The 56690-nt window shown below is 38.3% G+C and overlaps 1 protein-coding gene and 1 pseudogene across 2 annotated transcripts; both read right to left on the bottom strand.

Annotated features, from left to right (window-relative positions):
- Window positions 1-4974: 4974 nt before the first annotated feature.
- On the bottom strand, window positions 4975-11362 carry p2ry12 (purinergic receptor P2Y12). Its single transcript, XM_079392278.1, has 2 exons — window positions 11286-11362; window positions 4975-7008 (listed from the first exon to the last, which is right to left on the bottom strand). Exon 2 carries the CDS (start codon window positions 6993-6995, stop codon window positions 5940-5942), a length of 1056 nt encoding a protein of 351 aa, XP_079248404.1. The 5' UTR covers window positions 6996-7008; window positions 11286-11362; the 3' UTR covers window positions 4975-5939.
- A 10957-nt stretch (window positions 11363-22319) lies between these two features.
- LOC306854154 (immunoglobulin superfamily member 10-like) lies at window positions 22320-32047 on the bottom strand (annotated as a pseudogene). The gene is made up of 6 exons: window positions 31848-32047; window positions 31629-31758; window positions 29746-30136; window positions 25803-29575; window positions 24778-25678; window positions 22320-23109 (listed from the first exon to the last, which is right to left on the bottom strand). The product of its transcript is annotated as an immunoglobulin superfamily member 10-like (transcript).
- Between the last annotated feature and the right edge of the window lie 24643 nt (window positions 32048-56690).

The following is a 56690-nucleotide window of genomic DNA, read 5'->3' as shown; positions in this document are numbered from 1 at the left end:
AAGCGAATGGGAATAGAATAGCTTCAGCTTCATATAAGGATGAATTCTTCAGCTGTATATTTATTAATGAGAAATATTGGTAGCACTTTAGTTTAGAGACCAATTCTCACTATTAACTAGCTTGCATATTACTAGCATATTGACTGTTTATTAGCACTTATAAAGCACATATTAATGTCTTATTCTGCGTGAGCATATATTAGATCCCTTAATCCACCCCACCTAAATTTAACAACAACCTATTACTAACAATTAATAAGCACTGAAGTATTTTATAATTATTATTAATTATTTTATATATTATATTAGTTTATTGAGAAAAAAAAAGTCAAAGTTAATAGTTGGTGAATAATGGGAATATATTCTTAAAATAAAGTGTGACCAAAACATGCATTTTCTCCTGAAGTGCTACTGTATCTTCAACAGACCATAAAATTGCATTTATTCATTTAGCATAATCTTTTATCCAAAGCAACTTATAAACAAGGAACATCACAAGCAGTTTATCATGAGCAACACTATTCATAGCACCCAATGCCAAGTGTAAAGTATAAACAAACAAATAATAAGAGTTAGTATAGTGTCTTTGTTTATGGTTGTGGATTAGTTACTGTGCTTGTGGAAGAGGTGTCTTCAGCCGTTTCTTGAAAGTTTTGTTGCTGTCAGCAGATCAGATGGAGGTTGGTAGCTTATTACACCAAAGAGGAACACAGGGTTCCCATGGGTCTTTAAAAACATCATAAGGCATCTTAAACATTTTAGGCTTTTAAAAATTATTGAATAGGTCAAATATTCTAGAAAGAAGTCTTAAATATTCTTTTTAGAAGACTATTGTATATTAATTGTAGCTTACAGACAGTCACTAAATTTTCATTCATGTGTATGTGACTGTGGGAAAACACAAACAGTTTCATATTTCACTGCATATGAAATTGGGGAATTCTGACCCTTGAATTCATATGACATGAAGATGAGTGACCGATAGATGATCAAAATGTCTCACAGGGTGAACTCTTGACTGAATTCAAAGAACCCAGCTTTTAAATCTACAAATAGATGATATATTCACATTTTGAAATGTTTGTTATTTAGTTATTTACTATCATATCCCAACCGTTGCAGTGGCCAAAATTTCAAAGGCTCAAAGTCTTGTGTAACCACAGCTTTTAGTCTTTGAGCAAAGCTTTTCCATTCCCACTTATCTGAGAAAACAGATGCTCCATAACACTCATAAACTCAGGCTTTGAAGTAGAGATTAAGAGATTCTCTCTGTGCCTCTTCAAATCTGTGTAGCACATTTTGTGGTGCTTCTGTTTTTTTCTGATTTTGTCCTGTAAAAACTGCTCTGAGCATGCCCTGAGAAAATTATGCTATCATTTACCCTCCCTCATATCATTCCAACCAAGTCAGACTTTTTCTTCTGTGGAATATTGGAATATCGTTGACTTTCAGAGATGCTTTATTCAGAAATAGCTTCTTTTGTGTTCCACAGAAGAAATGCATATATATATTTTTTTTTTTGATGAACTATCCATTTAAGGTCTATGCATTTTTTTGTATATTTTTCTAATTGCTTTTTTTTTTTTTTTTTTTCAAAAATACTTTTTGCTTTGTTTTTATTTGTATTTTTTTAATAGGTAAATGTTGTTCATGTGTGTGTGTAGGCCTGTATGTTTGACTCAGTATAGTCCTTCCATAAAATAATGAAAACTCGTTAGTGAATACATAATGTATTCTGAATCTGATGTGTATTTTGTGTGTGCTTGCTCTGATGTAGTAATATGGTATTAGTTTTATTAATTCAAATTTTAAAAAGCATAACATTTTATGCTAGGAAGTATGCAGCTGTTACGGGGTTGATGAGACGTGAGACGTGCGGATCCATTCGCAAAGCTTTATTAGCAAACATGGTCGTGATACAGGCAGGGTCAGACAGGGGCAAACAGGTATAGCAAGGGCAAGACACAAGAGCAATCCTAGAGCAAGCGTGGGTCGACGATCGGCGTACAATATCCAGACAGGGCAAGGCAGAGTGAATAATCCAGGAACACGGGCAGGAAGCAAAACACAGGAAAACTAACTCAGAAAACAGGGAAACGCTTTGTAACGTAGCTAGGCTAGACACTACTCAGCCGTGAGCAAGAGCAAGTCCCAGGCTTAAATAGTGAGTGGTGGTGATTGTGAAATGAGGATCAGGTGTGGGCGAGATAGTGAACAGCTGTGCATGTCGTCAGTGCAATGGATTGTGGGAAATGGAGTCCAATGTGTGTGAGTGAAAATAGTCACTGTGGTGAACAGGTGACCTCTAGTGGTGGTTAACCGGGAGAGCATGGACCAGATTCGTGACAGCAGCAACACTGGAACAGAACGTTTGGGAAGTTCCCCTTGTGAAGGTACAACCATATGACACAACAGAAACCCATTGCAGAAGTCAAACACATGTTTAGATGTTTTGAAACATCACAGACAAAAATTAGAATATATATATATATGGCTTTTTGCCATACTTTTAAGTCACACACACACACACACACACACGTGTTTATATTAATTCATATATATTAATTACAGTAGTTGTTTTACAATTTCAATAAATGAAAACTATATGTGAACTATATGTGAGGAGGAAATTACTGATGTAGGAGCATTGCGCTCTAAAATCAAAATGATTATCTGTGCCTGCATTACAGTAATATCCACAATATTATGTGTTTACATCATTTTTCTATTTAGCACTGATGGACATTTAGCTGTGTTTTTATTTTAATGCTGGTGAATGATGTTTAGACTATTAGTTCCACAACATTCATTATATTTATTCATTTTGTTGATTATGAAATGCACAATATGAACCGCCTGAAGCTGAATGACAGCATTATGGCCTTCTGTAAAACTGCTTATAGCTATAATTGATAAACTTCACACTGTTACTGATCTGAACTGAACAATGTCACTGTTGACTTTTAGAACTGCTGAACCACAGATTCTGAACTGTGTCCATCTTGAAATTGTTCTATAATTGATTCTGTTATTTTCATATTTATCTCTGGAAAGCAGGCTTAAATCAATCTGTATTGGATAAAATGCAATAGAAATAATGATAATTTGTCTTTGGAGTGACATTGGAAGGTGTGGAAACAGTACTCTACAATATAGATGATATAATTTAATATATCTATAACACGTACAGTGGGAGAGATCAGGGAGTGGAGAGCAAGTCTGTAGTGAATTATGAATGAACAATTTTGCAAATTATTTCATTTTGCATGCTGTATTTCAGTTATTTTAAATGTGAAAGTGATCGCTCAACTTTTGTGGCTTGTTTTATTTAAATGTTTAAACCATTCAATGTTCATGTAGTTATTTGGGTTTACTGTTAACAATATAATTATTTTACTTTGTTTAGACTACTAATGTGTTATGTTTCAGACTTGAATGTGTGACATGATGAAAATAACCAATGCCTGTAACACTTTATTTTGATAGTCCACATTAGATGGTCTACTAACAATAAGTAACTTTGCAAGCACATGTCAACTAACTCTCATAAGAGTATCAGTAGACTGTTAGGTTATGGTCAGAAGAATAAACTGACATGTACTTACAAAGCTACTTATAGTCAGTAAGATGTCCATCAAAATAAAGTGTTAAGCAGACAGTCAACTAATACATTAATGACCAACATTCTGCAAGGCCCCAGTGTGAGTTAGTGATTGTAGCTACAATGCTATTATTTGACCTCCCAGCCATGCAAAGAATGAGGTTTGTCTAGATATTGCTTATAAGAGTGGCTAAAATTGCAGCTCTGCAATGATGAAATTATTGCATTTGTGTGTTAAGAGGCTTGTTGGTGTTCAGACGCTTTGATATGTTTGCTGTATCTTTATTTTCACTACCTTCTGGAATGTAATGTTTTCTTTAAAACACGAAGTACAGTTGTTTTTTGAAGTCTAATATTTTTATAATAGAGGGAGAGTTTACTTAGTGCTGTTTGAATTATGCAGTATCATTAGACATTAGCTATGTTCCCACCCAAAGATACAAATTTAACTTATGCACAAAACTAGAATATCGCATAAAACATTTGCGAATAAGCACCGTTTCCATCCAACGGGTCAGGAGAACCAAATCATCACTTTCTGATAAACTGGCACGAAATATCACTAAGAAAAGTAGGAGAAGCCAATGAAGACAATAATTTCCATATATAATAAATTACTTCTAAGACGAGCAGACGAAACACAATAAATGCTGTCATTGCTTTCAGAGAAATGATTTTGCTCGGGCATTTCAGAACGACCAAAACAACATTTCAGATGCTGTGAATGAGATCGGTGCACTGGTTAGTCAAGTCATCCCATCTCATCGTGCAAAGTCACATGACTTTTTTGATGCGCATGGTGGAATTCATTGGATAAAAAAATTTTATGCACATTTTTTCTTATCGGATAAAAAATGTATCCCACTCATTGTCCACATAAGGTTTTGATGCACATTTTTAGAATTTATGCGCATCTTGGCTTTTCCACCCAGCGTTTTTTATGTGATATTCCAAAATGTGCATAAAAATAGGTGCATAGAAACATAGCTATTGAAGAGGACATGTCCCCAATATCTGATGTTCTTGATTTTTGCTGATCTGTATCTTCTTAGGATGACAAAACATGTAAAATATTACATTTTTAGGCCAGTCCTCTCAGTGGTCTAACAGCATGAAATACTGCACAATGCTTAATTTTGAACAGTGAAAGAGTTCAAGGTATGATATAGGCTAGCTAAACAATTTAATATACTGTATGTCAACTGTTAAATGACTGACAGTCATCCGGTGACAGAAACCTCTCTTGTCAAAAGTTACCATTTTGATTTTTAATTTGAAAGTTCTGATCCATGTTATTTGTTTTAATGTGATGATAAGAAACATTAACAGAGCAGTTTTCAGCATATGATTAAGAGAGAATGTGCACATACTTTAAAATAAACATTTTATTTGCAAATAGTTCAAATGTACTACAATACATTGTTTCTTTTTTATTTATTCTCTAAAATTCCTATGAAAATCCTGGGCCTTAGTCAATTTGTAATCAGTTTTCACGAGGACCCCTAGAGCACGAGACCCTGTGCAGTTGCACTTTGCACAGCCCTTGCAACAGTTCTGATGACTGCTAGTTGACATGTTCTGTGGTTGAAAAATTACTTTAAGTTAGTAGAATGTTTAAATAGACAAAGTAATAAAGTGTTACCCCAATGCCTGACTCTAGGATATGAGTTTACAGGTACACTTTAAGACACTTTAAGCTTACACTCTTTCTTCTACTAGCCAATCATGACTGGTTTGAATAAAGGGTATAAGCCAGATAGGTTCTAAAACATTTGATTCATCCATGTAGCTGTTACAGCATGAAAATGTGACTCTGGACCACAAAACCAATCATAAGAGTAATTTTTTTTTTTTAAATTGAGATGTATGCATCATCTGAAAGCTGGATAAATAATATTTCCATTGGTGTATGGTTTGTTAGGATAAGACAATATTTGGCTGAGATACAATTATTTGAAAATCTGGAATCTGAAGGTGCAAAATCACCTTTAAAGTTGTCCATGAAGTTCTTTGCAATGCATATTACTAATCAAAAATTAAGTTTTGATATAATTACGGTAGGAAATTTGCAAAATATCTTCATGGAACATGAACTTTGCTTAATATCCTAATGATTTTTGGCATAAAAGAAAAATTTATCATTGTGATCCATACAATGTATTTTTGGCTATTGCTACAAATATACCTGTGCTACTTATGACTGCTTTTGTGCAGGGTCACAAATATGTTTAAACAAAGAATAATATTAATGTCAGTAGGATTATTAGTGTAGAAGAACCCTAACATTTTCACATTGATGAGTGTTTCCAAAAACACAGAAAGACTGAGCATTTGTCCATCATGTCTGAGGAGTGCTGGCCGTGTCTGACCCGAGCTCCCTGAGTGCCCTGCAGCGGCCCGGAGACAGACGTATGGTGTTAAACAATGAGCTCCTGAACGACTTACAGAGGAAGAAGTAGATGAGCGGATCCAGCACAGAGTTAAGTGAGGAAAGCCATAGCGTGCTCTCCTTCAGCTGGAAGAAAAACAGCTTCTGCTGGCAATTGAACATGCGTCCTCGGGTCTGGCTGATGGTGTACGGCACTCGGGCGAAGTGGAAGGGAACGAAGCAAATAAAGAAGACCGCCAACACCAGGAACACATTGGCTTGAATGCTCTTTTTTTGAGGGGCGTTCGTTCCCGGCCTCGCCTGGTGTTGAGCTCGTGTGCGGGCGTAAGACTTATAGAGCTCTTTCGAGATGAGTGTGTAGCATACTATCACAGTCACGAGGTTCCCCCAAAAGATCACCTGGCACACATGATTGACCAGCTCATGCCACTTCAGTCCCATCTCTGTCTTGAGGTCACTGCATTTAAAGCGGCTCAAACTGTTGGGCCGGCTCGTCAGGATTACGTTGGGCAGTGAAAGAGCCAAGAGCGACGTCCATATGAAGCCAGAGAGGAGCTTTCTGTGCAGCAGGCGTCTATGGCTGGTGCCCACAAAGGGCCACATGGTCTTTCTGCAGCGGTCGATGCTGATCAAGCCAAAGAAGAGGATGCTGATGTACATGGTGAGGTAGAAGAGCACAGAAGACACGCGGCAGACGAACACACGCTCGCCGACAGATGCCAAGTTCGCATCAGCGAGGATCTTGAAGGGGAAGGTGAGGGTCATGATAATGTCGGCCACCACGATGTTCTTCAGATATATGATGAAGTGAGATTTACTGGGGATTCGGAGGAACACCCATGCTGCCAGGCTGTTTAGCGACAAGCCCAGGATGAAGAGGACGGTGTAGAGAAGAGGGAACACGGTTGTCTTCAGAGCGCTGTCGCGCGAACAGGCCGCAGACGACTCGTTCCTGACGGTCTGGTTGGAGTAAGTGACGAGTGCCAGCGCTGTTGTGAGCTCCATAGATGTACAAATTCTGTCACATAAAACACACATTGGCTATGTTTAGAACAGCAGAACCTTAGGCAACATCAGACACAATTTGTAACAAATTCTTGACTCATAGTTTAAGTGTATAATACAAAAGAGTTATTGTTGAATTGTGCATCAAAATAATGACACCTTACTTCTAAAGCACGCTGACAATGTTTTACATTCAGTATTGTCAGAGTCAGTTTGGTGGAAATGTTTCTGCAATTCCTATGTGAGGTCTATAACAAAGAAAATCAAGGCTGATTACAACTGTGACAGATATGCTATTTATTTTACAGTTTTCTATGGGACAGAAAAAGCTTATAAAACAAATTCAAGATTCAAGATTCTAGATTTTTATTCGTCACATACACAATTATACAGAGTATAACCAGCAGTGAAATCCACTGTCCGCTCCAAGGACAGTGCAATTGTATAGACAAATATTAAGAAAAAGAAAAGTAGAAAAAATAAATAAATAAATAAAAAGAATAAAATAAAAGATAAAAAAAATATAAATATAAATGTGCAGGTCAGTATGTTGTTGACATAAATAGTAATGTAACAGGAATGTGCAAAAGAATGTGCAAAAAAGTTGTACAGGGTAATTAAATTGCATCAATATGAGGTAGAGAAAAATTATGAATAGCTTATTGATATAGTGATATTTACATGGAGTCAAGTGATGTTATGACACAGAGTTAGAGTTTAGGAGCCTGATGGCCTGGGGGAAGAAGTTCCTCTTAAGTCTCTCAGTTTTTGCCATCAGGCTACGGAAGCGCTTACCAGATGGAAGCAAAGTGAATAGACGGTTACCAGGGTGATTTGAGTCCTTGAAGATTTTAACAGCTCTATTTTTGCAGCGTTTGAGGTAGATGTCCTGCAGAGAGGGGAGAGCAGACCCTGAGATGCGATCAGCTAAGCGTACAACTCTCTATAGTGCTTTGCAGTCCTGATTGGAGCTGTTTCCATACCACACTGAGATGCACTGAGTCAATACACTTTCTATGGTCCCTGAATAGAAAGTTTTCAGGATTGCTGGCGGGACCCTGAATTTCCTCAGCTGTCGCAGATGGTACAGTCTTTGCCTGGCTTTCTTAACCTGTGTTTGGATGTGTGTAGTCCAAGTCAGGTTCTCGGAGAAGTTTACACAGAGGTACTTGAAGTTACTCACTCTCTCCACAGGGGTCCCACTGATCATAAGAGGAGTGTAGGGCTGCTGCTGTCTCTTCCTAAAGTCCATGATCAGCTCTTTAGTTTTCCCCACATTCAGAGAGAGACAGTTGTCCTGGCACCATGATGTGAGTCTCTCTACCTCATCCAAGTATGCGGTCTCATCGTTGTTGGAGATGAGGCCCAGAACCACAGTATCATCAGCGAATTTGATAATAGATGTGGAGCTGTGAGAGGACATGCAGTCATGCGTGTAGAGAGAGTAGAGCAGGGGATGGAGTTTGAGGTGAACTGGCCAACTTTCACCACTTGAGGTCTGCCGGTGAGGAAGTCTTGAATCCAGTCACAGAGTGAGGAGTTTAGGCCGAGGTCTGTGAGTTTAGAAGCCAGCTTGATGGGGACTATAGGGTTGAAAGCTGAGCTATAGTCAATGAATAGCAGCCTTACATAATTCCCATTGTTGCTGTCCAAGTGTGTGAGGGAAGAGTGGAGGACGTGAGAGATGGCATCGTCCATAGATCTGTTTGGGCGATAGGCAAACTGAAGAGGGTCCAAAGTATCAGGGATGGAGGAGCAGATGTGGCTCTTTACAAGTCTCTCAAAAACCTTCATGACTATAGATGTGAGGGCAACTGGGCGATAGTCATTCAGGCAAGAGGGTTTATTGTTCTTAGGCACAGGGATTATTACGGATTTTTTGAATGAGGTGGGAACCACGGAGGTAGCAAGGGACTCATTAAAGATGGAAGTAAACAAACCAGCAAGCTGATCAGCGCAGGACCTCAGAACACGGCCGGTTATCCCATCAGGTCCAGCTGCTTTCCTGACGTTCACTTTCTTTAGCGCCCTCCGAACCTCATCCTCCGACACGGTGATTACAGGATCATCGCTGCTCTGCCTGCTGCTGCCTGACGCGCTGGTCGGCAGAGACGCGCCGCCGCCGTTGCAATCGAAGCGGCCAAAGAAGATGTTTAACTCATCGGCCAGCAACGGATCTGCTCTCACCTCCGCAGAGGATTTGTTTCCGAAGGCACAGATGGTCCTCAGTCCCTGCCACATCCGTCGAGAGTCATTGAGCTGGAAATGAGACTGAATTCTCTCTCTGTATCTGTGTTTAGCGGCTCTTACTGCGCGCCGGAGAGCATAGCACGATGCTTTGTACTCGCTCATATTCCCGGTCAGAAGAGCCTCATTGTAAGCGGCAGTGCGTGTGTTAACTGCAGCACAGATTGTACTGTCCACCCACGGTTTCTGGTTGGAGAATGTCCTTATCGTTATTGTTTCTGTAGCTTGCTCGGTTAGCGTGTTTACAAAGCTTAATGCTACATCCGTGAACTCGCTGACGTCAAAAGAACTTGCCCGGAACATGTCCCTGTCTACGTCATCAAGACCTGCCTGCAGCATAGCCTCTGAGTGGGAGGACCAGTGTGTCACTACTCTCTGCACCTGAGGATCCTGAATGAGCCTTTGTTTGTATTCCGGTGTGAGAAAAATGGCGGCATGGTCCGATTTACCAAAAGTCGGAAGTGAGCGATCTTTGTAGGCATTCTTGAACTGAGTGTAGCAATGATCCTGGGTGCTTGGTCCTCTAGTTGGACAGGATACATGTTGGTGAAAGTTTGGCATGACCTACCTGAGGTTAGCTTTGTTAAAGTCCCCCGCGATGATAAAGGCAGCGTCAGGATGTTTGTTAATGTAGCTGCTGAGCACATCGTGAAGTTTAGAGAAAGCCAAACCGGTGTCTGCCTGTGGTGGAATGTACACAGCAGTAACTATGATCGATGAAAACTCCCGGGGCAGATACAATGGCCGGCAAATAATGGAAAGATGTTCCAGATGAGGCGAGCAGGAACGCGACAGAATGGAGATATTCCTGGGATCACAACATTTCTTGTTAATCATGAAACACACTCCTCCACCCCTGGATTTACCGGCCTCTGCTGTTCTGGCCATCTGAAAAACAGAGAAGTTATCACTTGGCATTACAGCAGTGTCCGGGACCATGGACGAAAGCCACGTTTCTGACAAACAAAGGATGTTACATTCCCTTATGTCCCGTTGGAAACTAATCCTGGCTCTAAGATCGTCCATCTTATTCTCCAAGGATTGGACATTTGTGAGCAGAATGCTCGGAAGGGGAGGACTGTGAGCCCTTTTCCTGAGTCTATCTCGAATCCCAGCGCGTTTCCCGCTGTGTTTCTTGATCCTTCGCCTCGGGGGGTTATTGTTCATCTCTGTGTTCCGAAGAATCTCCAGAGGCCATGCTGGATTCCTGGATAAAGTGTCCTAGAACAGGTTGGTGTAGCGGTTTACAATGTCCAAAAGTGTTTCTTTGTTATAGGTGATCAGTGCCGATGTGAGATGTGTAAAAAGAGAAAGTAAAACTAGTTTTTTACTTTTTAAAAAGTAAAAAAGTAGATAAAAACACAATCTTAGCGGAGCGACCTGGACGGCGTCCGAACAAAGCGGCGCCATCTTGGAACCATCAAATTATTTATTGTTGAATTTGTCAGTGCATAAACTGAAGCAAGCTGGCAATAATGTGGAAATTTCAAGCTGCCATGTCTATAACAAAGTAAAGAAAGTTAAACTCCTATTGCGACAGATATGCTATTTATTTTATATTTTTCTGTGGGGGAAAAAACGCTTACTGGCCTTTCCCCTTGGATTACAGTGTTTTTGCAGTAGATAGTGTTTATGGTAGAGGTCATTGTTTTATAAAATTAAGCCATTTGAAGTGATTTTAGAAGAATGTTACTTTCTTAAAGACTTTATACTCAAATTTCAAATGTAATATCAATAATACTTTTTATTTGATTTTTATTTTTTTATTTATACAATATGACAAAAGCATTACAGTATTTGAAATATTTTATAAATAATGTACAATATTAAACATTTGAGAGAACCAGTAATTATAATGAAAATATGTTTCTTTTTTTGTTTCTTTTAATAGCATCTAGAAGTGTGGAGAGTAAAAGAGGATAATAAGTGTATTAATCCTAAATAAAGACATCAGTACTCATAATTGCACACCATAAAACATTTTGTGTTTCTTGTTTTGAAGTCGCTTTAGTAAAGTGTCATTATGCAAAATGTAACACCTACCTCAGCAGGACGCCAGGATGAAATGTGATGAGTTTTACTCTAAATAAGTCTAGAGTCACTTCATGGTTTTAGGAAACAAGCTTGACTTTAGTGCCCTTCTGAAAGAAAATGAATCTTACTTTCTCCCTTCTGCTTTTTGTTTCCTGCTATGCCATGCAGACACAAGGAGAAGTTTAAAACGGTCTAAAAACCGATGTTACGTCAACTGTGCATTAGTTCAACATCTTTTCTGCTGACCGAGCAAAACAGATTTTGTGACTCAAAAACCACTGAAAAAAACAATGGTGAAACACATTTGACATTGAGTTTAAATAGCATCAATGTTAATTTGTCAAAATGTAGTGCTTTGAACAATCTATTTTGTTTCAAAGCATCTTTACAGACAATTCTGCCTTAAAGTCTGAAAGCACCCAGTGAGCAGTCAACTGTGGCAAAGGAAATATATATATATATATATATATATATATATATATATATATATATATATATATATATATATATATGGGTTGTGAAAGAGAAAAAAAATAAAAACTTCTGCTTAGGGAACTTGGTGTCCTCTGGCAGTACAAAGAATGAACAAATGCTAAATACCATCTTATATAAGTGATATAAATCATGTTACACAAGTCATGACAGATATATGATTTGTTCTCGCTTGCACATTTTGGGTGATTCTCAAACATAATGCTAAAATACTGCATATCTTGCTTTGGTCCGGACCAAATAGATTTTTTTTTTTTTTGTTTGGTGCGGTTTGCTTTGCACACATTCAAATTCACAAAAAGAAAGAAAGAAAGAAAGAAAGAAAGAAAGAAAGAAAGAAAGGTGGTTTCAGACAGAGACGTAAAATGGGTGTGTCAGATTGTAAAAGTTGTTTAGATTGCACAGCTTTGCAGTGGATAGAATCATGTAGTGTGTAATCATCAACAGGTGTTGGCATTTCCCAAAAGCACAGCAGTAATGACTTTATGAACTACTTTACTTCCAAGATCGATTCTATCAGAGTGCAATATAGTGCACTATAGATCCCCTGAGGAACAATTTCACTCATTCTCTACTATAGGAGAGGAAGAATTGTATAAATTTGTTAAATCATCTAAACCAACAACATGTATGTTAGACCCTATTCCATCTAAACTACTAAAAGAGCTGCTTCCAGAAGTCATAGATCCTCTTTTGGCTATTATTAATTCATCACTGTCATTAGGATATGTCCCCAAAACCTTCAAATTGGCTGTTATTAAGCCTCTCATTAAAAAACCACAACTTGACCCCAAAGATTAAGTTAATTACAGACCGATCTCAAATGTCCCTTTTCTGTCAAATATACTAGAAAAGGTAGTATCCTCGCAATTATATTCCTTCTTAGAGACAAATAGTATTTGTGAGGAATTCCAGTCAGGATTTAGACCGTATCATAGTACTGAGACTGCTCTCATTAGAGGTACAAATGACCTGCTTCTGTCATCTGATCGTGGTTGTATATCTTTATTAGTTCTACTGGATCTTAGCACTGCGTTCGATACTATCGACTACAACATTCTTTTAAATAGACTAGAACACTTTGTTGGCATTAGTGGAAGCGCATTAGTATGGTTCAAATCGTACTTATCTGAACGCCATCAGTTCGTAGCAGTGAATGAAGAGGTATCATATCGATCACAAGTGCAGTACGGAGTACCTCAAGGCTCAGTACTAGGGCCGTTAATTTTCACGCTTTACATGTTATCCTTGGGAGATATTATCAGGAGACATGGTGTGTTAGTTTTCACTGTTATGCTGATGATACTCAGCTCTATATTTCTTTGCGGCCCAGTGAAACACACCAAACTGAGAAACTAACAGAATGCATACTCGATATAAAAAACTGGATGACGAGTAACTTCTTACTGTTAAATTCTGAAAAAACAGAGGTGTTAATTATCAGACCTAAAAACCCCACATGTAATAACCTAGAACACTATCTAACACTTGACGGCTGTCAGTTTTTCTTCATCAGTTAGGAACCTAGGTGTGCTGTTTGATAGCAATCTTTCATTTGAAAGCCATGTTTCTAGCATCTGTAAAACGGTGTTTTTCCATTTCAAAAACATATCTAAATTGTAACCTATGCTCTCAACGTCAAATGCAGAAATACTAATTCATGCGTTCATGACCTCAAGGTTAGACTATTGTAATGCTTTATTGGGTTGTTGTTCGGCACGCTTGATCAACAAATTACAGTTGGTCCAAAATGCAGCAGCTAGAGTCCTTACTAGAACCAGGAAGTACGACCATATTAGCCCGGTTCTGTCAACACTGCACTGGCTCCCTATCAAACATCGTATAGATTTTAAAATCTTGTTAATTACTTATAAAGCCCTGAATGGCTTAGCTCCTCAGTACTTGAGCAAGCTCTTATCACATTATAGTCCTCCACGTCTGCTGCGTTCTCAAAACTCTGGCCATTTGATCATACCTAGAATATCAAAATCGACTGCGGGCGGCAGATCCTTTTCCTATTTAGCGCCCAAACTCTGGAACAATCTACCTAACACTGTTCAGGAGGCAGACACACTCTGTCAGTTTAAATCTAGATTAAATACACATTTTTTTAACCTGGCTTACACATAATACACTAATACACTTATATTATTCAAATCCGTTAAAGATTGTTAGGCTGCATTAATTAGATCAACCGGAACCGGGAACACTCCTCATTAAACCATTATGTACTCGTTACATCATAAGAAGAATGGCATCTACGCTAATATTTGTCTGTTTCTATTCTGTTTCTCAGTCCGTGTCCGGATCAGATGGTGGATCGGTGCCAGGAGATGATGTACGTGGCCCTGATCGTCAGTGGAGGCCGGACACCTGGATGAGCCCCGGGACATATCCCCAGTCACCGTAGCCACCAGATACGGTCTGTATTCAGCCCAGATGGTCACTGCAGTCACCAGATCCAGTCCGTATCCAGATCAGATGGTGGATCAGCACCCAGAGACGACCTCCACAGCCCTGAACGTCAGTGGAGACCAGGACACCGAGATGAGCGCCAGAGACAGATCCCCAGTGAGGACCCCGCCACTTAGACAGCCATCGGGAAAGACCACTGGAACCAGTTGAGCCCTTACAATCTAACTTTGCTGCAGTTGGAACTGAACTGCTGGTTTGTTTGGCCAGAGGAGAACTGGACCCCCGACTGAGCCTGGTTTCTCCCAAGGTTTCTTCTCCATTCTGTCACCGACGGGAGTTTTGGTTCCTTGCCGCTGTCGCCTCTGGCTTGCTTAGTTGGGGACACTTCATTTGCAGCGATATCGTTGACCTGATTGCAAAGACACTATTTAAACTGAACTGAGCTGGATGATGACATCACTGAATTCAATAATGAAATGCCTTTAACTGAAAATCTTTTTTTTTATCTTTTCATTTTACTTTTACTTTTTACTTTTACTTTTGTCATTTAGCAGACACTTTTGTCCAAAGCGACTTACAAATAAGAAAAAGTAACTAAAACTAAAAAGTTACAACTCTATAAATACTATCTACCCACATATTTGACATTATTGACACCCTATTTTCCTTTTTTGATATTGTGCAGTTGCTTTGACACAATTTACATTGTTAAAAGCGCTATATAAATAAAGGTGACATGACTTGATCTGACTTGACTTGCTCTGTGTACACCCGACAATGTTAATGGACCAGTGCAAATGTGGTTTGATTTAAAGATGCTATTTGCTTCAACAGAAAAGGAAAAAAAATAAATAAATAAATAAATAAATAAGTAAATGAATAGTAACACAGGATAGCACTTCTATATTTGCAGAACAGCAAAGTGAAATGCCAAAACTGTAATTCTTTTATGAGTACGCAATTTCCTATAAATTCATACATGATTACTATTATCACAGCTACTGGATCACGGAATAGTTTTTATTCATGCAATATTTCTTGTGACATAATTGCTACATTAATGCACTGTCACAACCATAAAATGCAGGATAATGACTAAATATTCAGGATCTCAGGTGATTAGCATTAAGCATTATTAATTATTCTGTTTACATACATACATACATAATTAGGTCATGTATTTTTCTGTCTTTGTCCAAATGTGTATTCTGAATTTCAAATCATTTAAATAATGCTCTTCCCTTCTTCTAACTATATGGTATCGTTCAAGCATTATTTAATACATTTTGTGGAAGGCTTTTATTATATAAATGCTATAACAATCAAAAGAACTTGGAGTAGTGGAGCAGGAGCATGAGCACACATCTCACAGTGAGCAACACCAATGAGCAGGAAGAGACTGAAGAGTAGGAAAGGAGGATTTGGGAGACTTTTACAGGTTTAGATCACTTCTGGGTACAAGTTTGTCCCCAAAATGTGATTAGTTAGGTACACACAAACACACACACACACACACTGTGTGGCATGTTTGGTATGGCTGACTTGGACTGTTGTCATTATTCATCATTATTCAAACTGCTGAGTTTGTGTATATCTTTACACTACCAAGTCGCATCAGTAATTATTTTGATTTATCATTTTTGTTACAGGTGCAATTCACAATTGCACGCCGATATATAGTGATTAGATTGTATGCATTACTGAAAACCAATGAAAACAAAAGGTTAATTTACTTTATAAGGATTAATAATTGTTCACATATGCTCTTAACACTCTCTCTTACATCTTAATGTAATAAAAACAAAACTAGCCAAATCATTAAACTGTTGACAAAACAGTCTGATTCTGCTAGGAAACCCTAATGTTTGTCAGACTTCCTTAAACAGTTTTACCAACCCACATGTGGGCAGTTTATATTTAAACTTAAGTCACTGTCACAGATCTGTATTATGAAGCTACAATGAAACAATGTTGATTCTTTCCAAAATCTTGCAATTTTGTTAGTGAAAATCAAGTTAGTGTAATTACAGCTTTATTGCATGTACACACTAGTGTGAGTATTTCTTGCTTAACACTTACTTTACTTACTTTTACTTTTGTCATTTAGCAGACACTTTTGTCCAAAGCGACTTACAAATAAGAAAAAGTAACTAAAACTAAAAGTTACAACTCTATAAATACTATATACACACATATTTAAGAAAATAAAGAAATTAAATAAAATTGACACATGCATATAACAACATTTCAATAATAAACATATAAATGAAAAAACTAAAATAAAAAGCGATACTTCTATCCCTTCTATCATTTAACGTTAACAAAATAACAAAACGCAAAGAGACAAATCACTCACTATTCTTGACAGAAAAACTTTAATACAGTTGCTTTGGGAATCAGTCTATCTAGTGTTTTATTTTTATATTTGTTCATATAATTTCATTGAATGCTCTGCTAAATACACCTATTGTACCTGGAAATAAAGCACTGTTTGTTTTATTTGTATATTATGTGTTTTTGTAATGTGTATCTTTGTTCTTATTTTTTAATAAGAAAGATAAAATAATGACAAAGATTTTTATCTTCGCCCACTTTGGCCTAAATAACTGCTTGATAACTTGATTTTACAAAATGTCTTTTCTTTTTGTTACCTTGAAAGGCTTTGTGTTTCTAGTTTGGCTGTAATGCTCAGACAACTTGTAAAACCAAAATAGTAAAACTAACATGACAAAGAATCGTGATAAAATCGTGAATCGTGATATTTATAAAAAAAATTGTGATATGATATTTTTCCCATATCGCCCACCCCTAACTAAGGCCGACGCAAAAATTTTTTTTGGCAATTTTCTAGGCTGATATGGCTACGAACTGTACTCTCATTCCTGCATAATAATCAAGGAACTTTGCTGCCATACCATGGGTGCAGCAGGCGCAATGATATTACGCAACACTTACAACACTTATTATGATATTATGATAACACTTACATCATCCTCTACAATCAACACGTGCATCAAAATGTTTATTTATTGAAGATTCTCTTCAATTTTGGCATGATGACAGTCAGTTGGTTTCCATTAAAGCGTTTTTAATTTCTGCAGTTACATGAATTCTTGTGCTAACATGCAGTGCATTCTACATCTTTCATTCATAATTAAAATAAACACAGATGGCAGTTTTCTATCCCTTCCCTATTTCTCTGTCGACCGACTAGGCCTCAGAGTTCATGTTAATGTCACTGTCCATAAACAAACCTTATTGATATTAAGCCTTTTTCTCCTATTTTTAAATGAGAATTTAAAGATTTCCACAGCTTCATGTCTATCATAACCTGCTCCTGCCAGACAAACTGCTGAAATACTGGAAGTTTGTACAGAAAGGAAAGGAAACATTTGTCTCTTTCAACAGCCCTGAGGAGGAAGTTTCATCTTTCTTTAAATAGACAAAGCTGAGCTATGAAAGCACTGAATGAGTGACCTGTTCACGCACAAGATAATTCAGATAGACTGTGAAAACAATGCATGGAAAAGTTGCATAGAATTTGTAAAAAGACAAAGCCTCTTACAGGTTAATGCATACTCAGTGTCTCGTAACATGACCCTTCAGAGCACATTTTCTCTGGCAGACAGTCAGACTAGTAAAGGCACATAGAAACCTGAATGAGTAGTCAGGTCTGTGTTTGTTCAGTGTTGGATTACTACTTCTGCAAAAATGTTGGCAGCTCGCTCTATGAGCAGATTTATTTTTCCATAGACCCTTGTCTTTGCTCAACACAGTCTGGAGTGTTGGACAGAGATTGTTCTTCAGTAATTGTAGCAACAGAAGGTAAGGAAGGTAGGGGTCAAAATAAATGTTTCCAATTCAGCATAAATATAACCCACAGAATCTCATTCTGGCTGAAATCCATTATACATATGCTTGCTCAGGCTATCTGTCAATATTGTATAATTTTGCCGTAGAATATAGTAGAATATAGGTTATACTAACAAGAAAATGTAAATCATGGAAGCAATCAATATACTAAATACTGTGTTAAAATAGCCTGAGAATGAATGCCTGTCTATGTGCAGTGAGTTCATATGAGATGCACTCAGAGGGAGAGCTAGTTGGAAATTTCCATACCATATTTGAAGAATATGTAAAACTAAGACCGTTGACAGTTGAGTCACCTCAAGATAATAAAGGTTATGCATGTTTTTTAAAAAAGAGCAACGGCAGCCATATTCCACAATTAGATAATAAACAAAGTGGGCTATGAGATAATGGTGGCAAACCGACCAGGTATAGCAAATAAAAAAATAGAAGGTTCTGACATAGATAAGAGAAAGCTATATAAGGTGATGTACCAACACTTGAGAACTCAGAGGCAGTTGATGTGGCGGCTGCGTTCTCGGCTTTGTTGTTTTGTTATAATAAAGTCTTTTCTTTCACATTTGAAACTCTGCTGTTTTGAGCCTTTCTAATTGCACCAACTGAGATCCAGACGAGCGACAACCTCTCTTTGTGCCACGACATCAACTTCAGACATGCAGTATGTACCGAGGTACAGCTGTGCTGATCATAGTGACAGTACAATAAATTCAGAGCATGTACATCGACTGCTGTCAGTTACAATGCTCCTCATTCCTGGCAGAACACCAGCAGCACACATTCGTGAGCCTGGACCACAAAACCAATCTTAAGTGTCAGTTTTTCGAAATTTACATTTATACATCATCTGAAAGCTGAATAAATAATCTTTCCATTGATGTATGGTTTGTTAGGACAATATTTTTCTGAGATACAACTATTTGAAAATCTGGAATCTGAGGGAGCAAAAAAATCTAAATATTGAGAAAATTGCCTTTAAAGTTGTTCAAATGAAGTTCTTAGCAATGCATATTACTCATCAAAAATTAAGTTTTAATATATTTACGGCAGGAAATTTACAAAATATCTTCATGGAACATGACCTTTACTTAAGGTCCTAATGATTTTTGGCATAAAAGAAAAATGTATAATTTTGACCCATACTATGTATTTTTGGCTATTGCTACAAATATACCCCAGCGACTTAAGACTGGTTTTGTGCTCCAGGGTCACATTTCTGAACTTGACCTAATCAAACACACCTGATTCAACTCATTAGCCCTTTAGCAGAGACTCCAAGACCTGAAATCGATGAGTCAGATAAAGAAGAACATATCCACTGTTGGTGTTTCTCCACAAATGAGAATTTGATAACATCAATTAAGCTGCTTCACTTTGCTTCTTAGAAGTTTACTAAGCCATTCATCAGGAAAATACACAAAACATAGGGGTCTAGAGAACAATTTTGTTAAAACTTTATTTTGATAGTCCACATTAGACATTCTGTCTAACTATAAGTAACTTGCAACTACATATCAACTTAATATTTGCTAAAAGCATAATAATTGTAACTACTTTATACATTAATAGTTTATTGTATTAGTATCATTTTCATTTGTCTAAATGTAGATTTCTGTGTTATTGGAAAATAATAATTTGGTCAATATTGATTTACACATCAGCATTCCCAAAAGTGTCCTTCACAGTCCATTACATGAGTAAACTCCCTGTAAACACTTTGTCTTTTTTTTCTTTTCTTTTTTCTAACTTCCAATGTTAACATATCATTTGGGTGTGCAACTAGATGTGTCACGCTTATGGTCGGTTTTGGTTTTGTTTTGCCCGTTTCTTTTCCTGTTTCCTTATTTGGTCATGTTCCTTTTCTTATTAATGTAATTGATTGTTCCTTGTTTAGTTAATTCTTTATTCCATGCACCTGTGTTTGTAATTATCCCCATGTACATTAGTTCCTGCCTGTTCAGGTCTCCTTCGTCCGGTCTACTCGTTACATTCCCTGTGCGTCTCAGCCCTGCATTGTATTGTTCCTGTTGGTATGGATTAAAGACTGTTTATTTAAGTTATTTCCTTGTTTCCGTATTCCTCGTTCCTGCTGTGTGCATTGTGACAAGATGTGTTTGAGGTTAGAAGGTTGAATGCATTAGTGTTATTGTTTTACATTTTGAGGATAATGATGACAAGATGGTAACACTTGGTTGTTCACGCTGGCCTGTTTTCAATGGCAAAACTAGCATGAGAAAGTAATTAGTAGAGGAAGACAAATGATAACATGACTTAAAGCTGCTATATTAAAGCTTAGTCTTTTTTTTTGTAACTAACTATTATTTCACTTTATACCATTTAAAAAAAAAAATTAAAAATTTAAAAAACTGGGAAATTTGAACACTGAAAATGTGGGTGAACCACAGAAAACCATCACATATGGTCACTGAGGAAGATCGCTGAATGCAAGATGTTTTAAAGCTGCTATTTTACGTCTAATAAAATATAAATAAGTGATGGTTTAATTGAAAAATGGAAAATTCTATTTAGTTCCACTGCTGTTGTTATTTTGGTATGTGCAAGTTCATACAGTGTATGGTTCCACAAAATGTATTACTGACACACAAACACAGAGACTTTCACATATTGCCATCACCAAATACACTCTGTGACCTTAGTGACTCTCCTTCTTTGAGAAGCTTCAGTGGTCAAATGACCAGCACAGAGCACATCTAGTCAAGACCCACGAGTAACCTGGTATGCGTATGTGGGGTGGTTAACATCTGCCTGATAGACGGAGTTACAACTTGACCTCCAACTACTGTAAACACATACTGTGGCCACAGGCTATTCATCATCTGATGCCATCTGCTGGTGACCTACTGTACACCCATTCACAGGCCAATGGTAGAAATCATCCAGTGTTATACTGTCTGAATTTCCATTTTCTCAGACAGTTTGAAAGTCAAGTCTCCAGTTCCCATGACAGACAATAAACGCACACCTCAACACTTTTAGTCCAACCATAAACCCCGAGCTACCCACTGTGGCTCTAAGGGTGAAAGGTCACGCCATCAATAAAGTCTGTCATGGACACATGCTTTGTGACTCACTTTTAATTATGGTTTTGGGGTATGGTTTGAAGTTATCAAGATTTGGGTGTTGACAAGACTGAAAATTTAGTTCTCATCTCATTAAGTGTGGATATTTTAAATATATAACACCTATTATGGCTTAAACCACTGAACTTCCAGGTTTAATTCCTGATAGGAATGGCACATAGATTATACATTCAGTCAGCATAACTAGCTCAAATGCATCTATTTTCCTAAATGTTACTAAATAGACTCAAGCAGTTTGTACTCTACATACATAATTATTCAGTACATGTACTTGGCTTGAAATGAAAATGCATGTATATATGCTTGAAAGCAATTGATTCAAAACTATTGCCTTTTCACACATGGAGATTAAAGTGACCTGTCTCCCTAATGGATGTAAGATATAAATTAATTGCACAAACAAAATTAGAATTTAAGCTTATAGTTCAACATCTTCATGTTTCTTCACTCCATGTTCACTCCAAAAGGCATATAAGATCCTAGGCTTCACGAATGCAGGCAGAATGAGGTACTGAGTAAAAGATGAATCTGTCCCTTGTGTCTGAAGATCAGAGGTGTGGATTCTCAAATCCTATCGTGAAATTCCAGGGGTGGTGGTGAAAGGTGTTGATCCAAGCAAAGGTCGAAAAGCCATGGAATGTTACTTGGTGAAAGGAAAACCTGGAGAGCCTTTAGTTTAAGTTTTGGGCCTCCTTCCCGCTCTTGGAATCATTCTCCTCCTAAGTGTGTGTGTGTGTGTGTGAGTGAGTGAGTGTGTGTGTGTGTGTGTGTGTGTGTGTGTGTGTGTGTGTGTGAGTGAGTGAGTGAGTGAGTGAGTGAGTGAGTGTGTGTCTGTGTGCGTGCATGCATCTGTTTTACATAACTGAACCTTTCTGTGAGAACCCAATCTTTATAAATGTTTAAACCCTACAAGCAAGAGACGAAAACACATTCATTATTTTTCGACTCAGTATAATACTTGGCAGAAGAAAATAAGCTTCAGAGACAGATATAAATATATAGTCAAAGGAAAGCTGTTGAAGCTAACCCAAGAGGGCCATCATAAGCATTTGTCTGTGACAAGCCTGGTTGTTTGACCCCAGGACTCTTTTCAAAAGGATAATTGTAACATTGCATGTTGAGGTCCCATTATAAATAAAAGTCTTCAGCGGTGAACAGAAGCAAGTCATTTTCTCAAATATGTTCTATTTTGATTGAAGCCATTGATGATGGGTGGGTTTCCATCAATGTCTAGTTTATATACTTTATTCTCCTCACCTGCAGCATTACGAGCCATGCAGACATACTCCCCAGCATCAGCTAATTTTACATTTCGTATATCAAGGGAACCGTTAGCATGCACTAAGTAACGCTCATTAGATGCAGCAATCATGTCTTTGGACGGAAGCATCCAAAAGACCTTTGGCTTGGGCTCACCTATAGCCTTACAGTCAAAGCGAACGTTTCCACTTGGCTTCACTTTAGCATGGGAGAGATTTGGGCGCTGAATGCGAGGCACTGCAGTTACCACACTTATATGGACATGCATCTTGTCCGTACCCAGTTTGTTTTCAGCATAACAGGTGTAATCACCTTCCTCATCAGAACCCACTTTATTCAGGTACAGAGTTCCATTATTAAACAAAGTGTACCGTTTGAACTGATCACCTTCTGTTCCATCTGCTTGCAGGGCGCCATTCACCAAGGTACCATCAGGAAGTCCCCAAGATATCTCTGGCATGGGGACACCAGCAGCCACACAGTCCACTTTTAGGTCATTGCCATAAGGCACTTGCTTCCTGCTAAAGACATCTGGTTCAATCCGAGCTGGCTTCATAGACACTGACACCCTTAAAAGCTGTACATCATCCCCAACTTTGTTGCGTGCAACACAGAGGAAGTCCCCGGTGTCTTTTTCATTGACTGATTCAATGATGAGGGTACCATTTTCCAGGACTTTGATACGGCTGCCCATTCTGAAATGAGAAATTAGACATTTTTAACAATAAGTGGTAAAATGAATGCATGTTTACAAACTAAATGTAGGATATGCATTTATCTGCTCATGTTTAATGCTTCTGCCCTAATTGAGATTCACTCAGTGTTCATTTCAGGCTTAAATCGATTAGGGGGAAAATAAAACCAGGGAAATTTAAAAAAAAACATAAAATATCACACTCAACACTCACCTAAAGGATTATTAGGAACACCATACTAATACTGTGTTTGACCCCCTTTCGCCTTCAGAACTGCCTTAATTCTACATGGCATTGATTCAACAAGGTGCTGAAAGCATTCTTTAGAAATGTTGGCCCATATTGATAGGATAGCATCTTGCAGTTGATGGAGATTTGTGGGATGCACATCCAGGGCACGAAGCTCCCGTTCCACCACATCCCAAAGATGCTCTATTGGGTTGAGATCTGGTGACTGTGGGGGCCATTTGAGTACAGTGAACTCATTGTCATGTTCAAGAAACCAATTTGAAATGATTCGAGCTTTGTGACATGGTGCATTATCCTGCTGGAAGTAGCCATCAGAGGATGGGTACATGGTGGTCATAAAGGGATGGCCATGGTCAGAAACAATGCTCAGGTAAGGCCGTGGCATTTAAACGATGCCCAATTGGCACTAAGGGGCCTAAAGTGTGCCAAGAAAACATCCCCCACACAATTACACCACCACCACCAGCCTGCACAGTGGTAACAAGGCATGATGGATCCATGTTCTCATTCTGTTTACGCCAAATTCTGACTCTACCATCTGAATGTCTCAACAGAAATCGAGACTCATCAGACCAGGCAACATTTTTCCAGTCTTCAACTGTCCAATTTTGGTGAGATTGTGCAAATTGTAGCCTCTTTTTCCTATTTGTAGTGGAGATGAGTGGTACCCGGTGGGGTCTTCTGCTGTTGTAGCCCATCCGCCTCAAGGTTGTGCGTGTTGTGGCTTCACAAATGCTTTGCTGCATACCTCGGTTGTAACGAGTGGTTATTTCAGTCAAAGTTGCTCTTCTATCAGCTTGAATCAGTCGGCCCATTCTCCTCTGACCTCTAGCATCAACAAGGCATTTTCGCCCACAGGACTGCCGCATACTGGATGTTTTTCCCTTTTCACACCATTCTTTGTAAACCCTAGAAATGGTTGTGCGTGAAAATCCCAGTAACTGAGCAGATTGTGAAATACTCAGACCGGCCCGTCTGGCACCAACAACCATGCCACGCTCAAAATTGCTTAAATCACCTTTCTTTCCCATTCTGACATTCAGTTTGGAGTTCAGGAGATTGTCTTGACCAGGACCACACCCCTAAATGCATTGAAGATGTGATTGGTTGATTAGATAATTGCATTAATGAGAAATTGAACAGGTGTTCCTAATAATCCTTTAGGTGAGTGTATATAAAATTGTAATTCTTATTATTTTGAATTAGTTATGTTCAGTTCTAAAACGTCTCATCAACAAGACTTTTACAAATTTTGAAAATCCTTGTTCAGTATTCACAAATGACTACAAAACTCAAAAGGTGTTGGCAATCTCTAGTTCATTCAGAGTTAGGGGAAAGTATTTTGACTTTAAAACATTGCACACTTCAGGTTTAAGTTTGTAAAATCAAACAAAAACACTGTCATTTGTAATAGCGCACCTGTGTGACTGGTCCACAAGAGCCTTGGAAGGAAGCCTCCAAATAATCTGAGGTTTTGGGTCCCCAACTGCAGAGCAGTTCAAATGAAGGCGGCCACCATATATCACATCAGTTCTTTGTTGTGATGTGACAGTGATCTGAGGGGCAGTTTCTGTCCTCTTCACAGACAGAGTAACAACACGCCGTTCTGATCCTTTAGAGCTTGTTGCAATACACTCATATTTTCCACTTTCAGTTATTTGTACATCCCTCAGGTAAAGTGTACCATTTCCAAAAACAGAAACTTTAGTGTGTGAGTAAGATAGAGGTTGTACTATTGTGCCATCATGTAAGACCCAGTGTGTTGTGGGTCGCGGGTCACCATAAGTGCTACATGCCAAAAAGAGATTCTGACCAATATCAGCCCTCACCAGCTGCCATTTTTCTTCCAGTATAGCAGGTGGTGCTGCTACCACCTGTAGACGAACAGTGGCTGTGTCAGTACCAGCTGGATTACTTGCAATACACTTATAATGTCCACGATCTAAAACGGACACCTCTTGAATGGTTAGTGTCCCCATCATAGTTACTTTTACTCTGTCAAGCTCAGTGATCGAACCTTTAACTTCGGTGTGATTAGGCAGAATCCATGACACAATTGGCACTGGTCTTCCCTCTGTCCTGCATTCCAAGTGCACGGTTTTCCCAGCAAGAACCTTGATATCTCTCATCTTTTTCTCCAGTATCCGGGTGGGATAGGACACAACTGACAATGTAACCACAAGTTTGTCAGAGCCATACTCATTTTGGGCAAAACATATGTACTGTCCTTGGTCTTTGATGTTTGCCTTTTGGATAAACAATGTTCCATTCTTCAGAACCTCAAATTTATCCATTTTACCTTTAATGGCCAACATATTACCTGATGATATAAAGGAGACAAAACATTATCAGTGTACCAGAATGTAAAATAAATATGAAAATAACAATTGATAACAATACAATTCTTAAAAATGTTCGTAAGCTTTGTGGTTTAACTTTTGTACCTGTAGTAGGTGAGAATCGGTTCCAGCTGATGATAGGCTCAGGGTTGCCATTGGCCTCGCAGGGGAGGAAAGCATCTGAGTTTGAGAGAACAGTAAAACTTGCAGCTTTTCCACCATTAATCCTTGGCTTGAAGGTAATATCCCTTAAAGATGAGATGCCATACCTTGTAGAGTGGTCGAATGTATTCAGATTGACAGTACTACTACCATATGGAAATGGAGTGAATGTAAATGAAGTTGAACTAGTCATTGTGTCTGAGGTAACTGCTCTACTTTGAGGTTTATCAGAGGCTGTAGTGGGTTTAGTGGTCAAGGTAATGACCTCTGGGAAACTGGTGGCAGAAGACATATTAGAGTCCCTCCATTCCTCACCAGAACCAGTACCATCAGGTGATGGAGACCTCTCTGTTTCTTCAAGGAGTGTATGCAAAGGCCTTAATATTGCACCACTGTGCTTAGTTTGTGAAGCTATAGTTGTGGATTTGGTGGTGGCAGGTGTGTCAGCAATTTTATTCACTGTGATAATTGAGGATTTTGTGGTTGTTTTTTTAATGGGCCTTCTCCTTCTGGAGCCTCGTCTGTGATAACCAGGCTTTTGCTTTCCCCACAATCCAGTTTGAGAACCTGAGAACTTGTTCCGAACAGTATCTTTCTTTAATTCAGTTCCCATCGTTGGTGGGGCTGCTAGAGTTTGAGAAACTGCCATTGGCTCTGTGGTTGTGGACAGCTCATGGAAGACTGGAAAGCTGACAAACTCAGCTGTTGTATGGTGTCATGGCATTGTCTGAGAAATTAGTTTCTATAAAGGAGGAAGAACCTGATGAGTCTTCAAATGATGTCTCTGGAGTATTGCCATTGTCTCTTGTCATTGGAGGAGACACAATCATATGTGTACACTTTAGTTCTGTAGTAGGTACTGTTGTTGTTGCCTTGTAAGGTTCTGCTGTGGATGCTGAGGTCCTCTGTTCCTCATCAGTGGACAGCGTAAATGAGTTTTGATGCTTGCTGAGGGTTTCTATCATTCCCCCCTTGATTCCAAACTGTCTACTGAATCTTCTCCTGTGTGATTTTAGAAGACATTGTCATTGTAGATGTGGTTGTAAAAGTTAGTTCTTTCTCTACTGAATTAAATAGTTTTTTATAATCACTTGAATCCTCAGAAACGGTGGGCACAATAGTAGCAGACATTTGTGAATCAGTGACAGCGTAAGTCTTTTCAGAGCCTGACAAACGAGTTGCCATGACAGGTTTTTCTGTCACTCTCAAAGAGGAAGTTGACATGTGATACTCAGTTGTATGGTTGACCAAGCTTTGATCGACTGATGTTTTGCATTTATCTGTAGACACTCCAGGTGTAACTCTTTTCCCATCACCACAATCTGTGATTTTGTCCACAGTATGTGAAAATGTGAGATTGTCTTCCTTGTTTGTAGAAAGGTATTTGAATTTATTGAGTAAAGACTGTTTGTCTGTAATTTTGCTGGGCCGAATGATCCTGCGTCTGCCATGAAAGTTACGCTTCTTTCCCAATCGCATCGTTTTGGAGGGAACAATTTGGATTTGGTGTTTAGAGATAATAGTGGACCCAGGAAGGAGCTCTGACTGGATTCTTTGGGTGGTCTGAAATGTGATCTTTTCTTGGTCTTCCTTGGTTGTGGTGACAACTGTGAATATGGCCTGACTCTTAGGTTCCAAATAGGTGACATTTGGGCCCTGGGAGTTGTAAATTGGTGTTGTTCCAGTAGTAACATATTCTGAATCCCCAGAGAAGAGAAGCTCTGCAGCTTCTGAAGGTCTGTTTGTTGCTTTCTCATATATGTGGGGTTTTCCAACACTATGACTTAATATGTAATCTGACTTGGTTGTATTTTGGGTTGTCTCTTCGTTTTGGGTCCCATAATTACTCAATATATAAGTGGCCATTATTGGGGTAGCAGGTGTCTGAGTATGAGAGTGTGATGTTGTTGTAACCAAATGTGTTTTCTCATTTGCTTTTAAAATGTTACTAGTGCTATCATGTTTTACTTCAATGAAAGCACTGTTGCCAGTTTTATAAGTCTCTGGGATTTTAATATCTGTTATTTTAATGGTACTATGCTCAAATGTTTGAGTAGTTGTCATTACAATAAATTCATCTTCAGATATACCATCCCCTGAGGTTGCATCATTGTCATCAGAGAGTGTTTTAGACACCTCTAAACTTACTGTCTTTACATTTCCTCTGTTTATTTGAGACTTATCGGTGAAAGTGGGATCTTCTTTCTGGTTCTTTTTATTAAAAGCTCTTCCAAAGTTCCTTCTATTTCCTCTTCTGCCAGTGGGAACTTTATGAAATCTGGACTGTAGCCAAGAGAATGGTCTGCCTGAGGTAATGCTTCTTGACTCCTCACTAACCCTGTAAGAGAGATCCCTACTTCCAAGTTTCTGGCTATCATCTATAATTTGTACAACGTGATCGCCAAATTCCTTTGGCTCTGTGCTATTTGACAAATCACCATGAACAGTTACGTGAGAAGCTAGCAAATCTGCTCCCAGAAAATTCCCAACTAAGCATCTGTAAAATCCTTTGTCTCTGGATGTAAGTCCATGTATTACCAAAGTGCCATTTCTGTAGAGCTTTCTGTTGCCATAGGACTTGTCTAAAATTGTGTGGTCAGGAAGTATCCACTGAACAGAAGCCTCTGGACTACTGGCCGATGTACAATCAAGATACAGGTTCTGACCAAGGGTATGAGAGATTTGGATCCCATTAATCTCTTCTTCTTCAATATTCCGGGGAAGCACAGTGACCCTGAATGCAAGAACATCCGCATCCAGGTAGTTAGTTGTAATGCAATGATAGACACCTGTGTCTGAGATTTCAACATATTTTAAAGTAAGCCTTCCATCATAAGCTACGACAATCCTTTGATCCTCGCTGTTGTATGGTGCACGTAACTTACTTCCATATGGTAGAATCCACTCTATAATGGGTTTAGGATCCCCAAAGGTCTGGCAGTTCAATTCAATCACTCCACCAGCAAGGACTGAGTGTTCAGTCTTGGTCTTATTGTCCTTTCTAATCATTGCCCAGCCGTACTGGTCTCCTCTATCCTTGCTGCTGTCAACATCTATTTGAACACTGGATAAATACTTGATAGTAAGGTTCGGAAATGTTGTTGTGATGCGGTCCAGCTGTAGTAGGACTGTACTTTGCATTAACCATTCATGATTGGCTTTAATTTGTGCTTTAATTTCTGTAAAAATATCATCTTCCGTTGATGCTACTTGCTTGTATGTGTAAACTGTATCTGGTTGCAGAGAAAGTAGTACTTCTCGCTCAAGTCTCATTGGGGACTCGCTATACATAGCCAAAATATTCCAAATCTGATGTATATTATCATAATCAATGTTGCAGACCAGCGACGTAGAAATGATCACACTAAGGCCAGTTAAATCTTTTCCATCAGGTCCAAAGTTTGCAGTAAAGTTGTCCATTCCCATAGGTCGCTGCACAACACATGCTATCCAGGCGCCGTTGAGGAATTGATCTGTGATGTTAATTTCCAACATGCCAATGGGTGCAACAAAATCTTTAGGATAGACTGAGGTATAGCCACCATCATCCAAAGTAAAATTGCTCTGTTTCAAGTGAGGATGAATCGAAGGTCTGCTGCATGTGTAGCTATCCCTTTGCAAATGCACAATGCTGCTGCCTCTCAAGGTAATTGGGAATTCACAAATGGGACACTGTTCTTTGAGAAACTTCCTGTCTCTTTTGCATTTTAGAACACCTGTAAATGCAAAATTAAGTCTCATTATATGTTGATGTATACATGTAAATAAAAGCAATTTTACTTACTAGACCGTTCCTTGTGCACTTGTTTTTGTCTTGCTATATTAACAAAACATTTTGTATGCTATTTTTAATGGAACATTTGTTAAATGTAGACCAGAATCTCACCAGGGTGTTTTTCTAGCCATTGTTCAAGCCAACCCATCCGACAATCGCATGACCAGGGGTTTCCACTAAGGAAGAGATTCTCTATCTTGTTGCAGCCAGAAAATATAGTTGCAGGCAATGTGGTTAAAGCATTGTCTGACAAGTAAATAGTCTTGAGAGATGAGCATTTTAAAATCTGGCTGAACTGCAGTGATATAAAAGTGTCTGGATGAAGCTGTTGGAGTAGGTTCCCCTCAAGGGTGATCAACTGCAGCATTTTTAATCCATAAAAACTCTCTGGGTGGATGAAGGTAATGTGATTATGGTCCATATGAAGACGTACACGATTGTCCAGGCCTCTAAATGTGTCCTTGTTTAGTTTCTCAACTCTGTTATAACTCATTTTCAGAACATAGAATTAGATCAAAAATATAGTGTTAAGACATGACAATAAAGTGCCTGTCTCTAATATTTAAATGGACTCTCATTTCAGACTTGCTTCAGACTAAATACAGGGTCAGGGGGCAGTTCCAGCATGGCATGTACCGGTTTCAAAATCAAGGGTTGACTCCTACACAACGTCCAGAGTCTATTGTGATATCATATATATTGTCACAATAATTTGAATCAGTTTGTCTACACTTTATATTTTAAATTAATTGTTTCTGCAATCTACTCAAAATGCCATGGCTTGCTATTCCTCTGGTATGACTCACTGTGAAATTTGTACATTATTAAAATATTACTCAGTGTGGGGTGCTGATTTAAATATTAGCAAGGAAGGAGCAGACTCAGATTAGGCAGGCAGAGTTCTTTCATAATCGGGTAAACAGTCCAGGTCGGCAACAGGAAATCAAACATGTGATAAACGCTCAGAAATGTCTGCATGGCAAGAGCAAGACTTCGCAATGAGAGCAAGGGTGGAGCAGATTAAATAGACCAGTCAATGGGGAACACCTGTGCAGGTAATCAGTCTCAGGTACGGGGTGTGATGGGAAATGAAGTCCGAATGACAGAGTTAATACTCAGGTGAGGGTTCCCTCTGGTGGTGATCGGAGGGAGCCACAGAGACTGAGTTCGTGACAATAACATCTGTTAACATCATTTGTATATTTTTTATAAAGTGCATATTTGAAATGATAGTTTAATAACATTTTAATAAGCATTTTAATTTATGTTAACTAATGATCTGTTAATTATTATTTTTCAGTAAGTGAATTAGTAAACATTTACAAGCACATTATCTCTAAAATTTTGCATTTTTGCATTTTGTATATTAACTAATGATCTGTTATATAGGCATTATAGAATGTCAGGATTTATATAATGTTTGTTAATGATTTATTAATGAAAGTTATCATAAAGTGTTACTGGCGCTGCTCATTTCAACACCTTGTGTTATCCTTTGTGTTCCTCTACTAATTATTGGATTGCCCGATTTTTACATTGAAAACTGGACTTGAACGAATGACCACAAGAGCATCATCATTATGTCAGCATCATCATCATCATCATCATCATTTTGATGTATAAGATACATAACATACAAACTCTCTAATGTATCCTGCTTTTGTATTTCAAATATTTCAAAATGTTTCTGGAGACTTCTGAAGTGAAGTGAAGTGACATACTGCCAAGAATGGTGACCCATACTCGGAATTGGTGCTCTGCATTTAACCCTTCACAATAAAGAAAAATAAACATGCCAACAAACTCAGATACATAACATGACATTGATAATTTTTTTTGCTGTTAACAGAGTTAGTGTTTTATGTAACCAGGTTTTTAAATGCAGCGTGAAGGTTGGTCCTCCTTCAAGCTTATTCTGGCCAAGAACTGCCCATTTTGAAAAGAACAGATTGTCTGAATAAAGATTGTCCAAAGAGATTAATTTAGTATTGTACCTGCAGAGATGTGAGGTCATGGAACGAGCCGTCCTCAACAGTCTTAATAGCATTACTGTGCAGCATTAACAGCTCCAGGTTTTTTAGTCCAGAGAGGTCATTAACTTTAAGAGTTGATAAACTGTTGTACCTGAAACACAAAATTGCAAATGTTGTGAATTACAAGCTGTTTTCAATTACATGTTTAGAGAAAGCTCCACAGTGTCTGTTAGGTTTTACCCCAGGTTAATTCTTTCAACAGCTGGCTGAATGTCCCTGGGTATTTCACTCAGGTATCTGAATGTGCAGTGCACTTCTGACGGAGCGTAGCATGCGCATGATTTGGGGCAGCCGCTGCATCTGTGTGTTATATTGGCCAAAACACACAGTATCACCATGAATCTCCACAACAGACAAGACTCTGCTGTCGGGCCACACATTCTGGAGAAGTAGGTCTGTTTCTTCACTATTTTTTGACAAGCTCGAGTTGCCATTAGCTTTTGTAAGAAAAAAAAAATCTCTTAATCATATCTACATTAACAAAGTTCTACATAACAAATGTATTTTACATATTCTCCTGAGACCAAACATTACCGTTTTCAGAGAGGGAATATATAACAATATATATATATATATATATATATATATATATATATATATATATATATATATATATATATATATATATATATATATTCAACAATAAATTATTCATATCAAGCCTATTAAAAAAAATAAAACTGATTATATGTAAATATTATGAACAGCGTCTGGTATATCATTAACTTTGTAGAATCGGGCTGTTATAAGCACATCACAAATGTTTAGTATAACAAACACTGACACGTATTGTTTCCTCCGTGGAAATTCAGCATTAGGGACGTCTCGTGTTAGGCTGGTATAATAAAATATATATATATGCATTAATAGTATAGAGAAAATGCAATGTTTCTAGAGTTCAAAATGGCAGTTATTAATGTTAACACGCTTACCTAATACACAGTTGAATTATTTAGATAAAGAGTATCCACATGATGAATGAATAATCCAAAGAATTCCGGTGAGGAACAGTCGTTTCCTTCACTTCGTCGATTTGCTCTGTAGAGCATCAAGTGTGCTGAAGTCTCTGATTCAGAAGCGCGTGTCGGCTGATGGTTTAACTGAGAGAGAATGCTCTGAATCCTCCTCCTCCACCTCGCGCGTCCGGTTACGCGCATACTCTCGTGCGCGCTGTAGTGCGCGAGGTTCACACGGAGGAAAAGGAAAACATCATCATCATAAGGAGAGTTTTCTTCACTTTCGGATTCTCATTTTCAGTCATTGTGAATTTGTGGACCATGTCTGTGTTGATTTGTAACTGATATGTCAAACGATGAACTGTCATATCACAGCAGTGATGTGTGGATGTCGTGAACAGATGCATCTGGTGTAAATGTGTCATGTATTCGCAACAATGAAACTTCGTAAAAATAAAAATCGCGGTCCGATGTTAATATAAAGGCATTATCCATACAGAGTTTTTTTTTTTTTAAATAAAGCACACTGAAAAAATGATACTCAAAATGTTGAAAAAAATGTTGAAAGTTAATCAACTAAATTAGTTTATATAAATGTAGCTCAAATAAATTGATTACAACCACTTACCTTAATATTTGTTTTCAGTGCATGCATTGTGTTGTGCTTTTCCAGAAAAGGTACACTGGTAATTTTCTGCCAGGACATTGGATTTTTTTCTTTTTATTCTACTCCTCTTCCTTCTTTTCACAGTGTTGAAATACATCTCAAAATATATAGCATCTTAAACATAACATAATATCTGAAAATACTGGTTTTTAAAAGAAACCAGATAAAAGGGATTCTTAATATTTCTTAATAATTCACATATTTCTGTTTTAATTGTCCTATTTTCATCAGTGACCAAAATTCTTAGAACAATCTGATTGTAAACTACAAAATTGATAATGAAAACAAAAAATTACAATATTGTGTAATGTTGTTTCATGAGTTTCATGACATAACTTTGGATTTAGCATCTATTCAGATGTGTAATATGGCCAGTTACCATAAAAGTGCAAGTGGCAGTGACGTAGAAATGTGCAAAAGAATGTGCAGTGTGGAGGTTAAGTGGCCTGAGTTAAATGTAGTGTTCAGCGTTCAGTAAGCTGACAGTTGAGGGGAAGAAACTGCTTCTGAGTCTACTGGTGTGAAAAGACTCCATAACGTCTCCCAGATGGGGAAAGAGTAAACAGTTCATAGCTGGGGTGAGAGGTGTCTCTGATGGATTGTAGCTGAACACCAGTGATGTATTGGGCGGTTTTCACCACCTGCTGGTGGGCTTTCTGCTCTGAGACAGTGCAGTTCCCACACCACTCTCTGATGCAGTTTGTCTAAGATACTTTCAATAGTGCAGAGGTAGCAGTTCAGCAGGATGTTCCGAAGGAAAGAGGTGCTGTTGTCTCTTTGATCAGAGTGGAGATGTTGAGGGTGCAGGAAAGCCCCTGCCCCATCACTGTAGATGGGAGTGTATGTGTGACCTTACTGTCACCTCTCATTAGAACGAACACTGTGGTGTGATCTGAAAACTTGATTATGAAGTTAGAGCCATGTACAGGTATGCAGTCCAGAGTGTAGAGGGAGTAGAGGATTGGGCTTAGCACACAGCCCTGCGGTACACCAGTGTTCAAGGTAAGGATGTAGGAGTTGTGGTTGTTGATTCTAATAGACTGTGGTTTGTTATTGAGAAAGTCAAGTACAGTTGCAGAGGGAGAGATGCCGGAGGATGCTTGAGCCTCGGAATAAGGCAAGGAAACACACTGGATGAATGGCTATTAGACTCCTTCTATAGACTCCCTTTTCACACAATAATCTCACTGCATTACAACAGTATTATACAGCAAATTATACAAATAACCACATGAAACCATTTTTTTTGAAAAAGTAAAAATGCACAGTCTCCTGTGAGGGCTAAGTTTAGGTGTAGGAGTGGTGTAGGGCAATAGCACACACAGTTTGTACAGTATAAAAACCATTACACCTATGGGATGTCCCCACTTTTCACAAAACAAACATGTGTCAAGTCAAGTCAAGTCAAGTCAGCTTTATTTATACAGCGCTTTTAACTATACAGATTGTGTCAAAGCTCTTAACAGTATCAAGCTGGAGGATAGTGTGTCAGTAATGTATAATAATAAGATTAAACTCTCAATTTTCAGTTAAAGGCATTTCATTATTGAGTTCAGAGATGTCATTGTCTAGATCAGTTTAGTTGAAATAGTGTCTGTTAAATCAAATTGACAATAATCACTAGAAATTAAGTGTCCCCAACTGAGCAGCCAGAGGCGACAGCGGCAAGGAACCAAAACTCCCTCTGAGACAGAATGGAGAAAAAAACCTTGGGAGAAACCAGGGTCAGTAAATTAATTAATTTTTTTATTTCTCTTTTATTTGACAGGGACATTGCAATTAAACATAGTACAAAACAAGTTAGTAACTAATGCTATGCAAAAAGAGTTTATAGCTAGAGCTAATTTTCAACTCCAGTCCCTGGTATTTTAATTAATTAATTTTAATTAATTAAAATTTTAAATGTATAAATGTATTTATTTCTATTTTATATTGTTGCAATTTCTAACAATAACAGTATTATGTAGTTAGGTATTTTATTATAATTTTAGTTATTTTCTTTTCTTTTAGTTTTAGTTTTATTGTATTTAAGTCGAGGTCTTCACTGGGGATATGTCCCGGGGCTCATCCAGGTGTCCCGACCTCCGCCGACGATCAGGGAGACATCATCTCCCGGCACCGATCCACCATCTGATCCGGACACGGACTGAGAAACAGAATAAGAAAGAAACAGACAAATATTAGCGTAGATACCATTCTTCTTACGATGTAACGAGTACATCATGTGTTATTGGGAGTGTTCCCGTTCCGGTTGATCTAATTAATGCAGCCTAACAATCCTTTAATGGATTTGAATAATAGAAGTGTATTAGTGTGTTATGTGTAAGCCAGGTTAAAGAGATGTGTCTTTAATCTAGATTTAAACTGACAGAGTGTGTCTGCCTCCCGAACAGTGTTAGGTAGATTGTTCCAGAGTTTGGGCGCTAAATATGAAAAGGATCTGCCGCCCGCAGTTGATTTTGATATTCTAGGTATTATCAAACGGACAGTTTTGAGAACGCAGTGGACGTGGAGGACTATAATGTGATAACAGCTCACTCAAATACTGAGGAGCTAAGCCATTCAGGGCTTTATAAGTAGTTAACACGATTTTTAAATCTATTCGATGTTTGATAGGGAGCCAGTGCAGTGTTGACAGAACCGGGCTAATATGGTCCCATCCAGGAATGGTTCTAGTAAGGACTCTAGCTGCTGCATTTTGGACCAGCTGTAGTTTGTTGATCAAGCGTGCCGAACAACAACCCAATAAAGCATTACAATAGTCTAACCTTGAGGTCATAAACGCATGAATTAGCATTTCTGCATTTGACGTTGAGAGCATAGGTCGCAATTTAGATATGTTTTTGAGATGGAAAAACGCAGTTTTACAGATGCTAGAAACATGGCTTTCAAATGAAAGATTGCTATCAAACAGCACACCTAGGTTCCTAATTGATGACGAAGAATTGACAGAGCAGCCTTCAATTGTTAGATAGTGTTCTAGGTTATTACATGTGGGGGTTTTAGGTCTGATAATTAACACTTTTTTCACTTTTTTCCCTTTTTCAGAATTTAGCCGTAAGAAGTTACTCGTCATCCAGTTTTGTATATTGACTATGCATTCCATTAGTTTCTCAATTTGGTGTGTTTCACCGGGCCGCGAAGAAATATAGAGCTGAGTATCATCAGCATAACAGTGAAAGCTAACACCATGTCTCCTGATAATATCTCCCAAGGATAACATGTAAAGCGTGAACAGTAGCGGCCCTAGTACTGAGCCTTGAGGTACTCCGTACTGCACTTGTTATCGATATGATACCTCTTCATTCACTGCTACGAACTGATGGCGGTCAGATAAGTACGATTTGATCCATGCTGAGGCACTTCCACTAATGCCAACAAAGTGTTCTAGTCTATTCAAAAGAATGAAAAGGGAGATTTGAGATCGGTCTGTAATTAACTAGATCTTTGGGGTCAAGTTGTGTTTTTTTTAATGAGAGGCTTAATTACAGCCAATTTGAAGGTTTTGGGGACATATCCTAATGACAATGATGAATTAATAATAGCCATAAGAGGATCTATGACTTCTGGAAGCAGCTCTTTTAGTAGTTTAGATGGTACATGTTGTTGGTTTAGATGATTTAACAAGTTTATACAATTCCTAATGTAGAGAATGAGTGGAATTGTTCCTCAGGGGATCTATAGTACATCTATCTGATGCAATACTGTAGCTGACGGCAGCATGATTACAATTTTATTTCTGATAGTATCGATCTTGTAAGTAAAGTAGTTCATAAAGTCATTACTGCTGTGCTCTTGGGGAATACCAACACCTGTTGATGCTTTATTTTTCGTTAATTTAGCCACTATATTGAATAAATACCGGGGGTTATGTTTGTTTTTTTCTAGAAGAGATGAAAAGTAATCAGATCTAGCAGTTTTTAATGCTTTTCTGTGGGATAGGGTACTTTCCCACCAAGCTATACGAAATACCTCTAGTTTTGTTTTCCTCCAGCTGCGCTCCATTTTCCGGGCTGCTCTCTTTAGGGTGCGAGTGTGCTCATTATACCACAGAGTCAGACTGTTTTCTTTGATCTTCCTTAAGTGTAAAGGAGCAACTGTATCTAAAGTGCTAGAAAAGAGAGAGTCCATAGTTTCTGTTACATCATCATGTTGTTCTGAGCTATTGGATATGCTGAGGAATTGAGATAAATCAGGAAGATTATTTATAAAGTAGCCTTTTGTGGTAGAAGTGATGGTTCTACCATATTTGTTACAAGCAAATGTGTGTGTGTGTGTGTGTGTGTGTGTGTGTGTGTCGCAACCAGAGATGTTCACGAGTCTTTAACTTGGAGTCTGAGACAAGTCTGAAGTCTGTCTCAAGTCATTTAATGGCTCGCTAAAAAAATCCCATTCAAAATCCTCATGTATTGAAATCGTCCTATTTACGAAGCTGTTTTATAGGCTATAGACAAAATATATGATCTATGATCTGCTTTGTTTTTTTTTTTTTTAAAGAGGTGTTAAGATTAATGTACATCTAGCCTGTTACTTATGTTTTAATCCATTCCCATGTTTAAAACAGTTTTGCTGTAATCAAATTCTATAATAAGAGACCTATCTACCATAACACATAAGGAAATATGTGACACACATATTACAAAACCATACAAATCAAGTATTTCTTTTTGATAATAGTCAGGGGTATTCAATTAAAGTTCCAAGAGGTGCGGCCTCTGTATTTTCTTCCAAGCAAAGGTCCAGACAAAAATAAATAAATAAATAAATATATATATATATATTGTGGCGGGAGGAGCAAACGACAGACACAGTGGGCGTGGCGTCAGGCCTCGGAGAGGTTTTTATTAAACAAAAATATTAAAATAAAGTGTCCAAGGGGAAAAAGTGTCCAAAATAAACAGGGATCTGGTGTCCTCGTAGTGCTGCGGGGCTTGTGAAGGAGGGCAGTGTTCAGGAGGGAAGGGTCCAGGGAAGGGGCGGAGTCCGGTGGCCGCACGCGCTCCCCTCTCGGGTCCGGGAGCGAGTGGCGGCGGCTTCCTTCAGCGGCGACGTCCTTCTCCTAAGCCCCCGGAGCTTCTGGGGGACTCGACGGCCCGGCATCCTGGCCCGTCGGCCGTCTAACGGGTGCGGCAGTCTTCCTACTCGACGCTCCCTTCCTGGACCCACGAGGACACCAGCGTGCATGCACGGGGAAGAGACCGGTCTCCCGAGGAGAGGCGCGCTCGGCATTTAAACGGCGGCGGTGATGAGGCTATATTCACATCAGGTGCGCCTCATCACACGCCGCCAGCCCTGGCTGTTTCAGCGCTCCTCCTCTCTCACACACCCACTCCCGTCGGGAGCCTGGTGAAGGGCAGCGAATATGGGACGGGGTGGTGATGACAATAAGGGGGGAGGCAGCCGACTCGTCACAATATATATATATATATATATATATATATAAATATATTTTTTTTTACATGTATTGTACTTTTACATTTAGATATATGAGGACATGTGACAAAAAACGCTGTTTCTGTTCAGGGTTTTCCTCCTGAAATCTATACTATTTAAACATAGCCTATTGTAAGCATTATCTACTAAAAATGTCTACAATAATCAAAAACGCTTTCATCTTGAGCAGAAACGAAAGATAACCAGCAGTTTCAAAGTTTAAGTTCTATCCAAGCCATCTAACAACAATTTTCCCAATTATAATTACATGATTCTTTTGAAGTGTTCTTAGCCTACAGATTAATAATGCTAAATGAAGATCAGAAACGTCTTGTGACATCTGGTTTGAACAGTCAGAGTCATATTTTATTGAGAGATAAATAGATAGTAAGAAAAATAACTAGATTTGCAGCATTGTTTCTGTTGTTGTTAAAATAACCGTGTCATCCGCAGCTCTTCAAGCACCTGGAGAGAGAGAGAAAGCGCTCAGAGCTGAAAGGGCTTGAATAAAGCACGTTTGGCTTTAGATAAAAATACTAGAGTATATAGCGCTGAAAGATATTTGCCATAAACGACGCTTATTATGTGATCCGCGCAGCTGTTTTGACACGCTACTCACTTAAAATAGTGCTGCTGTTACGGCTCGCGGCCCGGGGTGCGGATGCGGTCCGCCTTTTTTAAATCAGTTATATAAGTATTTAAGGATAAAAGACTCGAGATGCTTTTAAAATATTCACGAGTCCTTTTCCTCGAGTCAAGTCAAGTCTGGAGTCATTTCAGGTCGAGTCTGAGTCAAGTCTGAAGTCTATAAAAATGTGACTTGATTGCGGCTCCAGTCCGAGTCACTAACTCGAGTGCCCATCTCTGGTCACAACAAAATGTGCATATAATTGTGTAAGCTCTCTCTGCTAACCCCTTTTCTTTACATTTCCAACCCCTTTTGCATCTTTCTTTCTTTCTGATTTGAGCTGAATAGTGACATTGTTGTCTTCTTTAGACCTGAAATAAAAGTTCTTTCATAATCTATGAATTTTTAAAAAGTATTATTTTCCTGTTTATTAGTGTGAAACTCCTTCATAGCAATCTGAATTATATAAAGCACAATATAAATAAAAAACACATCAATACATTACCTTCAGTTATGCCAAAGACAACATACTAGGGTGACCACACATTCTCCTAAGAATTAAATTAACATGCAATTAAAATGTCCTCAGTCTTAACAAGATGTCAGCACTGTTGTAGGTTCACAAAGTCCACCTTATTACAGGATTTTGTCTGGCCTGCATCATTTCACGATGCCATTTCCCCTGTCTTTCAATACTCTGTCACGCTGCGTTTTCCTGATTCCTGTCCTGTAAATGGCATGAAATGCCTATATATCAAATATAATAAAACAGATGCCAGTGTGGTAGCAGACATAATCAGAGAGATCAAATACAGAGCCCAACAAATGTGAAAGCATAGCAATTATTTTTATGTCAGTTAACCAGACGATTTCTTGGAAAGCCAGCTGAGTATTCTTAAAGACTGCATGGATCAGGAAAATTTTTAACATGTTTTATTCCAATCAAAGCTCAAATCCATCCTGGTTTAGTCAAAGAAGTGTGTCATAATGGCATGTCTGGCCAACTGACTCTTCTCTAATACAAAGATTTAGTGTTGGGCAAGAGAACATTTTTTAGAACAATGAAACATGTGTTTTAGATTGTTTAATATCACTGCAATATGGCCCAGAACCGGAGGAAGAAAACAGCGCTCTGCTTTTCATTTGTTGGTGACTATTGACCAGTAAAAACCAGAGGACCATTGGCACATTAGGAAGCTTTTTCATACTTTTTGCTAATGTATGGCATCAGGTCCGCTCCAGGTTTACACCTGTGCATCACTTTTTCCAAGGCTTTATCATCCAGTATGTCATCATAGACAGCATAAACATAAAACATGTCTCAGCTTGTGTCTTGGGGCTCATCTGCACAATCTGAGTAATGCTTTCCACTATCCTGTCCTCTCATTCTGCAAAACTAGGCACTGGAGTGAACTAGAACCTTTCGTAAGAGCAATATAAAAGGCCAAACTTCAGATTTCCCATGATGTTAGAGTCCACTCAACTTGGATTGGATTTTGTTTCTTCTATCAGAGACCTCTCACTCACATCAAAGCTTCTTTCTATGTAAAATACTTATTTGGAATTGCATCAGCATTGTTATGGTTGATAGATTAACTTATATATATATATATATATATATATATATGTTTTTTTTTTTTGTTTTTTTTGGTATAGAGAACAATGGTAACACTTTAGTATAGGGAACACTTATTCACTATTAACTACGACTTTTCCCTCAATAAATTCCTAATTTGCTAGTTAGTAAGGCAGTTGTTAAGTTTAGGTATTGGGTGGGATTAGGGATGTAGAATAAGGTTATGCAGAACTGATTTTATTTACTAGTTTCAAACACGTAATTACATTGTTCTCTCTTGGATCATGAAATCCAATAACTCCTGAGGTGAGGTGTAGAGCAATTTACCTCTCCTTTAAAGGGATCCCCGGGTATTAAGACATGTATAGCTTAATATAACATAAATGATGTCTTTTATTTATATATGTAGTAGAAAACCCATGAAAATGTATGTAAATTTAAAAAAAATCAACATCGTGTTTGGACTATGGGGGACACCATTATTTTATGTGCACAGTACATTCTGCATTGATGACGTCAAATGGTTACACTCGGTGAGCTACTGCCGCTTATTTCTATACTCTTTGACTTTTTACCGCAACACAACTCAGAAAATAAAATACCGATAAGATACCACATTGTGTGGCTTTTGGTTGTAATTTTCAGTCGAAGGGCAACAAGAGAAGCAATGTAAGACTTTATTACTTTCCTAGCGATAGGAGAAAAGAATGGGAGGATGCCTGTAGATGAATAAAACTTCCCAAAGACCCGCTTCTTTTTTCTCCCCACTTTAGTCCTGATGCCTTTGAGTCTTTTAGTAAACCACAGCTACTGAAAGAGCTTACAAACAGCTGAGACAAGAAACACTAGATGCCATCTGTTAGGATGTATACATGCCGATGCTAATCATGACGCACGGCCGCTAGAGGAGTTTCTCAGCGTTTAGACTCCTCATGGGGAAAAATCCATGGTACAGCATTTGGTTTAAACTTATACTTATATCCATCGCCACCTGTAAGCTCTTTCAGTAGCTGCGGTCATCATATCAGTATTTTATTTTCCGAGTTGTGTTGTGGTAAAAATAGCAACAGGTAGCGCTAGTAGCTCACCGAATGCAATCATTTTACGTCATCAGAATAATGGCGCCCCCCATAGTACAAAATATGTATAAAACGATGTGATTTTTTAAAATAACAAATCTTTTTTGTTATTTTCTCCTTCAGTAAGAGACATGGTAACGTTATATTAAGCCATACAAGTCTTAAAGGGGGAAGTCGTGGCCTAATGGTTAGAGAGTCGGACTCGTAATCGAAAGGTTGCGAGTTCGAGCCCCCGGCCGGCAGGAATTGTAGGTGGGGGGAGGGAATGTCCAGCGCTCTCTCCACCCTCAATACCACGACTGAGGTGCCCTTGAGCAAGGCACCGAACCCCCAATTGCTCCCCGGGCGCTGCAGCATGGCTGCCCACTGCTCCGGGTGTGTGTTCACGGTGTGTGTGTGTGTGTGTGGATTTGTTCACTACTCACTGCTGTGTGTGTGCACTTGGATGGGTTAAACGCAGAGCACCAATTTCGAGTATGGGTCACCATACTTGACAATACGTCACGACTTAATACCCAGGGATCCTTTTAACATGTGTTGTTTGATGGTACTGATGTTGATAAAGAATTTCACAAAAATTATATGAATGTAACAGTGACTTTTATATAGTACTAAATCATCAGAAATAAGGATCAGCTCATGGAGAACACAGTGTAAACCCTAATGCTCAAAGTAATTAACTGTATTCAGTAGGGGACAATTACAGCAAACTAATTAGTTTATGGATAGGATATATTCTGGGATAGCTAAGGTAGTTATTGGAAGAGTTGTTATTTTAGTTAATAAACTTAAGTTTGAGTTGATTGCAATAAATTTGATTATGCTTAGTGGTCTTGGGGGCAGGGCTAAAACACATAATGAAAATGACTGGTTTACTGCTTTATTATGTTATTACAATGGTATTGTTATCTCTGTTGTCTCCTGAGTTACATGTCGGCATGTAAATGAAAAGAAAAACAAATTGTAACTGTGACCGTTCCACTGTCACTCACAATATCAAAATTGCAACAGTGCAGACCATGGAAGAGGAAAGCTAAGTGTGCCAGTTTTATCACATTCTCTCTTATAAAAGGATCTTAGAGGAGAAAGCACAGGCAAACACACACACACACACACACACACAGGGCCGGTAAAAAGACCTCATCCAGTGCAGGCATTCAGATGCTGCAGCAAATGGTTTTGGTTAAGTGTGGGACAGTGGGAGGGAATGGATTCAATGTGAAATATGTGAGAAAAGGGCCCACACTGACTGTTCAAATCACAATGGGGATATGTTTAAACTGAACATTGCAGCTGGAATTATTGTATTTCAGTTTGCTTGTTTTTTTTCCATTATATATATATATATTTACAGTATTCTTGAAATATACTAGAATGGAGAAATAAAAAGCTAATTTTCCTAAAGGTATTTCCAACCTTTGGCCAGGCCGGTGACCAAATCTGGACTGGGCACATAAACAGGGGCTGTTAAAAGTGACCAGAGGAAACAAGGTGTAAACTAGGTCAGAATCTTTCAGAATTTCAAAATAAACAGTTAACTGAATCTGGACCAAACAAACCCAAAGATTTCTTTAGTTGCAGACTTTAGTTACAGAAAAATAGATCAGAAGGTAGTTTTAGAGATTGAGCCTATGACTTATGAAATACAGTGTTAATTTCATTGACGAAGACGACGACAAAAAATATTCATCAACGAATCTTTTTTCTGTGACTAAGACGAGACGTTGACGAGCTAAAACTAATATCTGATCTGGTAGATGGCTGCGTTGACTCTGGACTTCAGAAAACACAGTGGACCAACACCAGCAGATGACATGGCAGCCCAAATCATCTCTGACTGTGGAAACTTCACACTGGACTTCAAGCAGCTTGGGTTCTGTGCCTCTCCACTCTTCCTCCAGACTCTGGGACCTTGATTTCCAAATCAAATGCAAAATTTACTTTCATCTGAAAAGAGGACTTTGGAGCACTGAGCAACAGTCCAGTTCTTTTTCTCCACAGCCCAGGTAAGACGCTTCTGATGTTGTCTCTGGTTCAGAAGTGGCTTGGTAGCTCTTTTCCTGAAGACGTCTGAGCGTGGAGACTCTTGATGCACTGACTCCAGCTTCAGTCCTCTCCTTGTGAAGCTCTCACAAGTGTTTGAATCAGCTTTGCTTGACAGTATTCTCAAGCTTGCGGTCATCCCTGTTGCTTGTGCACCTTTTCCTACCCAAATTCTTCCTTCCGGTCAACTTTGCATTTAATATGCTTTGATACAGCACTCTGTGAACAGCCACAGCTTTCAGTAATGACCCTCTGTGACTTACTCTCTTTGTGGAGGGCGTCAATGTTTGTCTTCTGGATCATTGCCAAGTCAGCAGTCTTCTCCATTATTGAGGTTTCAAAGAACAAGAGATACCCAGAATTTATACTGTAGAGATGGTCATTTATTGAAACTCAAATGTAAATATTCTAATATTTTTAGATACTGATTTTTGACTTTCATGAGCTGTAAGCTGTAATATCAAAACAAAAAAATAAACAAAAAAAACCTTTGAAATGTTTTACTTTACATGTAATGAATCTAAAATATATGAAAGTTTCACTGTTTGAAATAAGTTACGAGAAAAAAAAATATTTTAAACGATATTCAATTTTTTTTAGATGTACCTGTATATCTATAGAAAGCTTTAAATTATTATTTTAAAACTCAATAATTCAAATCTAAAATAGAAACGCTTTCATTATGTAATCCGTAAAGATGTATTTCTCTCTAAAGGCAAGTCCAATGAGGAGATGGTGAGTCATTTTTTTCATCACCATAATTGATGGATGTCTAAAATATAAAAATAAGGAAAGCCTAAAACAGGCTTTATCATAATCTGTGTTTTATTTTATAATTCTATACAATTACAAAATAAAACACAAATTATAATGCATAGGCTATGTGTGTTACGAATCCTGGCCATGCACTTCAGTTTACTCGCCACCAGATGTCACCCGCTCACCACATGGACTTTTGCACTGACGACTTGCACAGCTGTTCACTATTTCGCCCACACCTGATCACCATTTCACCATCACTCTATTTAAGCCTGGGACTTGCTCTTGCTCACCGCCGAGTATTGTTAGCCTAGTCTGCATACCAAGCGTTTTCCTGTTTTCTAGTCAGTTTTCCTGTGTTTTGATTCCTGCCCGAGTTCTTGGATTATTCTCTCTGCCTTGCCCTGTTTGGATATTGTACGCCGATCGTCGACCACGCATGTTTACTGACCACTCTTCTGTCTTGCCCTCAACATACCTGTTTGCTGGTTATTCGACCCTGCCTGTCTTGACCATGTTTCATAATAAAGCTTTGCAAATGGATCCGCACGTCTCACGTCTCGTCAGCCCCGTGACAATGTGTAAAACTTTGTCCTATAATTCAAGATTTTTATTCGTCACATACACAATTATACAGAGTATAACCAGCAGTGAAATGTAAATCAGGTCTGCCCCAAGGACAGTGCAATTATATAGAATACAAATATTAAGAAAAAATAAAAGAATAAAATAAAAGATAAAAAATATAAATATACAGGTCAGTATGTTGTGGACTTATATAGTAATAAGAGGAATGTGCAAAAAAGTTGTACAGGGTATTTAAATAGCAGCAATATGAGGTAGATTTTTTTTTCTATTTTTATGTTGCTCTGTTCTAAATACCTTAAAATTTAAAGGATTTGCTGCAACAAAAATTTAGTCTGCTATATGACTTATTTATTAGCCTAGCCTATTATTATTATTTTAATCCATGCAGCAAACGCTTTAAAAACATCTTTAAAAATTACTTTATTGCATTCCAGATGCTTTTAAAGAACTTTTCATAACAAATGTTACGGGTAGCTTGAATGTAAAACATTGTCATGAATTCGTTGTATTCCCATTTGGAAAAATAGCCTAATTAATTGTTGTAGGCTAACCTAATCTCATAATGAAGGTGCGTATATTTCTATTTGGCATAATATTTATATGCAGAAATTGACTTTGGCGTGCAAAAGACTGATAAATGTATAATTAATGGCATGGTTGGTTCAGTCGACAGATAAACAGGACACATATAGCTACTAACTGCTAAACTGTTTGCGAGGCAAATCTCAGGTCAGTCTGAGCACCCATGGTACGCACAGTGCATACAGCCATGCACCTGCAGGCGCCACTGGATTGAATAACTGTTTGAGTAAACAAATACTGTTTACATCTTGGAACAAATTATAACAGATGATTAAGTCTTGCCAAGTAAAATTCCCTATGCAGAGATTTATGTTCCACTCATCAATTTCTCAGATAGGCTGGATAGAGAGGTCCAAATTCTGATTCAGAAAGTAAACCAAAAATAGTATATTACAATTACACACAGAATCTCATGATCCAGTCCACTGGTGTGCGGATATGGTGATGCATTTCTGTTTAGACCAAACAAATGTGAGATGGGAGATTGAGTTATCAGTCGAATATTACTAACTTTAGCAATAATGTTCTAGCATTAATGAGTTAGGCTGAGAAAAAGTCGTGCCGTGTGAACTCGGCATTAGTCTCTTTTCAAAGTGGTCAAATCACAGCTCTTCTCAAACTGCACATCGAGTTGTTGTGTGCACATTACACGACAGGGGCTCACACATTACACAACCTCTCAATAGGAAGAATCACTGACTCCATCTGGTCTACAAACTACTTCTCAAAACCAAACACACACAAGAAATGATAAGGGGAATAGTGGAAGATCTCGAGAGAGACAGGTGTCCTTATGCAAAAATGCATTTATTTTTGTTAAAAAAAAAGGTAGCCTGCAAAACGCCTACAATCCAAGTTATCTGTACAATGATTTGCAATGAAAAATTTTAAAAAATAATAATAATATAAAGGTGAGAATGATAGCTCGCTGATGTTTTCTTACAGGTCTGTTATGACTCCTCCCACTAAACTCTCCCCTGCCCTATACTCTGCTTTCTAATTGGTTGTAGGTCATCGCTGATGTAATTTACAGTCAAAACACATTTCACACCATAGATATGTATAGATTCCACATTTGACCTCTCTAGATACATTGATGCGCCCGCCATTTTGGAATCATATAATCAATAATCAATGAATATTCAAAGATAATACATGCTTATAATTTGCTGTTGTAGACGCACACAGTCAACTTGCTCTCAAGGGTTCGCAGACCGTTATAAAAATGGCGGATGGCATATGTATCGTGGCCCATAGAAACAGTCGCTAATGAGTCATCTACATATATATATACATATACATCTATGTTTCACACTGCAGTATGTTGCTGATAGGTTCAGATATTTAGCATGCCAAATTTCTCTCAGATAACATCTTTAATAGCACACACTACACGATTGTCACTCTCAGGAACGAGCACCGATTTGCCTCCAATAGGTGCTGAAACGATCGCTGCACTGCTGCAGACCTCCTGGAACAGTGTGAACGCTTTAATCCGTTAACATGGGTGCGGAAAAAAATATAGACAACTTTAGACAGCTGTTGATAAATAACTTTGCAACTACATGTCAACTAGCAGTCATGAGAGTATTAGTAGTGTGTCTGCTGAATATACTGTATGCAAACACTTTATTTTGATGGTTCCTCGACAGATATACTGAGTATGGGATACTTAGCAAGTATGTGAACATTCTACCGACCCGACCTAAGTCTACTGATACAATTAGTTTTATATAAACATTCATGCACTCAGGAGATGTCGTAAGGTACTGTGCAGATCTTAAACAATTTCAAGCTATGATTTAGCCCATTATAAATGTAGATTTAGTACGGTGTTCATTATATGTTATAAATAATCATACTCTTAAAAGTTATAACCACAAATACGTAAGTACTATAATATATTATAATTGTTATGATTATTCATGAGATTTTATAACACATTATAAGTTTTTTTATAATGCATTATGCATTCAGTATAATGCCTTAAGAATACCCTTACAATGGATTATAAATACGGGCTTCATAGAAAGTGTTACCGTCAGTTCTTATACGGGACGTCCCATACTAAATGCACACCTCATATATGAAAGCATTTTACTGCAGCATTTTTGAGATATAGGACACTATTGTTTTTTCTACTTATTAGAAATGGTGTCTTTATACACCTCTACACCGAATAATGTCCCATATCTTGAAAATGCTGCAGTAAAGTGGTTTCTTATGAGGTGTGCATATAGTATGGGACGTCCTCTATAAGAACTGACCATTCATTTATTGTACTTGTTTGAAATGGGGTCTTTATAGCCCTATAAAATGTAATAATACCTTATCGTGAAAAAGCTGCAGCAAAATGGTTTCATATAAGTTGTGCATATTTTATGGGATGTCCTCTATAAGAACTGACCATTTATTTCTTCTACTTATTGGAAATTGTGTCTTTATAGCCCTTTAAAATGTTATAATGTACCATATCTAGAAAAAGCTGCAATAAAATGGTTTCATATGAGGTGTGCATATAATATGGGATGTCCCGTATAAGAACTGACCATTTATTTATTCTACTTATTAGAAATAGTGCCTTCATATCCCTCTAAATCGAATAATGTCCCATATCTCGAAAACGCTGCTGTAAAATGGTTTCATATGAGGTGTGCATATAGTATGGGATGTCCTCTATACGAACTGACCATTTCTTGTACTTATTAGAAATTAGGTCTTTATAGCCCTTTAAAAAAAAAGGAAAGGGAAGTGGTGTGTGGCCAAGTATGGTGACCCATACTCTGAATTAGTGCTCTGCATTTAACCCATCCAAGTGTACACACAGTAGTGAACATACACCCGGAGCAGTGGGCAGCTAATGCTGCGGCACCCGGGGAGCAGTTGGGGGTTCGGTGCCTTGCTCAAGGGTCTCACCACAGTCGTGGTATTGAGGGTGGAGAGAGTGTTGGTTATTCACTCCCCACCTACAATCCCTGCCGGACCTGAGACTCGAACCCACAACCTTCAGGTTACAAGTCCAACTTTCTATCCATTAGGCCACGACTGCAAAGTGTAACTGTTTATTAGTGCTTGTAAAGCACATATTATTACATATTTTAAAACCCTTAATCCTACACACCATACTTAAACTTAACAACTACCTTACATTTAGTAGGTTAATAGGCATCAAATTAGGAGTTTGAGGCAAAAGTTGTGGTTAAGTTTGTTAATAGTGAGAAATGGTTCCCAAACTAAAGCCTGACACACACACCCTAAAAAATCTAAATTTTTAACAATTCACAGGCATGCATTCACTTTTATAAAAAATCGAATAAATAATAATAATAATAATTATTATTATTATTCATATTATTATTGTTGTTGTTGTAATGAGATTTAAAAAAGATATATTGCATCGCTGCATGGTTCTCTTCTGGCCACAAGATGTCAACAGAAAACCTACCTACCAGCTCTGGGCCTGGCTGACCAAGATGTTGCGGGACACAAAACAAAGCTTGTCAGGTTTTAGCAATCGAACCAGGTAAGTCAAGTAATTCATTAAGGTACATTTTTGGTTTACAAATCTGTGCTGTTTTCAGGGTATGATAGCAATCATAGCAACTATGTTCCTTGCTTTGTTTACTTGCAAGAAAATCTATTATGTCATTCCATTTGTGCAAAAAGTGTCAAGTGTTTTGTAAAATACATTTGCCATTATCTACAGTTATCGTCCATTATTGTTATTGTGTCAGCCTCCCTGTCATCTGCTTGTCCTCCTTGTCTGTTTGTGTCATCTGAATTATTGTTTAGTTTCATTTTGCGCTTTATAAGTAGCTGCTCTCAGTGAACATTCTGCAACACATATTTACAGATATCCATGTAAATACAAATGATCAATAAGAGTTTTCCCACATCTTTCTACACTTTTAAATGGTTATTTTTCTGTTCCATAAACCTGAATGAATTCACAGTCCTTAGGTTTTGTTGTGTATCCTAAATAAAGACTTTATATTCAATCTGGCATATATACAACATATAACAACTCCTCACATGCTGCCGCCTCTAACTGTTGTCATTCTCAAGCGCCTGACTAGAAAGCAACACCAGCAACAACACATCGACCCTTTCTAGAGACCACAGAGTACGCTAGCTTTGTCTGAACAGACCTGTCTCTTTTACTAGAAGTTCTCCCCTGTCCAAAATCAAAACGTTTCTTAAACAAAACATGCATTTATAACATTTGGCATATTTTATTTAAAAAGTGAAATAAAATAAAAAATTGAATGCAGTAAGATACAATAACAAATAAATAAGGAGATAAAAAAGAAAGAATAAAAATAGTGAAGGCCTCATCAAACAAAAACCTATTAAGATGGGTTTCAAACATGTTTACAGAGGTAGAGGATCTAATAAAGTTGTAGTCCTTTCCTCAACTTATGGCAGCGTGACCGAGGAATTTCACGAAGCAGCTGGTTTTGAGATCAAAGAGATCTCTGGGAGGCATGAAAAATAATAAGACTAGAGACATATCCTGGACCAAGTTCACATAAAGCTTTAAAAAGATACAACAGTACCTTTCTAAACTGAACAGGATAGCCACAACGTGTACCCTCTGCACTTACATTGTGGTAGCATTACAATAATCAAGATGTGAAGAAATAAAAGCATGAATTACCATTTTCCCCTCCGCTGTTTTTTTAGACAAACGAGTTCTCTCATTCAGTTTACCCTCCAGACACCACATGCATTTACATATCTTACGTTCTGTGAATGTTATGTTCTGTTGTATGTTGTGAGTCAGTCTCCTGGGTGTAAAAGATGCAGTGTCCAATCTGAACCAAGCAGTGGAAGCCGGTTACGACATCATCTAACCACATCTAACTGATTACATCAGTTTGGATTTATCTGTTGCATATGACTGCGAAAATGGAGTGGAATCATTTTACGATATTGAAAGTTTGACTCACATAAAGATTGCATGGCTTCAGAACTTGGAATGCAACCTGAGTTCTTTATAATAATGTTTTGTTTTGTAGTACTTATTTTTGGTCAGTAAAGACCTGTGACTACTTTTATCTGCCTGTTATGTGTTTTATTTTGATTTATTTAATTTTATTTATTTATTTTATTTATTTTTACACATGCATGCCAGTAATTAAATGCGTCTTGATCTTGATCTGACACAAAGCAATGAAAAAACCTGCACATTGAAAACACATTGTGTTGTGTCTAGTCCTGTTCAGCTGCTCTCTGCCCAGCTGCCCTATATCGCTGTGTCTTTGTATTTCTCTGGCCCTGGACAGCTTGTTTGTTACTGCTTCCCAGATTTCATGCTTGCTGTGCCCTTTCATTCTGGTTGCTTCTCTTATGCTCCGTCTCCTGGTTTTGACTCTGTCTGGTCATTGTTCTCACTCACTTCTCAAATCCAGAGAACACCTCAATGCCTTTTATTCAAGTTCAGAACTGCCTTTGTTCCTGGGTTTACAAGAATACTTACATGAACTTCTTTGAAAAAATTCCTTGCAACCAGTGGCTCAGAAAAATGGATGTATATGTTAATTCTGAGAAAACCAATAGTGTTTAAGTTTGACTTTTGTTCCAAACGTTTGTGCATAATTTTAGAGCCACTATACATGATACATTGAAGCATGGTTGAGCAATGTTATGGTGGTTACCATGCTACATCAGCAGACGCTTTTCAATTAAAAAAGGCTATAAAGTTAAATTACTGGAAAAAGGACAGACTGAAAGAAAACTTGCTGCTGAGTATATTCACAGTGTATTAATTGAAATCTTTGAGATGGAATTCTTAATGTTTATAGTGTCTACTTACGATTTGTTTGTTTTATTTCTCATTTATGAGTTACATAGGATAAAAGCATCTAGTAAATCAATTCATGTAAATATAAAAGGTATCGAAACTGAATGAGATGAAATGAAAAGAAGAAGAAAGAACAGGGGTCATCCGTTCTTTTGGCACAATATGCAGTTCTTATTTAAAAAAAAAAAAAAAAGGTAAACAAATCAGAACTTTCTTTGTTACAATTTTAGATTCTTTAAAGTAGCCATAATTTGCCTTGACTACAGCTTTACTTTGAATCATTTGGCAGAGCCTTCAGTCTCTGGCAGTGTCTGAAAACTCAAGCAGCTGGGCCCCTCTCTAACTGCCAGTGTGGAAGAAAATGCACCAAACTGTAATTGGATCTTGATGAATGATCATAAACAAATGCTCAGCAATATCAGATAAGCTGCTAAAGCCAGCACCACACTAGCCGCCCCAGAACCACATTCAATGAGAGTTGTCATACTTAGCAACTGTTGCTGTTGATTTTGCTCTTCTCAGTCAGCGACACACTTAAGACCAGAAGATAGGTAGCAAACTAAAGGACTTCCACGTGAAGCTTTGTTGAAATAAAATCAGCATAACTGCATGAACAATTTGTTGTAATGAACTGAATTGGGATGTAATTTATGGAAGAGTTAAGTGAATCATAAAAATGTAAATGTAAAATTTAACCAAATAACATGACACAAATAATTGAAATAATATTAAAATCACAATATGGATTGTATATACCAGAGTTGTAATAAGAAGTGTTTATTAACTGGTGGTCAACTAAACACAGACATAAATGTCTCTTTTTCCACTTGAGGATTTAATAAAAATGAATAATAAAAAAAAAAAAATAGTATTGTATCTGTTAGGGAATGGTTGTCTAAAGAAAGTGCACGACGAAGGAGAATGTACAGGATCAGGCTTTAATAATAACTTCTCTAGGAAACATATAGAAATACTATTTCAAATGAGGACGAACAGAGAATAAGGTAAAACTCAGTGTTTTAATACACAGGGCAAACAAAGGGAACTAATACGATAATTGAACGACAGGTGAACTGGATGACTTATCAGACAGACACAGAAACTAGGTCACAGGAAAACAAGGGCAAAAACAAGACGTGCATGTTACAGTTCCTCACGCCATAAATAGTCTAAATGAGGAGGGAGGGTGGGACTCTGAGCAAAGGAAAAATAAAAAAGTCCAGGGCAGAAAATGCAGTCCATGGGGGAGTGGATGGTGGGAGGAGCCAGATGTTAAACAGAACAAGGCCCTAGGGCGGAGCCGAAGGTGGGAGGAGCCATGGTGCGATGAGGACGAAGATGGAGCCGCTGGAGGTGGAGACTCAGATGGAGCCGAGCAGGCATGTAGCCAGGGTGACACTGCTGACCTGGAGGGCCATGGTGGAGCTAGTCTCGTGTAGCCAGAGCTTCAAACCTACGACAGAAGGTCTGGGAAACTTGGCTGCTTTGAATGGCCAAGGCCTGCCCAAGAGGCCATATGACTGACAGGTAAAGCAACCAATCACGTTTTGTTTTGTGCCACGTCATGTTTAGGGGTGTGGAAATTTTGCCACAATAACAGACAGGGGTGTGTAAAACTTGTGGACATATTTTCAAGGCAAGGCAAGGCAAGTTTATTTATATAGCACTTTTCATACACAGTGGTAATTCAAAGTGCTTTACATAAAATAAAGTGAAATAGACATTAAAAATCAATAAAAACATGGAAATAAAAATAATAAAAACAAGGAATTTTAAAATGATATAGAAATTGATTTATAATAAATTTAAAGAAAATGATTATACTTAAAATTCATTGCAGTCAGTTCGGACATACAGTATAGCACAGTGCTCATTCAACAAATGCACAGTTAAACAGATGAGTTTTGAGTCTTGATTTAAATGTGGCTAATGTTTTAGCACATCTGATCTCTTCTGGAAGCTGGTTCCAACTGCGGGCAGCATAATAGCTAAACGCAGACTCCCCTTGTTTTGTGTGAACCCTTGGTGTTTCTAACTGACTCGATCCTAATGATCTGAGTGGTCTGTTCGGTTTATATTCAGTGAGCATATCAGCAATATATTTAGGTCCTAGGCCATTGAGTGACTTATAAACGAGTAAAAGTACTTTAAAATCAATCCTAAATGTAACTGGAAGTCAGTGTAAGGACCTGAGGACTGGTGCGATATGCTCATATTTTCTGGTTCTAGTCAGAATCCTGGCAGCAGCGTTCTGGATGAGCTGCAGTTGTCTAATGGTCTTCTTGCGAAGGCCGGTGAGGAGACCATTACAGTAATCCACCCTGCTGGTGATAAAGGCATGAACAAGTTTCTCCAAGTCTTGACTGGAAACAAAACATCTAATTCTTGCAATGTTTTTGAGATGATAGTATGCTGATTTATTTACTGCTTTGACATGACTACTGAAACTAAGGTCTGTCTCCAGAATCACCCCAAGATTTCTGACTTGATTTTTAGTTGTTTGACCCCTAGAGTCAAGGTATGCATTCATCTTGAGAACTTCATCTTTGTTTCCAAATGCAATGACTTCAGTTTTCTCCTTGTTTAACTGAAGAAAGTTCTGGCACATCCAACTGTTAATTTCATCAATGCATTGGCAGAGGGAGTCAATGGGGCTGTAGTCATTTGGAGATAAGGCTAGGTAAATCTGGGTATCATCAGCATAGCTGTGATAGGCAATATCTGACTTAGTGGGAGCATATACAGGCTAAACAAGAGCGGTGCAAGAATTGAGCCTTGTGGGACTCCACATGTCATGGCCGTCCACTTAGACTTATGCTCTCCTATACTCACATAATAACCTCTCCCTTCTAAGTATGACCTGAACCATTTGAGTGCCATCCCAGAAAGCCCGACCCAGTTTTCCAGTCTCTCTAGAAGTATGTTATGATCGACAGTGTCAAACGCAGCACTAAGATCTAGTAGTACCAGCACTGATATTTTGCCAGAATCAGAATTGAGGCGAATATCATTTATTATCTTAATGAGTGCTGTCTCTGTGCTGTGATGTGCTCGGAAACCAGATTGAAAATTGTCCAGGTATCTGATTAAAAACTACCTTTTCCATAATCTTACCTATGAAAGGAAGATTTGATATGGGTCTATAGTTGCTCAACATGGTGTTATCAAGATTGCGCTTTTTCAGAAGGGGCTTAACAACTGCAGTTTTAAGGGAGTTTGGAAAAGTCCCAGAATGAAGTGAGGCGTTCACCACTTCTAAGAGATCAGCTTCTAAACAGTTAAGCACATTTTTGAAAAAGGATGTGGGAAGTGTGTCAAGATAGCAGGTTGAAGATTTAAGGTGCTGTACTATTTCTTCTTGTTATCAATTTTTTTAAAAACACACATATTCACTTCTTTTTGAAATTGCAGTCGAATCTGTGTGACCTCTGCATAACTTGAGGATGTGCCAATCTCCTTTCTGATATTATTGATCTTCTCAGAAAAGAAGGAAGCAAACTCATTGCATTTGCTGTCGGAGAGCATTTCACTGGGAATCTGACTTGGGGGGTTTGTCAGTCTCTCAACAGTCGCAAAAAGAGTGCGAGTGTGGTTTAAGTTACTGTTTATAAGGTTTGAAAAGAAAGTCTGTCTAGCTGTGGCTAGTTCCACATTGAAAGCATGAAGGCTGTCTTTATAGATGCTATAGTGAATTTCGAGTTTCGTCTTCCGCCACATCCGCTCAGCTTTTCTGCATTGTCTTTTCATGCTCTGAACTGCTGTTGATTTTCTCCAAAGTGATTTTTTTAAAGATTCTATGCCACAAACTTTACATTTTTCACATACTTTTGATAGTCCAGCATTTAGCTTGAAAACTAGTCTGGAGTTTTACATTATCAACCCATACATGTTCAGTGACTGCGAGCTGCATTACACGTGAGACTGCAATGTTGGCTATCATGAAAAGTATATGAATGGCAGCAATAGGCCTACTGGCGTATTTAAGAAGAATAGTGCAAGCAGCACTATACATATTTTCATTTTATACATGAAAACAGCAGCGCAGCTGGATTTTATACTCTATAGCAAATGCCAAACATCATATGAATTCCGTGAGCGGCGGCCGGGAGCCCTGGAGTTTATGGCGGTTTGAAGAAATCTCTTGAAGACAGTTTCACGTTCATCGTATGAGAAGTCACACTGCTGGACTGTGCGCCAAATCTTCTGCCACTGCCCAAATTTGATTGCAATGGCCATTAATCGGCTGTCGGTGAACATGTCAAACCAGCGATCAAAGACTACAGATTTTAGCCTAGGATTATAGGAATTTTTTAGGGTTTTCAAAATTTGTCTCAGATGACCAAACCTGGCTGAAATTGTACAGTGTGTGCTGGGTAACTGACAGAAACCAGCAAAGGCAGGGCTGACGAACTGGCTGGATCTGAAAGAGTAGGTGGGAGAGGGAGGCTATAGAAAACTGGAGTGCAGGAGCTGGGCAGAACTAATGGAGATGCAAGAGATTCAGGAGACGTAGGAGACTCAGCAGATTCGGACTGGACAGGACCAGTGGAGATGAGAGAAATAGGGGCACGCCCTCTTCAAAAATATCAAATATTTCAGAGGCCAGCTGCAGCTCACCTTCAGCGGTGGGAGTGTGGGTAGGGCTCCACTTCATATCCACATCTTCCACTTGGACTCCCTCGGGGACAGATGGTGTCACCTGCTCAGGCTTTCCATTGAGCTAGGGCTCTGAGGTGATGATGGGCTCAGGTGACGTCTTTGGCGCTTATATCCCGGCAGGCTCAGGCTCCGTGTCTGCAGTGGATCCTTGCAACATCTCTGTCACATACGATAAACAGTGAATCATTACACACCAGCACCCACTCAAAGAACTCGGTGAAATGAACAGCAGGTAAGCCTTTGTGCGCTT

Source organism: Barbus barbus, assembly GCF_936440315.1.
Source record: "Barbus barbus genome assembly, chromosome: 34".
Classification (NCBI taxonomy): domain Eukaryota; kingdom Metazoa; phylum Chordata; class Actinopteri; order Cypriniformes; family Cyprinidae; genus Barbus; species Barbus barbus.
Note: the sequence above shows the minus strand (reverse complement) of the source record. Positions and strands in the feature narration are given on the sequence as shown.

Excerpts from the sequence above, each read along its gene's own strand:
- p2ry12 (XM_079392278.1), bottom strand. The coding sequence starts at position 6,995 with ATGGAGCTCACAACAGCGCTGGCACTCGTCACTTACTCCAACCAGACC.